Genomic DNA, 71,010 nt, shown 5'->3' with positions numbered 1-71,010 from the left:
ATAGTTGAACTACCGCACAACTCTATCTGAACTTCTGTCCAGGTTCATTTGAACCTCCGTATTGTGGCGGTACACTATTATGTACATTAACAGTATGTACTACGTACTATTCTCTGCGTTGTCATAATCAATTTGGTTTTGTTGTACTGAAGTGATAATTATACCTATGCCTGAAAATAACACAGGTAAATAAACTTTTGAACATCTCTTCTGTTTTGTTGCACTGGGAGACTTCTTTTTCTTCCTAAATTTCACTTAAACAAACTTGTAAACATCTCCGCTTGGCCATTCCGAAAACTTTCAATCAGCTATGGCCCCTCGTTGTCACGCCATGTTGGATAACTTATCTAGAAATACATGAGACACCTATTAGGTTGGCTAGGTATATCGAGATCTATGTTTTTAACAGAAGTGGCTAAGTTATTTGAACCAAGTTAGCCCAACTGGCATAAATAAGGATGTGGACAATTCATAGATGACTAAAAGTTTTTCGAAGAAGTAAACATGATTAAAAGTTGCGTAAGGACATTTATTTAGGTCAAAGAGCTCCGACTGAGCCCATGCATCCCACGAGCTGAATCGATTCAGTAAAAAAAAAACTAGCAGTTCAGTTGACTTTGGGAAGCACATCGCGAGATTCCTACTCCCACTCATCTCTTCCAGTAATTTTTTTTGATAGTGACAGTACTAGTTTATTATTGGTGCACCGCCCAGGAGATTTGGGCGTGTGTACCAATCTTTAGTTCTGCTCTTCCATTATTTTCGAACTAGAGTACAAGTACTATTGTACATAGTAAACTAGATAAAGAAACAAATACCATGAGTGTGTGTCCTCGTCATGGACTTGTATTTGGTGTGCATAGTGCAGCTGATACATTCTCAGTGTATGTACTATGTACTACTCTATGCATTGTCGTGATCTCTTTGGTTTTGTTGTACCAAAGTGATAATCTATACCTAATAATAAAGAAGCTAAGGTTTCTGCCAAAATTTCCATCCAACTTTTCGTTGGACCGTTTTTTCCTCCCACCAATTCACATAATACCGCACATGACATGGTACCGATTCATTTATCTTTATTTTTCTTCCTTCTCGCCGGCCGCCTCCCACCCGCACTAGGAAGCTAAATCCAAATCCAATCGTACCAGCGTGAGAAACCCAAGCCATCCCAGATCTAACATAAAAATTCCTAACCCTCTCCCCAAACCAAGCCAATCCCAACGGATCTGATCTCCTCCAAAATTCCGGCACAAAAACTCGGAGGCTCAAGGATGTGCTGCCATGGGGAAGATATCAATCATCATCAGCAGTGCGGAAGAGAGAAGATGTGGATTGGTGTAACATCCCAAGTTTTCAAATCAATAAAGACAAAGAAATCCATTACTCAAATTTTGGAGTTAACAAAAACTTTTCTTTACATATAGTGCTATGCATAAGTGTTCATGCATTTTTGTATGCCTTTTCCATTTTGAGTGTTAATGTGTTACTCTACTATGCTTAAACCCTAACACGTGCTCTTAGCACCTCAATTTGAGAGAAATAAAGATTAGGGAGAAAAACCAAATTTCACTCACATACACATTTAGCAAATTTTGCAAATCATCAAAGAAGGCCACCATTTCTTGTGCCTTTGCTTGTGAAACACTAATACACCAATAACCAACACTTTTGCATCAAATAAACACAAATCAAATCAAAGGAAAAATCAAATCTTTGTTACATATGATAATGGTCAAATTTGGTTTTCTTAACATCATGCCCACTTTGAGCCCCTGGTTTGGCAGATTCTTAAACAAAAACCCCTCACTTCTTTCCATCTCATCCAAGACAATATCAAGGTGAACATTTTTGGTGTTGACCATCAGGGTTGACTCTGCCTACATTGACCAGAATAGAGATGACAAGTGGCAACTTTGAATCAAGGAGAAGATCATCCCCTTTTTGAAATTTTGCAAACCAGCACCAAATTGCACACCACCACCACCATTCTACTCCAATATTTATTCAAATCAACTCCACCAAAAAGATTTGAAAAATTCAAATATTTTCTTCATGCGGCCATTGTGTCGAACACATGGCAGGCAACAATTTGCAAATGTCACACACCCTATTACACAGCAGGTTTTAGCCTAAATGACTTTGCTACTGAGGTGATAAGTGCTCCTCTGTGTCTCCTGCAACAAGCCATGTCCTTGCTCTTGCTGATAAAAGCCTGGAAAGCCTCCTTTCATCACCATGTCGTGCACCATGTCGGCCAGCATGCCACTCACCTCTCTGCTCCTCCCCTCTCACTCTCACTTTGCCCAGTACATTCCCCTGACCTTGTTGATCATCACAGTGCACAGCTGGAGCTCACGCGAGGGTGGCATTGGCCAGGCCAGAGCGTGCCCAGAACGTCCAGTGCACGCCAGTACGCGCGCTCACCGCGTACTGGACGCGCCAGAGCGCCGCTCGCCCCATCGCCTCAGTACTTCCATACCCCTCTCCTTCTGCATCAAGCGACACCAATACACCCTCTAGCTTGTAGACATCCTCAAATGCACGCGGAGGCACCGTCGCCGTCGTCCTCGTCGACTTTCCGCCGCCAGTACCGTGGCAGTCACTGCACGCTCCCGATCGATCCCTCCACCCTTTCTATGCGCCAGCTAGTCGTTGAGCATCGCCATGATGCCGCCTACACAACGCCGTCCTTACCTTGCCCCTTCGCGCCCTGGAACCGCCGCGCCATGCTCGACCTCTCTCGGCACCGGCCAGTCGCCTCCTCCTCTATAAATAGAGCAGCCCCGCACCCTAACTCTTCACACCATCAGCTTCTCCTCCCTTCCCTGCTTCTCCTCGACCAAGTCTCACACTCAATCGTCACCGGAGTAGCCCCAATTCGTTGCCGGAGCCCGCCAGTACCCGGAGATCATCGCCGTCGATTGGAGCCTCCCCACGCCTCGCCGCTTGTACCAGTAGCATCGCCGTCCTCGCCAACGTTGCCGCGCACCTCGCCGTCGACCGCGGGAACGCCGGTAGGCCCTTCGACCCCCTACACTCGCCGCCAGTGAGTTTGTTCTCGCCGGAGAAGACGACGATCGTGAGCCGTAGGATCTCCCTCTAATCCTACGTCCCACGCTTGCCCATACCCCTTCGCCTGTTATAACCCGCTGACAGGTGGAACCCACCAGTCAGGCGGCCTGCTCACGCTGGACGTGCAGTGGGCTGGCACGTTTAGTTTTTCCCCGCTGCGGCCCACTTTCCCTTCCCGCCAAGCCCAGTAGTTCAAATTCGAAATTCAGAATTGTTTGAATTGCTTGCAGATGCTTTGGTAAATCTTGAATAGTTTCAAATTGGCTGAACCAAATTTTGTGAATTTTATATATTCTGAAAGCTTATGAAATTATCTAAACAACCCCACAGGTCTCACCCTCAGTTTCATTGTAGATTTCAATTAGTAAAAATAACAAGGCAGGGACTTTTCAAACTTCAAACTTTATTTAAATTTCAACCAGAAGTAATTTTGAGTTGATTCCAACTCTCATAATCACATTTGATGTACTCTAATTGTTTATGCAAAAAGATAGCATAGTTGTTTGCATGATCATGGACTAGAGCAAAATAATGGCTATGGAGCCATTTCTAGTTCATTTAAATCCTTTAAATTAAATTGTTTAAATGGTATGAGAGCTACTCTCTCATTTAAATCTTGATACTAAGTAATTCAATATGAGGTAATGCCCTTAGTCTAATGAACCTCATATTTTATTACTTAGTGATATTAAATCATTACCATGCTATTCTTAAAATTCATGAGGTGTAGCACCTCATTTAAATCATACTCCCATATAATAGATATGAAATATTGACCTTGGTCAACATATATTCATACCATATTATTATTTGAGGAGATTAAATCTTAATAGGATTTAATGAGAGGAAATTATTTTCTCCAAAGAATTAAATAGCAAACCAAATCAATAATTGTAATGAGAGGAAATTATTTTTCTCTTAAATAAGAAAACCAAGTCAAGCACCATGCTATGAATGATGTGATGTTAGAATAAGCTTGTGTGAACCTTTGGTGTGTTTAGTCTAGCATGTAAGTTCTGTTTGGTGATTGTATACCTCGTATTCGTGTATAGACGCTAGTACCGAGGAGTATCAAGAGGAGGAGGGCTACTCCCAGGAGGAGGAAGAGAACTTTGACCACTACCCTGCTCAAGGCAAGCTAACACTCTTGCAAAGTCCCAAGTGCAAAGCTCTACAAGAGCAAGGCACCATCACTTCTACTTTATGTCTAATACACCTATCCCATGTTTTTACCTTACTTTTATTTTTGCTTATTGTATTTCAAAGTTTACTTTTGATTTATGATTCACTTAGTCTAGAATAGAAAAAGAGTATCACACTTAGCTTAGAGCAATCAAAGTTAGATAGCACCCCTCATGACTAGTGGCTAGTGCTAACTAAATAAAATTGACTACTCTAGATGGGAACATGTGAAATGACTTTGAAAGGTTTTGAAGGTGAAGGTGACATGAATGACTTGGTGAATTTTGGTTGAAAACTGATGATTGGGTTTGGATGCGATACCTTTCCAATTTAGAGTACCCCCACAATACCTGATTATGGGTAGGGTTTAACTAGAAGTTTGTGTATCTTAGTATGGGTTCCCTCTAAACAAGCATCATAGGGGTTATGCCGAGGTAGCCTCCGTTAAAAGTGAAATGATGTGAATATGAGGTGAATGTATGACCCAAGCCCTGTGCAGTTCCCGGGTTGACGGTTTGTTTTCACCGGGAGGCCAAACTCATGGGGAGAGGTGCCTATACTAGGGTATATAAGTGAAAGGTTAGGGTTGATGATCTGCGTACAGAGTTACGATGATTCGGGGTTATCCTCGACGGATGTAATCAAAAGTTGTGGCACAAGAGTACAACCTCTGCAGAGTGTTAAACCTATTCGAATAGCCGTGCCCATGGTTACAGACGATTGGAAAGGCCATACTGTTCCGTTGTCAGAATTTTGGTCTTGAAAAGAAATGTTGAACTGAAAGGTGACTTGACTTGAATATTACTTGATTCGTGGGAATGACACTAAGGTTCCCACTTGAGTTAGTTAGCAAAAATGAGAAGATTTTACTAAAGGTCTATGAACTAAACTTGGCTTTATGCAAATAAACCTAGAGCTTAGCACCCCTTACTAAAATTGCTAAGCACTTACATTAGTATTAGTTTGCGAGTACTTTAAAGTACTCACGGCTGTGTCCCTGGCTATTCAAATGGCAGACTATGAAGAGGAGCAACAGTATCAAGACGACGGACAACAGGACGTCTACGATAACTAGGAGCATCTTCTAACGTCAAGCGTTGCCTGTGGAATAGATAGTCCACTACTACTTCGCTTCCGCTACGTATTGTGTTGTTCGTCATTAGATCAACTATTTGTGTAATATTGGATCATGTGATCTATGGTTGTAAGACGATTATGTGTTGTAATGAATGATGACTCTATGATATTCAACGGTTATGTCTCGCAAAAACAATCTTCCTGGGATTGCGATGTATGGCATAATAGGCATCTGAACTTAAAAATCCGGGTGTTGACAATTGGAAGCCTCAGCGAGGGCAGACAACTGTTTGTTTGGACAACCAACCAACGAATCCCCTCCCCTTCTTACGGTGCTCGCTCGTGACGGCGGATGGCGGTCAGCGACGTTCCGTGACAGTCAGGAACGGAGACGCGCAACGGCGTGTAGCGCTAGCGGCAGAGGGAGGTCGAGGCAGGCGGCAGCCCTCTCCGCAAACAAAGCCAATCCCGACGGATCTGATCTCCCCAAAACTCCGGTACAAAAAATCGCTCGAGGATGTGCCGCCATGGCGAAGAGAGAAGATGAGGATTGGAAACCTGAGTGAGGTTGGATGGCGACAATCACTCCATCAGCAACATAGATGTGTTCGATGGACTTGTCGCCGCCATCCTCTGGATTTGCGCATCACCCGTCGAGGAAGATCAGTTTTAATCACCACTACACACGACTCCAGGGATGACCCTAGCAATGCCGAGGTGGAGCCAGCGGAAAAGGAGCCGCCCGGCCCCGGTGGCTCGTTGCCCAGGAGTGGGCGGGCGAAGCGCAGCCTATCAAAGATGAGGTGCCGCATACCATGGAGGAAAGGGGCGCGACTCTCTCTTGCTGCATTCGACTGCTGGTCCGCTGCTTGCTGTGCTCGTTTGTCTTCTGCAGTTCAGCTACTAGCTCTTTCTAGCTACTCGCTCTGGTGCTCTGTTTCAATGTTGTGTCGCTTGATGTAGGTTTGTTTAATGTTGTGTCGCTTGATGTAGGTTCATGCTTCCTGTATTCTGTAAGTTGCTGATTTCTGCAACGGCGATCGATGAGAGAAGCGCGGGGCAGCCAGGTAGCAATGAAACTAATAATAGGTGCAACGAAGGATAACTGATTTCTCATCGAGGATTTAGAAAGCTTCATTGACAGAAACGTGCGGTTCTGAAAAGGCTCACGGGACAAAACAAATCAGTCCAGGAGGCTCCATTGTGTTGCGAGGTTGCTAAAACAATCATTCGTCCATGTTTGCACTACACTTCCGGATCTGAAGCCCAACGAAATCATTGTGCATAGAATGGTAAGATTTGTCACAACTCTTGTACATGGCCTTTTATTTCAGTTTGAGCGTTGCAGCAACCGCTCAATAATAACTGGAGATTGTCACTCTCTACAGGTAGAATCATTGCAAAGCACAAATATGGTCAGAAGGAGTTTTTGCCAGTGTTGGGGTAAATTACCTTTCTATGTAGGTCGAGCTTTACCTGATGTGCACAACTTTCTTCAAGTGTTGCCATATTCCATGAAACTTCAATGCACATATTAGCAGAGTTATCTCAAGTTGCAAAGCCTGAAGTTTTAGCGGCAAATATAGCACTCTACCTATCTATCATTAGCTCGTTTCAGAGTTTAATTTAATAGCAATTCAAACCGTTGCCAGGATGACATACAATCTGAATGAGTAATAAAGTGAAACTGTGTTATAAAAATTCTAGGTGAATTTAAATGAGAACTACCCGCTAACAAAAATTGATTTTATGTACTAAAATTCTTTCAGGCTACAAATTATTCGATAAAAATATTTTTTCCATATAGTTTTTTCCCTGTCCCGGTGCAACGCACGGGCATTTTTCCTAGTTCTATCTATGCGTGGAAATATCAGTTTACTTTAAACATCTCTTTGGTTTGTTGTACCGAGTGATTCTTTTTTCCTTCCTAAATGGCCTTAAATAAAATTTTAAACATATTTTGATGGCCATTCAGAAAACTTTCGATCAGCTAGGGCATGTTTGGTAGCATGGGCTGATTTTGGAACTTCCGGGGCCAGGCTTTGTGGATGTTTGCCTATCAAAAATGAGATTCTGGCCACATTTGGTGTTTTGTTTGGTTGCTCGTGAAGGGTTTTGTGTACTAACTTGAGATTTCAGCTGAGGGTGTTTGGTTTCACAATTTGCAGTCTAGGGAGCATCTCAAAAGCAAGCAACATATGTTTGGCTTCCTGCCGAATACTGAGTATGGTAATATCTTCTCACGTGTGGTGAGGTTAACAAACACAAACGAATAGCACATAATGTACATTCAAATTAAAACATTCTAGTTAACTAGTAAGTAGAGTACCATAGTTAAGATCAACACATAATAAGTTTAGACACGAACCGACACGTCATAAGTTCAGACATGATCGACACTACCATAGTTGATGGAGACCATACTTGAGACAGAACAGTACGACACCATCACTCTACCTCTTCCACGAGCCTCCTCGTGGCATCTCCATGATCCGGGCACCTCGTTATCACCTCACATCAATAGTAGTCAAATATGACCACTAAGTAGATGCCAGGAGGTTCCTTGTGGAAGGTGAGGAAGTAGCCAAACCTAAGATTATGGGAAATGACAAATGATGTCCACCCTGATCGATGATGGCTTTCTCACTGTCGAACTTGATCGCCATGTCACATTTGTATCCAGTGTTGGTGAGAAGGGTGATCTTTGAAGGGATCTTTCCGAACCATGGCAAGAATTTCTGAGGGATTGGGAACATGCCCATGGTTGGATGGAAGATGACCCGAATGAAGTGCTCCAGACCGTCTTCCTTGTGGAAGTGGCCGACGTTGCCGGTCTTCCTCGAGGCCTCTTGCTAGACCCCTCACCGCGAACATGCACAGGTCGGCCTAGCTACATCATAGCCTAAACAAAAAAAATAGAGCCTCGGACATGGTGCACATACATTGGTAGAGTTGGTGTGAAAGGAACCAGAAGGATCTCACAAACAATGAGCTTGTGCATAGTTTCTGGTCCTATGACACCATCCCTACCATTTGGAAGTGTCATCTATTCATCATTGGCTAACAAGAACAACATGAATGAATGCTTCATACAAGCAATCACCTTATGCGGAGAATTATTCTACGCGTAGTATTTAGCATTGTACAATCATGATTGGATAGGACAATTTGCTACACAAACATGTCAGCAAGATGAAAATATATCCACAAAGTAGCATGTACAAGCAATGTTCTTCTACATAATACTAGGAGGATGCAAATTATCTCGTCAACATTGAGGTGTTAGTTTTTAATCATTGGAATCATGTAACCAATGACAAGCATGAAGCACATTATAAAGACGGGCCCATATAACTGATCACATTGTGTACCACAATTGATGCTATCCAACCAAGTACTATGCACAAGGAGCACAACGTGCAATGTACAAGATGGGATAGCATAATTGTGGCATCATTAGGGTGACATATTTTGGTCACTAGCCAAGAAGCATCCATTAAGAACATATGTAGAGTCATAGAAAGTAGCATCATGGAGCTAAGAGATGCCCTGAAACCAAGGAACATGCAATACCAATGTGTTTTAGCACGGCCCTGGGTATTGCAGAGCATCCTTAGCTCAAAATGTGCTACATAATATAACAACCGGCCATTGCAACATAACAGAATCGCAATGACCAAAATTACGGTCTCATAATCGGCCATTGCAACATAACACATTGAAAAAAATTACGGTCTCATACTTTCACTGGACACATATTTCAGAGATGAAGTTAGTGAACCTACTTCATTGCTAACCATGAGTATTAATACAATGTACATGGTTTGGTAACTCCATCCCAAGATTATGGGTCCTAGTTCAGTCATCAGCCGAAGAACAACCATTCCCAAGATTATGGTGTCCTAGTTCAGTCATCAGCCAAAGAACAATCATTTGCGGCACCAATATGGGTACATACAGTTCAATCATCAGCCATAGAAAGTAAACAACATTACAATGAGAAGCAAAATGGGCCTCATACTTGGACACAGAAATCATAGGGACGGTGTGAGCAAATCTAGTGCATTACTAACCATGCTTGTTAGTACAATGGATATGGTTCGCTCACTCCATCTTTGAATTTTGTTGTCCTGTTTTTAATCATCTGCCAATTGTAAACATTGTAGGACCCATATTATAAAATGTGCACTCAGCATTCTATGAGATAATGGAACATATAGAGAATTCAACACTTGGTAAATGTTGATCATCCCACTGCATATTTGAACGTGCAATGCTAAAACCACTGGCCTATTTAACATGCGTGAAGTAATAGCGACGATTGATCGAAAAATGGTAGTGCAAAAGCCTCTAACCCCTCCGCGCATCTACAGTAATTCCAATTTTGATCTAATCTCCAATCGAGCTACAGAATGTATTGTGCATTTGTGCATGCTAGCAAAAACTACCAGATCGAAGCAAGGCATAACAATAATCCTCAAAACCATTACCATAATGTCCTAAATCGTGATATACCGCAACCAATCCGAAAATCTAACCCTACCTTATCGGTTATCCTAACAGACCTAGTGTTCATGTCATTGCTATTCGCAGCAGTGCTCGTGCAGATCTACAAAATTGAGCGTCGGAGGAGATGGTACAGATGCTTATGACCATTGGAGACAATTGATGTATGTAAAATGCATACATAAACTTTGTACTTTATTAACATATATTATCATATATTTGCAACATATATGATGTTATTTCCATATTTTATATTGATTTATGGGGATTTACTAACAATCCCCTTTAGTTGAGTTATAATTCTGCAGAACAGGAAACCGTTGTTTTGTGTATTTTTCACTTTCACAGAACTTGTTGGCGTCAGAAACCCACCGGCGAGCAGCGACGGGCAACACAGTAGAGCCGGGAACAACCTAGGGCTGCGGCTGGCCCTGGTCCCTCCGAGCGATGGCCCGCAAGGCTTCTGGTACGCACGCGCCGATGCTGGTGCAAGGGCGTGCCACCTGACCGTATACCTGGTCAGGAAGGTGATGGATGATGCCTCGCTTAGTCTCCTGCATGGCATACACGTAAACATTAAATACGAGCCTCGATCGGCTCTCAGGTTGTCCTGTGAATCGGCTCAAAGAGCCGATCCACCCATGATTCGTACGAGGTGCACGAATATATGGTGGTCCTGCTTGATCGAAATAAAGCTAAAACGACCTACTACGATTTAGGGTTTTCACCGCATAATCGGAACATCCTACTCGTGATTGAGCCTCCCGGCCACGCACGGTGATCGTAAACCGACCCTAGACAAGGCCTAAAAACCAACACGAGGTTGATCCTCGGAACATCATGTCTAGGGCTAGCAAACTACACCCTACGCGCCACTGGATCCTTCAACCCGTTTGTAAGGCCTAACTATGCAGATATTAAACTAATCCTTGTAGAACAAGGAGCAACCATAACGGATCGGATCTACTGAATAACGATCAAGCGGGGTGCCGCCCCTACACCTAAGATAGGTGTAAGGGCGGCTAGACGTCTCAGGGTTGCACGACGATAGCATATGATATGAAGAACAATGCTAACCCTAACACGTCTAAGATAACTACGTTGCTCGCCATCAAAAAGGCTTCAGCACGAGCAACACATGGATAACGAATAAACTTGTACTGCCTAGATCGCAAGAAGCGATCTAGGCAGCATGATGCTTACCCGGAAGAAACCCTCGAGTCGGGGGAGTTGGCGATGCGCCGAGATTGGTTTGTGGTGAACGTTGGTTGTTGTTTATTTCGTAAACCCTAGATACATATTTATAGTCCGTAGACTTTCTAACGTGGGAATAATCCCAACCGGGCACGGGCCCAACTCTATCTAATCGACACGTATCCTACTATGTTACAGATACACGGGCAAACTAGCCCAAACTTGGTATACAAGGCCGATTCACGTATTTCTTCCATGTATATTCTTCAAGCCCATCTTGATCGCGGCCCACCTCTGACTCAGTCACATTCTGGTGATAACACATGCCCCCCTGGTTTTGGAATTGATAATTCCAAAATCACTCTGTTTTTTCTTCGTCGGGTCATGTCGTGGCAGAACCGTTGCAGTATCCTTCATCATGATGCCTTGCCCTCTCAACTTCTCCGCGTGACTTGGCAAGTTCTTTTTTTTCTTTGGGCACCACCTCCTCGGAAACTGCTGTAGCATTGAATCTCCACTATATCGCCCATATTTTAACCGCATCCTGCAGTTCACCTTTTCATCCTCCTCGCATTAGCTCTCCAAAAGCCCTCCTGTGCCATCATGTCTTCTTCCTCCTCTGCTTCATCAGGCCTCTCCACGCAGTCTTCCTCCTCCCGCGAGCCGACGCCGGAGTGGAACCCGGAGGAGGCCCACGCGGCCAAGATCCGCCACGCCATCGAAGCGGGGGAGGAGTCCAGCCACGACTTCTCCGTCCGGTCTGAGGATGACAAATCCTCGACCGACGGGGAAAGTGACCTCCGCTTCCTCGCCGATGGGGAAACGGAGGAGGAGAGCGATGACGATCGCTTCTCCTGGGATGACTTCACCTCCCCCGAGGAGGAGGAGGAAGAGGAGGAGGACGACACCTCCTCCGACGAACCGCCGGCCAAACGCGTCTGCCCCTGGCCGGGGAACCTCAGTGACTTCGACAACGACGACGACGACGCTGACGAGGAGGACGAGGACAATGAGGGCCCGGCCGGCGGCCGCTACAGTAGCGACGACGAGCCCGCCGGGAGTAGCACCGACAGCGGTGACGACGGCGACGACGAGGGCAGCGACGGCCCCTAGATAGGACCCTTAGCATAGGACCAGTAGTAGATGGGGCAATGTATTCCCTGGTACTTCCTTTTGAGAGCAATCAGCTCTTCATGTAAGAAATCCGGCTATTAATGAAGAATTTCCTTTAACTTGATTTTGCCGATTTCCTTATGCTAATTTAGCCGATTTCCCCTCATACTGACCTTGCCGACTGCTCGCTCAGCCAATGCCCAATGAGCCGATAGCAACGCACCGGCTCTTCACAATCTACCCTTCGATTCTCCAAATGACTTTGGGACCTGGTGGATAAACGTGGGAAACCCACGCCTTTAGAAGAGCTCTAGGACCGTTGCTTGAAACAACTTGGCGCTGAAACTGAAACTTCTGCAGAAACAGGAGCCACTTGCTCGCAAATCTTTTTGCGATAGATTCCAGTGATGATTTATAACCTGCTCTGTTTCTTCGTGGCAACGAGATGGTCCAAAGCCTATCAACAACGATGGATCTCCTTTCAAAATCCCTCCAGCGGCTCTGGTGATCTCCCTCTGTATGAACTCCAATTTTTTGAAGAGGGTTGCGACGAAGGACCAGCCGATGACACTTCAATCGGCTTCCAAAACAGAGTGTCTACCAGACCAGCTGCCCCCCGAGCCTCAGTCAAGGCGAGGATAGAGGTGAAGACGTTCAGATCATCCACCATGCCGAGCCAGCCCAAACTTGCACCCATCGATCGTCTCTTCTTCCATCAAAAGCCGATATTATAGATGAGTCACTGACGGCTTAATGAGCAAAGAACAACATGCACTGCTGAACTAGTGATCTTGCAAAAGGTGTTGGAAATCCTCGAAGAGAAGGTTCGGGCTCCAAGAACGGCTCATCGAAGAGAGGGAAGCAGAAGGCCTTGAAGCTGAACTGAAGACCAACTTGGTGAACCCGCGGCAGGTAGACCCTGTGTAATCTGTGCTAGAGTCAAGCTTTGTTCCTTAGTTCTAGAGTCGATGTCCGTGCATCGGCTGTACATATGACGATTTTTTTTACGGGCCGATTTTCTATCGGCCCCCAATATCTCACTGCGCATGTATCGCACATGTTCATCCAATTAGGTGCCCCCCGAGCCGAATCTGCTAGGTTACTGCGGATATCGGCTTTGTAGCTAGTCAAGGCACTGTCTTTGAACGTCGGCTCCATTAGGACTAAAGCTTACTCTCATCAGCCGACGTAAAACCGCTGCCCATTAGATCAACGTTGAACACAGGTAGATCGTAGGTTGAGGATAATTTTGGCCGATTGCTGGAATCGGCCTCCACGTTGACTGAACCGCTCAATGAAGGCTTGCAATGTTCCTCCATAGATCCTTGGGGCCGATCCCAAAGATCGGCCTCGCCACATTTATTCATAGGCTTGCTCTTGCTATACTGTCAGGCCGGTGGCTAAGACCAGCCTAACCCCGTCCTTTGTGACGTCGATGCGCTCGCAGTCGTCCAAATTGATACCTGAGAGTGGCTCTTGGCCTGCTGCCTCCCAAATGTTCATGTCAGCCGTTGAAATCTCGGCTGAGTCATCCGCATGGACGACCTCTACTTCATCTCCATCCCACTGTATCACGCATTGGTGCATTGTGGATGGAATGCAACAGTTAGCGTGGATCCAATCTCTTCCTAGCAGAACAGCATAGGTGCTCTTGCTGTCGACAATAAAGAATGTCGTAGGGATAGTTTTCCTTCCCACGGTCAGATCCACGTTTAGAACACCTTGTGCGTCAGACGCTTGGCCGTTGAAATCGCTCAATGTCACATTGGTCTTGATCAGATCCAGACTAGAGCGTCCCAGCCGACGTAGCATGGAGCATGGCATTATGTTGACTGCCGCTCCGGTGTCCACCAACATTTTGTTGACAGGCTGCCCATCGATATAACCTCGCAAGTATAGGGCCTTCAGATGCCTGTAGCTTCTTTCTCGTGGCTTCTCAAAGATAACCGGCCGTGGGCCGCAGTCAAGTTGTGCCACAGGTGCTTCGTCTAATCCTAGAGCGCTAAACTCCGTCGGAAGGATGAACACCATATTTGTGCCAGCCGATGTTTCATCATCGGCTTTCCTTTGTCTGGGGCGCCACTCTTTCTTTTGTGGCCGACCTTCTTCGTCCAGGGTTCGCTGAATTTTAGCGGCCAGATCAGGCCGCGCCTTCCTCAACGTGTGCAGGTATAACCTTTCGGCTTCCTCCAGACCACGTAGTCGCTGAACCCTACGCTTTTGGGAACGGCTGAGTCCATCAGGGCACCACCTTGGCCGGTGGTACTTATCTTCTTCTTCTTCATCGTCTTCTAGCTCCTCGAGATCTTCTACCCGAGAGGACTCAGCGTTCTTGTTCCGAGGCGGGAGAGGCCCTAAACGTTCGAACACAGACACGTTAGCTGCATCCTTCTTCTTCTGTCTACATTCTGGGCAGTTGCCGATTGTAGGCAATCGGCTCATTCCTGAATCCCAGCAGTGCCTGAAGAAGGGACAGTCCCAGTGCCTGTCCACGTCGTCTTGCTCTCTCGCCTTTTCCTTGGCGTGGCGCTCATATCTCTCCTCGTTGCGCTCCCGCCGACGATGTCTCCTGGTGTCACTAGTCAGGTGATCCCTGTCATCATCGTCGCTGTATCGTCGGCGTTGGTCGTATTGACTCACATATTTGTTGAGGAGGTGATCAGAGAGAGGTCGTTGGTATCGTATATTCTTCACTTCTCCCTCTGTGACGTAGCGCTTGCCATCGTGCCGGAGCCGATCGCGTGGAGCGGCTTCCTCTGTGTCCTTGCTACGAGAGCAGCTGCCCTCGTCTCCGTCCTTACCAGAGTGGTGTCCAAGTCCTACCATGTTGATATTGAACGAGAAACCTGGCTGGCACCCTCCTGGGTAAGTGCATTCCACCATGTTAACGGCGGGGAAGGGGTGTGTGTCGACTTTCATGGCGTATTGGTTGAAAATTAGACGCCCTTGTTCTATCGCCATTTGGATCTGCTGACGCCACACCCTGCAGTCGTTGGTGGGATGGGTGAACGTGTTATGCCATTTGCAGTATGGCTTCCCGTTCAGCTCCTGCGCCGTGGGGATCTTGTGGCCTTCGGGTACCTTTAGCTGCTTCTCCTTGAGTAAGAGGTCGAAAATCTGCTCAGCTTTGGTAACGTCGAAGTCAAACCCTCTGGGAGGACCTTGTGGCTTAACCCACTTGCAGGACACGGGGCTTGCCCCCCGAGTCCATTCAGCCACTGCTACCTCCTGATCTCCCGCAGAGCCTTCGTCTTCATCTGCCTCAACCAGGACCACTGCGCGCTTGAATTTGTCCTGGTATACATCTGGGTGGCGCTGTTCATATGCTGACAGCTTCTGCACCATGTGAGCCAGTGAAGGGTAGTCTGCTTGGGAGGCCACGTCCTTGATCGATGATGCGAGACCCACCACCGCCAATTCGACTGCTTCTTTTTCAGTCACACGAGCCGAATAGCATCGGTTCCTAGCGGTCCTGAAGCGCTGGACGTATTCTGACACTGTTTCTCCGCGCTTTTGACGTACTTGTGCTAGATCGGCTATGCCGGCCTCGGAAGCCTCTGAGTGATATTGTACGTGGAACTGCTCTTCCAACTGCTTCCAAGTCCGGATTGAGTCTGGTGGTAGCGATGTGTACCACCCGAAAGCCGATCCTGTGAGGGACTGTGCGAAGAACCTCACACGCAGCTCATCTGATGCTGAGATCATACCCAGCTGTGCCAAATATCGGCTCACATGCTCGATGGGGCTGGAACCATCTGATCCATTAAACTTGGAGAAGTCCGGGAGCCGATATTTGGGTGGTAGCGGGATCAGTTCGTACGCGTTGGGGTACGGCTTGGAATAGCCGATCGTCCTCCTTTTCGGCACCATGCCGAACTGGTCTCTCAAGATGGTACTGATCTGATCCGCGGTGCTGGCTGCCGGGGTCGAACCCTGAAGATTCGCCGGAGTGGCATACTTAGCCAGCCATGCTTGCTTTTCCAGCTCTGAGCCAACTGCAGGAGCTGTGCTCTGGAGGTTTGTCGGAGTGGCATACTTAGCTAGCCACGTCTGCTTCTCAAGATCTGTCCCCAAAGCTCCTCCTGTTGTTCCAGAAGTCCCTGCTGTTGCAGTCTGGTTTGTGAGTGCCCAGTTACTGCAGTCTGGCACGTATGTGCACGTGTATCCGTGAGGGATCTCCTTAGGTGCCTCATGCAAGAATTGGTAGTCACTAGGGTCACCACCGATCTTGTAGACGACGTATGCCGGTGAATCTGGCACTTCCGGCGCTGCCAGCGCAAATGGCAGCGGTGGACGGGACTGGAGTGGTCTCTCTCCTTGGTGAGTCCCGAGAGCTGGTCCTGACGGAGAGTACTGATGCCTCATGATTTCCTGGATCACCCGAAGAGCGACACGCTCCAAAGTGTTCACCAGGCTCTCAGAATGGCGGTGCAGCAAGTGAGCTACCATGAAGTTAATCTCCTGACGCAGGGACCTGGTGCGTTCTTCTGACGGGGCGGACAGGTCCACTCCATCGAGCGCGCCTTCAGGGTTGAACCCTTTCCACCTGATGCCGTGCGAGCGGGTTCTATGAAAAGAGCCGATGAGGTCGGCTTCGAGGAGTGCTTTGACCTCGTCGTACTTCTTCTTGAGCTCCTCGGTCAGGTCGTCGTACGTGACCGGCATGCCTTCCGCCATCTCAGATGTAGATGGCGATCGGGTTGATGTCGAAGATGGTCCCACCGGGCGTGCCAGAATGTGTTGGCGTCAGAAACCCACCGGCGAGCAGCGACGGGCAACACAGTAGAGCCGGGAACAACCTAGGGCTGCGGCTGGCCCTGGTCCCTCCGAGCGACGGCCCGCAAGGCTTCTGGTACGCACGCGCCGATGCTGGTGCAAGGGCGTGCCACCTGACCGTATACCTGGTCAGGAAGGTGATGGATGATGCCTCGCTTAGTCTCCTGCATGGCATACACGTAAACATTAAATACGAGCCTCGATCGGCTCTCAGGTTGTCCTGTGAATCGGCTCAAAGAGCCGATCCACCCATGATTCGTACGAGGTGCACGAATATATGGTGGTCCTGCTTGATCGAAATAAAGCTAAAACGACCTACTACGATTTAGGGTTTTCACCGTATAATCGGAACATCCTACTCGTGATTGAGCCTCGCGGCCACGCACGGTGATCGTAAACCGACCCTAGACAAGGCCTAAAAACCAACACGAGGTTGATCCTCGGAACATCCTGTCTAGGGCTAGCAAACTACACCCTACGCGCCACTGAATCCTTCAACCCGTTTGTAAGGCCTAACTATGCAGATATTAAACTAATCCTTGTAGAACAAGGAGCAACCATAACGGATCGGATCTACTGAATAACGATCAAGCGGGGTGCCGCCCCTACACCTAAGATAGGTGTAAGGGCGGCTAGACGTCTCAGGGTTGCACGACGATAGCATATGATATGAAGAACAATGCTAACCCTAACACGTCTAAGATAACTACGTTGCTCGCCATCAAAAAGGCTTCAGCACGAGCAACGCATGGATAACGAATAAACTTGTACTGCCTAGATCGCAAGAAGCGATCTAGGCAGCATGATGCTTACCCGGAAGAAACCCTCGAGTCGGGGGAGTTGGCGATGCGCCGAGATTGGTTTGTGGTGGACGTTGGTTGTTGTTTATTTCGTAAACCCTAGATACATATTTATAGTCCGTAGACTTTCTAACGTGGGAATAATCCCAACCGGGCACGGGCCCAACTCTATCTAATCGACACGTATCCTACTATGTTACAGATACACGGGCAAACTAGCCAAAACTTGGTATACAAGGCCGATTCACGTATTTCTTCCATGTATATTCTTCAAGCCCATCTTGATCGCGGCCCACCTCTGACTCAGTCACATTCTGGTGATAACAGAACTATACTGAATCAAATTAAGCTAGGATTTTTGTGACGTCATTTTTTTCATCAAGAAAGTAGCATGGACTCTTGGAGCAGACCTGGAGGGGCTTGAGGCCCAAAAGAGGTCAGGTGGGACACCCAACAGGGGGCGCCACCTACCCTCTTTTTTGCCTTCGGTCGTCCGATTCGCTTGATTCTTTTGTGAACCAACTTTTTTTTACCTAAAACCCCCTACAGAGGGTTCTCTTGAGAAAGTGCCGCAGAAATAAAAAAAAACATGAAAGCGGAGGCTGCAACTAATAAGATTGGAGGGGGGAACTCCGTCGGAGCCGCCACCGGAGGGTTCCCCACCTTCTCCAACGTCTTCCTCATCAACACCGTGATCAAGAGGCAGTAGTCCACCTCAGAACTACGGGTTTGTGGCAGTAGCTTGATCTATTTCTCTCATGTTCTTCATAGATCTTAGTACCATATGAGCTTCCCAACATGATTATGGGTATACATGTAATTCCTATGTGGTGGATCTTTATTCTATGATATTGTGCAATGAGATTTGACTCTACTTTGTGTAAGATGTATTGATAGATGCATATTATGTACCCCGATCTTAAGTATTGGTTCTAATCCAACTTGTATGCAAGAACATGTGTGGGAAGATGTGTGTGTTAGATGGAATAGCATGGTTTTAGTGACTAAATAGTGATAACAAATTCATGATCTATTATGACTTTTCCTTTTCTACCTCACCAGGGATAAAGTTAATGGATGTGCTATGTTCGTCACGTGACAAAAGTGATGATCTTGTTTATTCAAGGTAGCATATTTGATATTCAAACATTATGTCAAAGTACTTATGGCTATGCTTTGTTAATTCTTAATACAAAATTGCATGGAGTTTTCCCTTTCTTCTGAATTATAAGAGAGATGTGTTGCATCATATCTATGTTAGGACGTGATGCCCATATGAATGCGTATCTTACACATATGAAGTTCTATTCTTATTGTCTCATTGATGAATTGTTGTTATCCACTACAACCTTAAAGAGAGAGCAGACAAGTGAACCCATGAACAACGGTCCAATTTTAATCATAAGAAACACATTTCCATTGCATTTATCTTACCTTCTATTTGCAGCACTATTTTAATCCGAAAATACAAAAATGTTTATTTATCTTATTTGCATACAAAGCCCGAAAACAATCAATCATTTACTGTTTTTTACTTACTTTACTTTACTTTGCTTTACTTATCTAGTTTATCTTACTTGTGTCACTACTTTATTTACTATTATACTAATACGAAACCTTGTGCTTGACAACCACACGGTGGAGTTGGGGACACAAGGCTTTATTTTATTTTGCAGTATTGCTAGAAGAAGAGAGGGAGATATAACTCTTTACACAATTCCCCGAGAGTTTGATATAACCCTCGAGTCACCCTTGTGGGGAAAATACTCTGCTGATACAACACTCTGCACTTGGAGTCCCAACGTCATCAACAACCACCTCTAGGTTGAGGTCGAGGCCTTCATGAAGGTCGTGGTCGCGGTGCATCCCTCAGTCGCACTCGCGATCAGTGTCGCCTTCCTCTCTGCCCCGGTCCCACTCTTCTCACGGCGATACGGTTGATTTGTCGGCAGTAGTGTAACCGCCAATGTTCGATGTGACCAATGGTGGGTGATAGTGGAGAGAGGGAGAGTGAGAGGAAGGAGTAGAGGTTGTGAGGGATTTATGGCGCGTGTTCACGAAGGGACGTGGAGTCGCCCTTTCGTTCCCATGCGTCCAACCCAATGGCGAGAACAGGTCATGCTCTAGGGAAATAGCCGATTCGGGAGTAGTTCCCTGGCCAGGACTTTTGTGAAATATATGACATGTATGTTTGGTTGGCTAGGTATTTTAAGATCTATGCCGAAAGTAACATGATCTATCTATTTTTTACATGCAGGGTCCGAGATGAGTTCAAGACTTTTAGAAGCCAAGATAAAGGATGTGCGATACCTTTTCGAGCGGCTATGTCATTTGAATCTAATTAGCCCAACTGACATTAATAAGATAGCCCACTAACGTGAACAAATGAAGCATATATGGTTGAAAGTTTTATAAGGACCAAAAATAATTGAAAGTTTGATTAAAGCTATTTACTTAGGTGAAAGAGCTTGGACCGAGCCCACGATTCCCTGACGAATCAATTCAGCTGACTTCACGAAAAACGTTGCGAGATTTCTACCACAACTAGTAGTTTTCCTACGGTGATAGTCCTAGTTTATTGCTAGTGTACGGTCCAAGAGATTTGGACATGTGTATTAATCTTTACTTTTACTTTTCTATTGTTTTCTAACTAGAGTACAACTAGTATTGTACGTGCGTAACTAGTTAAAGAAACAGATATCAGGAGCGTTTGTACTCGCATGGACTTGTATTTGGTGTACATGATGCAGCTTATATGTTGTTGGTGTATGTACTACGAACTATTCTCTGCATTGTTATGATCTCTTTAGTTTTGTTTTCTGGAGTGATAATTTTACCTATGCCTGAAAATAACAATTAAACAAACTTTTAAGCATCTCTTTGGTTTTCTTGCACCGAGACTTCTTTCGTCATCCTAAATGGTAATTAAATAAACTTTTGAACATCTCTTGCTGACCATTTGGAAAACTTTCAATTAGCTATAGTCCCTCGTTCTCACGCTATCTTGGATGACTTATTTGAAATACATGACAGGTTGGCTAGGTATTTCAAGATCTATGCTAAACGTTGACCAACGGGGGAATGATCCCTCCCTTGGCTATACGTTGTTAGGTAGGATGAGACTCTCCCCACGGATGGACGCTAGGATGATAACCCGGTTTATTCGCCTCTCCCTGCGAAATTACCGCGAGATGGGGATTCGAACCCGGGTGGGCTGGCTGCGCACTCGCTTGCCTTGCCACTGAGCTGGAACTCAGTTCTCATGCTGAAAATAACTATGTCATTTGAGTCTGTCCAAGACCTGGATTATCTGTATTTACCTAGACTCCTTGAGTGTCCGAGATCAGTCCAAGATCTTTAGAAACTAGCTAAATGGCGTGTGCTAGCTGTGTTTAATTGTTATTTGAATCTAGTTAGTCCAACTAGCGAACCCACTAACGTGAACAAATTAGGCCATAGATGGTAAAAAAAAAATCTAGGGACCAAAAATGATTGAAAGTTTGCTTAAAACCATTTATTTAGGTCAAAGAGCTCTGACCGAGCCCACACTTTCCTCGAGCCGAATCGATTCAGTTAAACTCATCAAAGTTCAGTTGACCCCCACTCGGGTCAAAAAGAGTTTGTTCACCTATTACTCTCACTATGAGTATCTTACAGTACTATTTTAATTTTTTTGAGATTCATGCCCCAGTCAGGTAAAAAAGAAATAGATTAGTGCCCTCACTCGTCTCTCACAGTACTAGTCTTTTTACAGTACTAATTTATTAATGATGCACCAGCTTTTTTTTAAGTACTAGTTAGGAGTAATGTACATGCTCAACCAGCTGACGAAACAGATATTGGAGTGTGTCCTCAGCATGGACATGTATTTGGTGTGCACGCTGCAGCTAATACTCTCTCCGGTTTTTTTTAATTGACTCGAATTTAGTATAATTTTATACTAAATTTAAATCAATTGAAAGAGACTAGAGGGAGTACATCATTACTATATGTACTAGGTACTATTACCTCCATCCCAAAGTTTAAGGTCTATATTTTTTTTTAGAAAATCAAACTATGTTAATTGACTAAGTTTTTATCAAAAATCATTAACATGAAAAGTACAAAATCAATATTATTAGATAGATAATAAAATATATTTTCATATAGTACCTACAAAATATCATATTTGTTCATAAATTCTTCTAAAAGTTTGATCAAACTTTACTTGACTTTCTGAGAAAAATATAGACCTTAAGCCTTGGGATGGAGGTAGTATTACTATTCTCTACATTGTCACGATCTCTTTGGTTTTGTTGTACCAGAGTGATAATTATACCAGTGGCTCAAAAAAACTGTTTCTTGTATACATGAACTGTTCAAGTCTGAATATTCCTTGTCACTCAGATGAATCACAGCTCAACCAAGAAACTCGGTCTGCGAAACTAATCCAATTTATCCTTTATCTCCACAACATCCACTTAACTGACATGCATTCACTACAAACATATAGTATATCCAATTAGAAAATATATGTAAAACTTCCATCACACGTTGGCCACAATTCAATCCGACTTGTGTAGTACAACAGTGGTAAGGCTGTAGGCTACAAACTTGTGCTAGCAAAGAAAAAGATTAATCTCACACGGCAACAGGCCGTTTCGGCGGGTGCCTATGAGGTGCGAGCCTCGATGCTATTCTTCTCCTGAAAAGTATATAAAGAGCCAGCAGAAAGAACAGGACCAGGAGATAAAGCCAGATGTAAGCTTCCCGGATGAGGAACGGCTTGCTACCATCATCGCAGCGGCAGTCGCAGTCGGTGCGAACCGGCTTTGTTTGCCCGACAGCTCCGTCTGGATCCAATATGAAATCAAGGTTCACGGCTTCGCGTTCCAGCATGATACGTGTTCTTTTTGGTGTGAAGCCTGCCATTGATGCCACGACTGACAGCAACGAGAAAGAATGGATTACTCTTTTCTATCAAAGATTTCAGAGTGAAAACTGAAGGAAACGAAGACAACTAGGCCAAGTGAGGGCGCATGCTGCTCTTAAGAGTTCCCCATCTATGTTTGATACATGTAGGCGATCTAACTGTAAATGGTGATGTTTTGGATGGAAGGAACATAAAAAGGCTACCTTCGTAGCTCTCGCCAGGTGCAAGCATTCGATGGTAATCGCCAAAAGTTCTACTAGCATTTATCTACGAAAAAGAAAGAGGCAAGTATGATGATCACTGACATGATAAACCAAGGAATTTCTATGAACTTACCAGTTCATCCATGATCGGTTTGCAGTCAAGACCCAAATATCACTAACCTTTGAGTCGATTCCCTTCACCATCAGTGAGCCAGGTATAGGATGGCCAGAATCTGCAGCAAATATCCTTCCATGAACTCCTGTCTGAAGCAAGAGTCAGTCTGGTGGACAAACTGATAAGCACAGCCATGTTCTAAAACAAAAGAACAACCAAAGGGAGCAAAACCCAAAGAGGCAAAACACAAGGTATCTCTAGTTAATGCAGGGCACAACACTGAAAGGTGCTATTTCAGAAACTACTAAGAGTGAGATGGTGACAGAATGCCTTGAGCCCTTAACCCCGACCCTAGTCCAAACATGGAGATCGAAGACCATGTGCCTCAACCCATACACTAACTGGCACTATTTCACTTCAAATAAACTGTAGTTTTATGTTTTCTTTTGCATAATCATAGCACGTCGAACACTGTGGAAACATACCTTCACCATGCTTGCGACAAGATTGAGCATGCTCATCTTATTTTGTTTCCATATGAGAAGAAGCTGTAGCGGAAGATCATAAGGAATATCAGAACAAAAAATGTAGAGTGGTCTAAAACAGCTGGGTAGGAGCATATACATAACAAGATGCAAAAGTACCTCAGATGCCTTTGGCCATTTTACGTCACTAATTTCAAGGGTTAACTCAAAGCAGCCTCCATGTATATAGTTCCAGTCTTGCATGCCGCCGTAAATGGGATACCTGCATCATCAACCATAATTTGCTATGTTGGGTCTTGGAAAATAGTGACACAAGTTACTGGAATGTTTATACACAGAAAGTTCGATATGGAGTAACAAAGCAATACTATTATTTGTTTCTTTACCAGAGTGCTCCATTTGTAATACCTCCTCTGAATTCTTTGCTCAAAGACATGTTGTAGTGTGACTCACTATACACTGATGCCATGTACCGGAATGCCTTGTCATCAGGACATCCATAATACTCTTTTCTGTAAGCAAGACAATCAACATGTCAAAAAAAAGCAAGCCAATCTATTAAAGAATGCGGAAGTGTGATATCTAGCAAGTAAAACTTGTGGTCCTAGCCAAAGAACTAAAGTAACCACTTCACGGACAATTAAAACTCAGGCAAACTGCACACCAGTTGATACTAACATAATATACAACAAGGACTCGGAAGTAAAATCAACAAGGACTCGCGGAGGCTAAAATATACACCTGCACATCATTTGAATCATCTACTGAAACATGTCTGGACAATCCTTAGATAAAATCTTATTGCCGCGTCTTTTAGAGAAATAGAATGCACAAAAGTGGTAGCAGGGAATCCTTGAAACTGAATGTAAATAGGAAACTGGGAAGCACCTTTTATCTCTAGATCCATCCCATGGATAATTTGCAACAAGAGCACCCTGCAGAATTCAGATCAGGTGGCGATGGATGACAATCAGGAGCTGATTTGTAATGAACAAATGACTATATCAGAGTAAGCGGATCAACTAAAAATGCATAAAAGTTGGTGAATTTTTGTATCGGACCTTAAACAATTAAATCCTGAAAAATGGTTGATGGTAAGAGTGGTAGACAAATGGCCTTGTCTTCTACATACTCCTATTTGCAAACATCACTTTAATTACATGTTGTACTTGAAATCTTCCTATTTGCAAACATCATTTCCTAGTATATACAAAAAATACACTCCCATCTGTTATCATTATTATGATCAAATAGTAATGTACCCAAACAAACGACTAGGTCAACAAAATAGTTCCTGAATTATAGTCAGACCTGATCCAGAGCATCCGGTTTTTAAAATTAACAGTATATATCAGACCAAATGAAAAAACTTCGCAATATAGCAGGTTCAGAAGAAAAAGGGACTATAGCATCTGAACTGTTAATTGCAATGCAATAATAATTTACCTAAGCTTTTTTTTGCGAGACCTGATACACTTAGCATATAGTAGTAATTAAAGCAAAAAAGACAACAAGCCCTCCATAGAACACATACTACAAAATATTTTCCTTGCTGCATAAAACTTTTTTGGGGGTACACGCAAAACACAATTTTGGGGCATTCCCGTAAAAGAGCATGACAGTAAACCAGAAATACATGTGGCTCACTATTTGAGATAGTAGCCTTGACCACAGAAACATAAGTAGGCAGATAACAACATACAAATAAAAAATAATTCAGAAACTAATGGTAAGGAAAGAATAATTACCCCATGCAAACTAGCAGAGGCTGTGAAGTGTTCTTGCTTTATCCAGTTCATAATAGCTCTAGTTTCAGGTTGCCTGTAGTTAATCTCATCGTTGATGGGAAAAAACTGCCAGCATTGACAATATAAATTAATGGCTCCATGAAGAAGGAATATTGAAAATTGGATTGTAGAATCTTACATAAGAAAATCAATGCATCAGGGGAGTACTCACTTGGTCAGGAAAGTCTCTGTTGAGGTCAATATTGTTTGCATTGCCACGTCTTCTAAGAGCAAATCCATCTGGGTTCATTGTCGGAAGTATATGAAGGTGTGTGTTCTCCACAATAAGAGTTGCCTGCAGAAATTAGTTAACTGCTAAGTTCTGAGCATAGCATATCGGTACCAATTTTCATAAAACTGATGGAAATATATGAAGTAGGTTTTATAAAAACTATGTTTAGAAAAAAGTGAGACTAATATCTGCAATAATGCACAATATGCTGGACGTTACATGATCCATAACAATGCATCCAAAATAACAACACTTGTAGCACGTGTTAGAGTCTGAACTTCTCATAAATTAAATATTTTTTGTTGTCGTTAGTTACTATGTTTCCTTTTAATTTCACGTAAGAAACAACTCAAAATGCTACAGGTGGGTTCACATAGGAAAACTGTAAGTGGTTGGCCAGTCGAAAGCTCCACAGCTAGTCAAGAGCATGTAGCAACTAGGGAAACTTGCATACCAATGGATCCTTCAGGTAGTTATCACACAGCCAATACGCAAGTTGCATAAGGACCTCTCTTCCAACAGGCTCATCACCATGGACATTCCCGATGAACTGCAAATTTTAAACAAAAACTACATCACAAATACGAAAAATGGCGAATAGTTAGTTGTTAGTATAATAGGAACAGAGTAAAAAGTTCAAGCACGGTAGCAGGATTATTTCCGACATGGCCTTGTAACATTTTTACTCTGCATCTACACTTCATTTCTACAGGAAAACCATGTTTGAATTATAATGTGATTCTATTAGAGCTTAGTTAACTGTCATCGGCGTGACAGAAAGGGAGTAGTCCCATCTAATTCACAAAGAAGCAAGACGGAACATAACAATAATAGTGTCGGTCATTTAAACAAAACTGTAGGTCTAAATATGAAATAGAAGACACCCATTTTTGTTCAAAAAATAACACATGTGAATACTATTCTGTCATAGTTGTTCTTTTCAAGCACAGGAGATAAAAGCAAATAAGTGATAAAGTAAGATGAACATCAGGCTGAAATTGGATAACACTTCCTCTTTAGTTTTTTTTTAGAAAATTTTGACAACTGAGAAAAGAATAGCCCACTACTTAAGGAGAAAGAACCACAAACCTTGAATGCTGGTTCAGCTTCTTTTTGTCCAGGCTTATCTGATAGTTCAATGACCCACTACAAGAACAATCAGAATACTTATCCAATATACAAAATTTACACCAAGAACTCATTAGAGCAATCATCACTTTTAATAAGTTACATACCAATGGGGAACCATTTACACTCTTCCCGATGCTGATAACAGGTGTGTGTAATCCCTCAAAGAGAGAAGAAATAATAGGTAAGTGAAGTTTGAATAGATGACTAGATGAGCATAATGAAGATGCACCCTAACTGCAGTACTACACACTCAATTGAAAATAGAGTAAATATGACGGAAGCACCAAAAACCTTGAGATGAGTTGGAAATATTTAAAGCAAACAAAATTTTCTGTGTTCCATTAACCCAACCAGAAGAGAGTTGACCATGCAATCCAAACTTTTACAAAAAAAGATATGCATTTATGTTAGCATGAAAGAAAGAACTATTTTTTTTCCTTTTACTTTTACTTTCACCTACCAGTGTGACTATGAATTATTCAATCCCACCTGATCAGCAATGCATTTTAATTGTAGTGTACATGGGTTTCAAGGCATCGCCTTAGGACGCTTAGGCAGTAAGGCGCCCTGGCAGCGCCTTGGAAATTTGGCCACTTTAGGCGCTTAGGCACCTGCTTAGGTGCCAGAGGGGGGGTAGAACGCCTTAGGACGCCTTAGCACCTTAAAACCACGGTAGTCTATACATAGCCAACCACACGTGGACATCAACTAAACGCTATAATATTGATATGACATGGCTAAACAAACTGATGGTCCCAATAATGGTCGAGAAACTCCTAACATACACATCGACGGAAAGCAAAGTATTATACATGATGTACCTGTACACCCTGGAGACATTAGCACAGCGGCTCCCAAAGTCTTGCACAGCAATCTCAAGTTCAGAATTGGTCATATATCCATGAATCATTTCTTCCCTGAAGTTGTTGGAAAGGCCATTTCTCACATGTGCAATAATGCCACGAACAAAAAGATAAATCTGGTGAAGAACTTACGTGATCTCGGGCTTATCCTCAAGAAGATTACGTAAGAACGACCCATGTTTTTCATCATCAATACCTGGTTAACAATTTTAAGTTACTACTTATAATAAAAGCAGCTACCAATATTCTGAAAATCGCAAGCACAGTTTGTGAATAACCAATAGAAAACCAAATGGGTCCTGAACAAATCCATGTACGGAAAGTGGAAAACACATATTCAATTTCATTGGTAACCTTTTAAGGATCTAAGTTGGCATGCCAATTCATGACAGAGACTCTATAAGATAGTTGACTGTGTAGGGTTCTCCGTAGTATACGACATAGTAAATTTTCTTACGATGACAGTCATCATGCATCCAAAGAGTTCACACTCTTCGTCACCGTGAGTGCACTAACATCATTCAAAATCAGTACAGGTTGTACTCAAATGAACGGAATCCATCCGTTTCAAAAAAAAGAAAAAAATGAACGGAATCCAGGCAAAGCCACGCTAGGTAGGTTCATCAATGCTAGCAGCAACCCCTACCAATTCCACCAATATCAAGTAAGCTGCTGGATCTGCATCCAGTTGATCTAGCTATACGAGATCGATCCTGCCGATCGGGTGAAGTGAGTTTTGGCACGAGGCCAATGCACAGGCCCTGGATAATTGAATCCAGACACAGTGGGAAAGAGCAGAACCTTGCATGGGAAGGCAGGTAAAGATATCCACTACTAACTGATACAAAAATCTTGAAAGACGGATACTAGGAGATATTCATTGGTACTAACTCTTTATGAATCTACTAACTCTTAAGGTATGCCAACTTATGAGGGGAATTTATAAACTAGTAGTAAATGGTATAGGCTCCCTCATAACTAGGCACTCCAAATATAACTCCACTGTCGGTGCACTAACACCATTCCCAGTACCAGTAGGTGCAGGTTCTACCAAAATGAAGTGAAATCGAGGCACAGCAGCAACCCCCCAACCAATCCCACCATTATCAAGCGAACTACCGGATCCGCGTGCCGTTGATCTAGCTACCCGAGATCGATGTTCAGACGGGCGAATTGAGTTTTGGCACGACGCTATTGCGCCGCTCCATGAAAAGGTAATCCAGAGACACAGAGAGAGAAAGAGAGAAGAGCGGAACCTGACGACGGGCCGGCGCCGCCTCGCGCGGCGGCTTGGGTGGGAAGCGAGGCGAAGGCGCGGAGGAGGAGGAGGAGGAGCAGGAGGAAGGAGAGGCGCCGGATCGCCATGGGAGCCGTGAGGCCACTCCTGGTGGGCAGTGGCAGCGTGAGCTTTCCGGTTTGACTCGCACCGGCCTCGTATCGGACGCGGTTCGGAAAAGGCCATATATGTCTTGTGAGTAAATATTTATCTTACATACAAAAGCACCAGTGGTCTAGTGGTAGAATAGTACCCTGCCACGGTACAGACCCGGGTTCGATTCCCGGCTGGTGCATAGTTTCTTTTAACTTTTTTTTTTTTTGACCTCACGTCAACATCCAGCTTGCATACAAACGAAGCAAGAGCTAATTCTCTGACACTTTACAATGAGCCGTTTGCAGATTCAGCTGCACTGGTTACCCGACAATATCTCTTTCAACAACGCGCGACTGCCTTCTTAAGAAACTCGGCATTGTTTGGCACAACAAGCACAGAATTGGACACGCAAATCCGAGGTAGCTCGAAGGGCAATATGTCACTTATTACATACAGTATTATTATTGATTCTACAAAAAACATACGAAGGGGAACTTATAGATAAAAACTTTCCCGAAATAAAGTATGGTCCATAAGCCATTTATCCTTCACAGAAAAAATCAATAAAAAACTGTTAGTAATACTTAGTATTCTTCCATATTTTGTTTCCAAAACTGTGCAGTAAAGCACGGCATTCGGCGTATGGTTGTCGGTCTTTCCAGTCAGAATCATTGTAACAGGGTATCGCCATGTGGGTGTGCGGTAGTGAAGGTTCTTCTGCACCTGCTGGGTCTAGGGTGTCTCTGTTGTAGACGCCATAAACACAACCTATATAAGGTGTGCACTGCAGCACCAGTGCCACCGAATCACGATGAAATAAGCACTGTGGACCCTACACTCTTCAGCTCAAAACAGCAGTATGTACCCGGTGAACTACCCGACGCGGACCTGCAGTAACCAACAAAATGGTGTGAGACTAGGCTATACTCTGGAAGATGGCGACATGATGTGCAGAACCACACACGAAAACCTACCTTGCAGAAGATGACTACACTGAGGCTACAACACTAAAATACAGCTCAACTATTTTGAACTGGAGACCTTCAGTAGCTCATGGAATGCTTCTTGAGGAATATCGACGGACCCGACACGTTTCATGCGCTTCTTCCCTTCCTTCTGCTTCTCTAGCAACTTCTTCTTGCGAGTAATGTCACCACCATAGCACTTGGCAAGAACATTCTTTCTCATCGCTGACAGACTGGAAATGACAAGACAAAAAATATTCAAGCATCTACGTATCCAATGCACAGGTTTTTACTTATAGAGTACTCCAGTTAAGCGAACCAGTACTGAACATAATTTTTGTGATTAATGCCATCGACAGTTGGAAATAAATTAGGACTGAGTGAGACTAACTACAAACTAATAACAACCTGAGAGCACAATAGGCAAGCTACCTGGACTTCTTCTTTTTTCACATGTCTCGCACCCATAAATAAAACTCCCTCCGATCCATAGTAAGTGTCCTGACTTTCTACTAAATCCCGGACACTTCTTATGGATTGGAGGGAGTACAAAACAATAATAACCAGAGAGCCCTAGGCAAACTACCTGAACCTTTTTCACCTGTTTCCCAACCAAAAAAAAATGATGGCATGGGACCCTGATTCATAATATACATGCAGTAGGACAATACAAAGGTTAAGATGGAACCAGTATCAAGTTATACAAATAACTCAATAATTAGCTCCAAGAAACAAATAGAAAAATCAACCAACTTCCAGTGACACTAAGTGTTATGGGGCAATTGATATTCTAATGAACATTCTCAATCAGGCAAACTACAAGCCTGAAAACGAAATGATAAAAAAATATGATTTTACTCTGAACAAAAAGCATTTTCATCTTGATAACTTCTATACTCATTCACAGAAAAGGACAATTACTGAATAGCTATAGAGACACTTGCAAATGCAGTAACGTGCATACAAATGATAACTTTGAAGCACTTCAAATGCAAACAGATCTTAATTAATGTAACGAAAACTTTGAAGCACTTCAAGAAAACTAAAGCAGAACTGATATCTTACGTTTCCCTTGCGATAACCTTCGAACCAATTGCTGCTTGTATAGTGATCTCAAACATTTGTCTGCACAATCAGAGACCAAAGCGTAAAAAATGAACGTAAGTGGAAGGAGTGGTGGAAGGAAATAAAATTGTTCCCACTCAGTACAAGGATTAAACAAGAATGTTGCAGCAGCATTTCCCCCAATAGCAAATCTTTATTTCTTCTTCATAAATCTCAGAATCTTTTTCACTGTAACTAAACTCCCTTCCAATTTAATTTATAAGTCATAAAAATGCTCAGAAACAATCTAATCAAATAGCACTGGTGAGCTTTCTGCATGATTAGGCCTTGACAAAAGTAACAATTACTCACAGCTCAATAGTTTTTTTACTCAATAAACCATAAAAAAAGTAATGCACCAAGTATAGTGTTGGGCATTCAATGATTCAAATACCCGCTGCCGAAGAAAATATAATTATCTGGATTGCTTTGGCTAATTATTGAAATTAAACACAAGCATTACTCTGGATACAGATTTAACTTCACAATTCAAATTTTAGCCCCACAATTAGATAGGTGTATGATCTAGATCTGCCGAGTTCGTGCTTTCTATATAAATTTCTATAGATATAGATTTACTAAAGAAACGGTTTTACACATCAGATTTCCAAAATAAGGAGCATAATGAATACCTTTCTATAAATTTCTTGAGCTTGTCCACTAATTCTCTTCCAACCTTCTGAGCTTTCTGGTTATGGATTATAGTTGCCATGGCATCAACAGGCTGGCCATTAAGTAGAATATCCATCTTAACAAGATCAGATTTTTGATACCTGTTGAAGTGGATTAAAGTAAGGAAATCTAACAAGAACCAGAAATAATGATAAGTTCTGGCATTTTTCCCTCTCTCGTAAAAGGAATTCATACATGCTATTTAATTGCCATCTCACACCCAATGCAAATAATTCTTATGTACCGCTTGCCAAGTTAGTTCTTGCGGGTACTTAGTATGCTGGATTAGAGAGAAGAGTTGCACTAGAGGACGATATTCATGAGCAAGGCCTGCCATTACTTCCAAGAAATAAAGGGGATATGAAATGTTCAACGGAAAAGAACAACCAGAACACAGGAATTCAATGGAATAACAATCTTGCAACCATATTTATTTTCATCTCGGAATCTCTAAATCGTAAAACAGTAGTGTAGCCAGACGATCTCTGATATTTCAACTGAAAAAAAAAACATACTCAGAATCTTCATAGTCAAAAGTAGCATAGCCAGATGTTATGCTTTTCAACTCATTGTAGAAGTCCACAATGATCTCCCTCAAAGGTAATCGGTACTTCAATAAAGCTCTATGGCTGCATCAAACATAGCCACAATAAGAAAAAAAAATAGAAAGCATTTACTTAAAAGACGTGGCTCGGTGCAAACAATTACGCATCGATGAACGTATATTCTTGCTGCTCGCCCCTCCTTTCTGAACAAAGCATAATTACAGGCCCAACATACCTAAAAGAAGTGGTTGATCATCATCAAAATCTTTCTAGTTGTGCATATGTATCAGGAAACAGAAAAACAAATGAGGAAGGAAGCAGATCTTACTCACTAGGAATAATGATAGTAGCAATGACTGTTGGCTCCCAGCAGGCCGTTACACGTTTTCCAGTATTTAAAGATAAGGCTGCAGGGTTCTCAATTTGCACTTTGCTGGACAAAACAATCTAAGATCAGATATCTTAACACTGAACAAGTATAATACCATTATAAATGCTCACCTTTCATCGCCATACTCAAAGATATATGGTACAGTTGGTATGGTGGATATGACCTGAGCTCCATACTCCTAAGCAAAACAAAGTCACAACTTAAAATCTTATGATGCCAACGTAGAAATTATTTCATCAGATGATGCAAGAACACTGTCACCGCCCATTATTCCATAAACTTCTCGGTGAGACGAGAAATGCAGGTGCACGTGGTTCTGTTGAGAAAAAAGAGCTCCACGACTAACTTTTGATGTAGGTGCATACATAATTATATATCGTAAACTTAAAAGTGGGTGTAATTATGCAAAGTAATTTCACGTGAATCTTAAATCTAGAAGACTAATTTGCTAAAAGTTTCCACTTGCAAGACTAAAGGGACCGCAAAACCTTTGGGCTATTGATTTCTAAATTGAGGTATCATGCAATCTAAACACTAAAATTACTGAAAGATGTTTAGTTGTTTACTACTTTGTAACGAAAGACATGGCTGCTGATGCACTAACAACATACCTTAAACAGCTAGTACCGTACCAATGTACTGAAAACAGGTCTACTAGGCCTTTTACTAGTAGGTAACAGGTTAGTAGGCATAACAGGCCAAATAACATATAATCAGCCATAATAGGCAAGATGCATTCCCTTTATTGAGTAGCATGGATGCTCAACTGGCGTCTTCCAGTCATAAAGATGCAAATTTTCTTACAAAAGTATATTGACCCCTTTTTGGTGTTTGTGGTGGTATTAATTAAGTGCAAAGCTTCTTTACAGCTGTGCATAGTGAAACTCATAATCACATGGCACCAGTAACCTGATAAATATTTGCAAAAGCAATAGCAAAACTATACTTGTTCAAGCCGTTGATGAAACACATCCATGTGCAGCAATCCTAGGAAACCACATCTGTAGAAGATACACAAGAGACAAACTCATGTGTGGATCAACAATGAACTGAGGCATGTTTCAACACTTGATAGCATGTAATACATTGAAGTGAAGTATACTGAGCATGCAGAAAACCTTATACCTGAAGCCCATACCAAGTGCAGTACTTGTCTCTTTTGTAACAGACACACTGGCATCATTACATGTTAGCTTTTCAATTGCATGGCTAAGAGCTTCAAAGTCAGAACCATCAGCTGGGTATACACCAGAGAAGACCATGTGCCTCACAGGCTTGAAACCTGAATGGCTATTATATATTATGTCACATCATACCACAAAATAAAAACTAAAAGCAAGAACGAAAAGCTTATGGAACCGCCAATATATCAACAGTGATTTTCTCAGGATTACCAAATTAATCAACTGATAAAAAATGATTTCAGGAGGGTGTGGAATCCCATACCAGGAAGTGGTTCAACAATACTCTTTGCCTGATGAAGAGTATCGCCAATGCGTGCTTCTTTAGTTGAACGCATTCCAGTTATAACATATCCAACTTGTCCAGTGTAAAGCACTCCAGTTGGGGTAAGCTCGGGATGCATAATGCCAACATCAAAGACTTCATATGTGCGACCAGTCGCAGCTGATGAAATCTTATCTCCCTTACGCATCGCACCATCAACAATAGCAACATGACAGATCACCCCTTTGTATTCATCGTAGTACGAATCTAAGAGCAGCATTCGTACAGGTGAATCACAACTTCCAGGTGGACAAGGTATGCGCTCGATAACAGCAGGTAACACCTGGCTAAGGCCTTGACCAGTTTTGGCAGAAGTGAGCAGAGCTTCACTTGGATCGATATCAAATAACCTCTTCAACTGGGCCTTTACATTATCAGGATCGGCAGTAGGCTGGTCAATCTTGTTAATGACAGGAATAATGCTAAGGTTTGACTCAAATGCAAGGTAAAAATTTGCAATTGTTTGTGCCTGTACACCTTGAGCTGCATCAACTACTAGAAGAGCACCCTGGCAAGCTGCCAAGGATCTTGAGACCTCATAGCTGAAATCTACGTGGCCAGGAGTATCAATCAGGTTAAGCAAATAGCTTGGAGTATTTGTCCCAAGGGACTCGGAAGTTTCTACAGAATTCTTGTAGAACATAGTTGCAGTTTGGGCTTTCACAGTGATGCCTCTTTCTCTCTCTACCTGTTGATACCAGATAAAAACGTTACAACAAAGGGCAGAAAGTATTGAATTATACAGCAGGGATTTATCCACCTCAGGAACATCACCTCTTAAGAGGAACTTCCTGACAATGGCAATATATAAGAAATAGGGAAAGTCAAATTGAAGGTCATTTATACTGATATTACCACCAAAAATAAGTAACGACACAAATGATGAAAGCTAAAGATAAATCCAAATGTGCTCAGCTATTCGCAATTTATAATAAAGAATTCCCATGTGTTTATCAAATGCCATATGAAGCCAGCGTATCTGGCTCATTTTCCTTTAATATCTGCTAACCCCTGTATATCCGAACGTACTGATCAGTAAGATAAATGTTAATAATACTTTTCATGATTGTTCCCCTTTCTCTTTAACTCCAAGTCAGTTTTTGTGACCCAGGATTTCTACATCGACTGATGTGCGACATGACTGGATTAATCAGATGGACGTAATTTGATATTGCAAGACACTTGCGACTTTTCTCTTGTGCATTTATTAGCACTCTAAAAATGAATCGTCCTTTTACGAAAGACATTAGTTTGCAAATATAGTACAGTTATACTATTGACGACCTTTTTCGAACCATAGATGCATCATTATAATATGTTTATCCAGTAAAATTAAGCAACCTGAGAGACAACATTTCGCTCGCATTGCCCGTGTTTCAGTAGAATTAGTTTTAGTAGTTCCTACAAACGAGCAGGCATTCAGCTAGTAATACTTCATTGTATGTTGAAGGATTTCATTAAAAGTTTACAACAGCATCAGGGAATACATAGCATGTTGCTCTTGAAAGGAGAATTTTTCACTCATGCATTTGTCAACATTGGGCAATCAGCCTTTATCAAAGTCATAAGGCTGTTAATATACAGTTTCACTGTGAACGACATTTCTTTCAGCATTTGACTCGAATTGCCCATGTTTCTAGAAAAAAAGGGGAGCTTTCTCGTCGCACCTGCAGCTTGTCGAGGTACTGAGGCTGGCCATGGCCCTTCTGGATGGTGCCAGTGAGCTCCAGCAGCCGGTCGGCGAGCGTTGACTTGCCGTGGTCGACGTGCGCGATGATGGAGAAGTTCCGGATCCGCTCCGGCGGGTACTGCCCCAGCTCCGACCCCGAGACGCCGGGGCGGGGGCGGTGCTCCGGCGACGCCTGGGAGGATAGGAGGCGCTCGGGCAGTGAGATCGTCCGTGGGGGAGCGGAAGAGTTTGCTAGCGTACGGACGGCGCGGCGGGCAGCCCGCCGGAGTGCGGCGGCGCCGGCCATGCGGAACCACGGAGCGGCGGGAGCTAGGGTTCTAAGAGGGATTTTGGCGAAGAAAGGTGGATGAGTGGCGTAGGTGGAAGTTGTCCATAGACTACAAAGATGTTTGTGTGACTGTAATGTGGGACCGTTTGCCTTATAGCATCTCCACCGACCGCCCCGTAGCGGCCCTGATAGTGTTTTAGGCGTTGGCGTGATTTTTAGGGTCGCACTCGCACCGGTGCGTCCTAAAAGGCACCGCTAGTTTTCGAGCCTAATAAAATCGCTGGTAACCCCGTGTCGGCCCTTTCGTATAGGGGAGGATTGAGCGCGTCGGCGCCTCACGGTATGTCGGGAAACGAGTGTGGGCTCCGCCTAGCAGCTAGACGCATCGTTTCCCCACCTCCTATCTTGACGCGAGCCGACTCCCACCACTCTAGCTCGCCACCGTGGTCGTCGTGTCCCTGCTTGCAATAGACACCGCCGCTTGTCCAGGAACCGCCGTCATCGACACGGCCGCCACCCCTAGGCGTGTGCCTCATTGTGGCCACCGGCGTGCTAGCCCCCGCTGCGGCCCTCTCCCTGGTGCGCTCTCGCCACCGCCAATCTGTGAGCACGGGTGCCGACGGCTGCCCTCAGCTCCGGCTCCACCTTCTCCTAGGCGCGTCCGTCCCGCCGTGGCTACTGGTGTGCTGCCCCCATCATGACTCTCCCCCAGATACGGTCACCGTCGTCGACCCACAAGGACGGGCGACGACGGCCGACACGAGCGCCGCCACCCTCCTCCTCCCCAACCAGATGAGACGCGACCGACGCCGCAGTAGGAGTTCACCGGGACCCTCCCCAACCTCGGTTCCCTCTTATCTGGCGGCACCCCCTTCGTTTTCGTGTAGTAGGTGGTCGACCCGAGCGCCATCACAACTCCCTACCCCTGGCGAACTTCCCCCTTCCGCCATGCCCGGCAACACAGGCTCGCGACCATCGGCTCCTCTTTGACCTGCGCACCCTGCTCTCTCTGCTACGCAAGACAGCGCCACCCTCCTAGTTTTGAGGGAATCCCCATCCCTGCTCCACCGGCGCGGCCGCCGACCTGTGGTCATGCTCCATGTACGCAGCCATGCTTCGCCGTTGCGGCCGCCGTGCCCTTCCCCTCCCCCATCCCGGCCTCCCCTAACCAGCGAAGCGACGATGGCAGTAGTAGGCCGGTGCTCGCCTTCGGCCTCCCCATCCCGGTTGTTTCGGTGTACAGGCACTGTCTTTTTTTTAGAAAAGGGAGGAGGAGATAGGATATTAAGTGGGTGCCTCTAAAACTTACAAAAAAAATATGGATCGTAAAATTAGAATTTATAATGTACGAAGGTCTTTTCCGCAAAATTTGCATAGCACGTCAGCTTGACAGCAGGACCCACATGTCAGTTTTTCGATTAAACTAGCATCAGAGTGGAGTCAGTGCTATTTGTAACGTGTTACTTATAGAGTGGTGGTTTTTCGTGGTTTTTTGAAACTTCTGCCTGAAATGTGATGGTTTTTTGTAATTTTCTTGAATGCCCCCCAAGGCTTTAATTAGGCTAGGATCAGAAAGATCATTGTGCTAATTCACGGGATCAAGAGTTTGAGGTTCGATTTGTTGAAATTGATGTTTTCCACTTGTCTATCGGTATTTTTTTTACGTTTTCAACTGGGTAGCTACTTTGTGCGAATCGCACATACACGACCAAAGCCGTGTGTTGGTATGTGCTTTCTTTTTGGCACACTTGTCTATCGGTATTGGATAGCGTCGCCTCGCTGTTTTGCGTCGGCTAAGCTGGTGTGGGGTAGGTGGACCTAGGGCCCACGTGGAAGTTGGAGGTGTGGTTCACCTTTTGGTCTGGAGATGTATATGGTGCTGGTGCACGGCCTAGGAGGCAGAGGTGACGTCATGTTGTTGTATCGGTTTTCTGCAAAAAAAAAAATTAATTGATCGATTCTTTTTTGTCGACACCACATATATTTATTTATAGTAATAAATAGTGCATGGTAATGAGACACGAGCTGATTTCAACTATTACAAAATAAAGTTCGAAAGAAACGAATAAATCTTCAAGATCTTCAAACTCTTTCTTCTTCCATGACACAATCTTGTACTTTTCTAGAAGCAGGAAAGATAGATATCAGACCACATACCTCAAAATAACAACGAAGATTCTCCCATAATTTTAATATAAACCGCAATTCCAAGACCACATGCATGACGTGCATCCATTGAAGTAGTCAATCACCATCGCCAAGAGTACGAACATCAGTATGCCAGAGAAAAGCAACCGAACAACCTGGTCGAGGTCGCTAGGAACTCGAGAGTATGAATCACCATTGTCGAGGATGTAGCAGCCGGGAAAAATATTGCGAGGATAAACATCCTCGCGACAACCATGAGAAAATATCATAGATCGATCGAGCGAAGCAAGATCCGAAGAACCATATTAATCTTCCAACACCATTATTTGACGCCAGGAGGAAGATCTTGTCGTCAAAAGGTGGGCTAAAGATGATTTTTTTTCACACGAAACCCACCTCAGTGGGATCGGCTTCCATTACTGAGCATAACAGAAGGAGTAACTAGAGATTTTAAACACCTGCCCTGGAGAGCCTCCTAATCTACAACATTATTTAAACCTGCCTAATATTTCATGAAGATAACAACATATCAGATTAGATCGACAAGGCATTTAATGAGTTTTCCTTCAAAGCAAGATCTGTTGCGCATCTTCCAAATTGTCCAGCAAATCGCAGCTATACCGGTAATGTGAACATTGCGTCTAGCAGGAATATGATGTGGGAACCACAAGAAGAACTGATAAAAAGAAGCAGGTATGTATGTTGCACCAATCCAGCTAGCAACACAACTCCAAACATATCTTGTTGCATCACAAGTGAAGAAGAGATGATGGATGGTTTCATTTTCATCACAAAACTCGCACTTTGTATTCCCTATCCAATTTCTTTTGACCATATTTTACTCTATAGCTATGTCATTATGCCAGATCAAGCAGAGCCAGATCTTGATCTTTAGGGGAATTTTGGCTTTTCACAAGTATTTAAAATATTTGTCAATCCCATTGCTGCAAAGTTGTTTATAAAGAGATCTCACACCAAACGGTCATCCTTAGTCCATTTCCACACATGACTGTGATGTGGAGTTGAGATTGATGGAGCACAGAATCATGTGCAAATCATCCATGTGAATCTGAAGATTAGTGGACAATCTTCTTCTAAAGGTGAATCTCCAGTTGATAACTGCAGCAACAGCAACAATTATATCAAACAGTTCAGAGAATTTATCTTTCAGGGGTGTAAAACCACACCAGGAATCTCCCCAAAAGTGTGTGCCATTTTCCCGCCACTTAGATAAATATCCTTGATATAGAGGAGAGTCTTTTTGTTTGTGGCTAGCAGAGAAGACACATGAATTAAGTATATATTTTTTCCACATAAAATCTTGCCACAACCCTTTATCATTTTCAAGTTTCCACCATCACTTGCATATCAAACTAATATTGAATTTGGACAAGTTTTTATTTATTTTCATGCCACCTTTGCACTTTGTTTACAAATGTGTTTCCATTTGACAAGATGATATCTTCTTTTTCCTCCATTGCATGTCCACATAAAATCTCTGATTGGTTTCTCAAGCCCTTCAATATTTGTTTTGTGTAGCAGTCTCAAGGACATTTGATAGACAACATTATTAGAAAGACATGCATTAGTTTTTGTAACTCTGCCACCAGTAGACATGGCACTACCCATCCAGCCTTTGATTTCTTTTTTCATTTTATTCTCGACAAAGTTAATTTTTGAACCAGACATTGATTCAAATAAGTACAAAAGTAGCTTAGATTAATGGCACTATTCAAATCATCTTGTATGAAGATTATTTATTATAGACATTATCATCTCCAATAATTTAGAAACCAAAATAACACAATTATCTAAAACCCTAACTAATCCTATAAAAAATCACTACTTTTATGAAAACCTCCACTCATGGATCGTGTTTCCCACCGGTCGAAGGAGGGAGACCGGTCTATGGTGGAGCAGGATGTGGAGGCGGTGCCTTTATTCTTTGCGGTGGCTTGCGTTCTTATTCAGAGATGTAAAAAAGGTAATCTTCCATTATTTTCTTCTTGGTAATCAACGAAGTGTTAAAAAGAAAATATATTGGAGCGAGGAGTACCGTCCGATAACTGCTGAAACTGTAATTGAACTTCAACACCTCTGTCTGAATGTTTCGATCCTTTGTCAGTACATGCAGACAGTGGTCTGACAGCGCACCTCCGAGCCACCTCCCGCCGGATGGGGATTCAGTGACTGGCCTACAGCCAGTCACGGCGTGACTGGACTAGCATCAGCCGGACATTCTCCATCCAACGGTCTCCAATCAATTGATCCGAAAATTTTGTAAATTTGTCTTTTTTGCTGCGTTCAAAATACAAAGTATTTTTGAGTGAAATTTTTTCATACTTACAACATGATTCGTTGAAAAATGTACATATTGCCAACGAATCATGTTGTAAGTATGAAAAAATTTCACTCAAAAATACTTTGTATTTTTAACGCAGCAAAAAAGACAAATTTATAAAATTTTCGGATCAATTGATTGGAGACCGTTGGATGGAAAATGTCCGGCTGATGCTAGTCTAGTCACGCCGTGACTGGCTGTAGGCCAGTCACTGAATCCCCATCCCCTCCCGCCGCCGTAGCATCAGCTCCGACCCCGGCCATCCGCCGCTGCCCACTCCCGCGCCTCGATTCTCCGCCGCCACGCGTGCTCTCCCCTTCTCCGCACACACACATCCTTCCTTCGGAGGCAGGCCATGCCGCGGCGGCGGCGGCGGACGACGGTGGCAACTAAGGGAGAGCGGCGTTGACTCTCGAGCAATGCCTTGGTCGCCGCCCCAGTCGCTTGAGCCGAGCCGAGAGCCTGGGGTGTGGCTTTTCTCTTTCCTGCTGGTGATCACCATCCTGTTTTTACTGAGTTTTAGTCCACTCGTGGAGTGCATAACCTCAGAACAGATCGATTGTTTTCAGATCTCATTTTTATTTTCCATGGTCAGAAATCAGAACGGATATGCTCATTCGTTTAACTTCTGATTACACACTTGCTATTCATGCTTATTTTTGTGGTGTTTCAGCGTCAGCTGATGTTCATAGTGTGAAGAAAATCAGAATTTTTGTCCATTCGTAGAGTGCATGATCCCAGAAAGTCAGAATCTCAGAACAAATTGATTATTTTGAAATCTTATTTCCTTTCCATGGTCAGGACGGGTAGGCTCAATCGTTGAACACCGTGTGTTAGCTTCTGATTACATGTTTGCTACTCCTGCCCATAGTAGCCATGTTTCCGGTACGAGGGGAACGAGGGACGGGAACGAGGGACGGGATTCGGTGGCTGCCAAAACTAGGGTACGACGAGGGTATACATCTCTCGAAAGATTTTTCGATGGAGGAAACGTGAATCCACCATATTCGGTACTATGAATCCGGTACGAGACGGTGGATCGAGGAACGCGAACCTTGGTATGAGACAGTGGATCCTCGACCTGTCGAGCGTACGAGCCTTGGATCCTTGCCTTAGCCTCATGCGAAAAGAAAGGCAGGCACAGATATGCGCAGGAGGAAGCGTAGAACCGCATGACACTAATATCAATTGATTGATTGATCATTGAAGGCAGGCCAGAAAAGGAATTCTATTGATTGATTCCATGGATCATATCAATAATTTCCTAATACGATTGGGCTTCCATTCCCATGACAGCCCGATTAATTAGGCCGTCCCATGCCTGATCGCTAGTTTCGAAGCGTGAAACTACCATACAGGGATCCTGAATCGGGGTTTTGTACTGATTTTTAGGAAACGCATACCGGCAACTGAATCGTACCGTATCCTATCCCGTCCCCGAACCCCGATTTGGTACGTTGATTCCGATTCAGGGAACGGTATACCGTTCCCCGTTTCCGGCTACTATGCTCCTGCCTATTGTTCTGGTGTGTTAGTATCAGCTGATGTTCTTAGTGTGAACAGCCTTGGACAATTTTGTTTCTTCTCTCCTGCCAGCTGCTGTCAGCTCATTGTAATATTTTTGGTGAAGGATCATCGTCCTTGATAGTATTTTTGTAACTTCATGTACACAATGGTATGGAGACAAACTCTTCTCTTGTTGCAAGTTTCGGATGTAATTTCTGGAGATCTCCGGTTGGGAAATCTTTGGTGGGTGCGTATATTTTGTTAAAACGAAATGTTCTCCTTGGTCTTATCATAAAAAAATAACAATTGTAGCTTGTAGCTTATAGTTGTCAGCAGCAAATGTACGTCCATTCATGTGGCCACTTGTTGCTGTCATAACATAGGCTAGCTATGCTGAAATAATCTTCAATATCGATGCTGTACAAAAACAAGAAAAATAATCGATTTATTTTGTGTCATCCAACAGTGCTCGAATGGGAAGGGACTAGTCCCTTGAAAGTGCCAAGGATTATGCAACAGTATGATTATCGCTTTATTTCCTGTGTTGTATAACATGTAGCAGCCTCCACCTGTCTAGAAGGTAGCCCTGATGCCAAATAGCTTGAGTTCATACACGACTTGACGGACTGCTAGCACACGAGAAGGAAGACAATGGGTGCGGTGGCGGAAGCCGCCATGGGCTCCGTGATTAGGAAGCTTGGCGATTTGCTCATCGGCGAGCACAAGCTGTTCAATGAAGCCAAGTACAGTATCAGGTTTCTTAAAGCTGAGCTTGAGAGCATACACGGTTTCCTGAAAAAGATGTCAGATATGGGGGAGGAGCCTGACGAACAAACCAAGTGCTGGGTGGATGAGGTGCGTGAGCTTTCCTACGATATTGAAGACAACATCTATGACTTTTTGCTTCATTCTGAACATGAGTCCAACAACATCCCCCAGCATGGCTTTAGGGGATTCATTGATAAGTGCATAAATTTGTTGAGAAAAGTCAGTTCAATATTTTTGCTTGGTCATCATCATGAGACCATAAAAGAGCTTCAAGGACTCAAGAGACGTGTTGTAGAGGCGAGCGAGCGACGCACGAGGTACAAGCTTGATGAAGCTATCTGGAAGTCAAACACAGCCATAGATCTTCGTCTACTGGCGCTCTATGCGGAGACAGCAGGCCTTGTTGGTATCGAGGGGCCGAGGGAGGAACTAATTCAGTTGATTATGGATGAAAAAAGTGTTTCTGCAGGGCAGCTGAAAGTGCTCTCAATTGTGGGATTTGGAGGCCTTGGTAAGACTACACTTGTAATTCAGGTTTATCGCCAACTACAGACCCAGTTCGAGTTTCAAGCTTTTATTTCTGTGTCCCAGAAACCAAACATAAGGAAGATTTTGAGACGTATACTTTCTCAAGTTGGTTATGTAGCCCGGGTGGATACCCACATGGAAATATGGGATGAGGATGAATTGATCAGAACACTCCAAGAATACCTTATGAACAAGAGGTACGCCTGTTTGGAGACAATTTCACTCCAAAGTAATTTATCCTCTCTGGTTTGTATTCTATTAAATATTTTTACTGAAAGTTTTAGCTAGCTAGTATTCTATTTGCAAAATTACTGCAGGCCAGTGCCTTTTCTTTTGATCTTGTGGTTAACAGGCTTGCATCATCCCTTTTTGTAATGTTTTAGATCCTTTGGGATGGCCGTTTTATTAATGAAACTAGCCTTCTCTATAATCATGCAATCAATTCATTCTTGAAAACTTTGTTGTCATTTCAAAAGCCAGATGAACTAATTAAATAAGCAACCACTTTGAAAGTCAGTAATCTGATAATAGTTTTCCGTCTATTCTGGACGTATAGTTCCTCAATCAACGCACCAGTTTCTTAGAAGCACAAACAAACAAAATCAGTGCTAACAACTTACATGGGTTCTTCAAGGCAGCGTGGCAGGTGGTCCATCCTTTGTTTAATTTTGGGCAGGCTACACATCGGCTCTTCTTGCATTAATAAGGCTGAACAAACACACATAGTCTTATGCGGAACATTCAAACTTGATTGATAAAGGTTTCTTCTTGTTTTTGGCATTTTCGCCTTTTGAAACTAATTTCAATAATGTGCAGATGCTTTGATGTATATTTCGACTTTACATGGCACTTATTGTACTTCATATAAAATAATTTGGCAGATACTTTATTGTTATTGATGACATATGGGATGAAATCACATGGAACATTATCAGATGCGCTCTTCCAGAAACAATGAAAGGTAGCAGAGTAATTACAACTACACGAATTAGTTCTGTGGCTATACTGTGCTGCTCCAATCACAGTGAGCATGTTTATAGGATGAAATCACTAAGCAACCAAGAATCAAGATGGTTATTTTTCAAGAGAATATTTGGTTCAGAAGATGTTTGTCCTCCTTTTCTGGAAGATGTTTCGGTTAAAATTTTGAAAAGATGTGGAGGCCTGCCACTTGCAATTATAACTATAGCTAGCCTTTTGGCTAGCCAACAAAACAAACTGAAGGAGCAGTGGGAGCATGTACTGAATTCTCTGAGCTCCAACTTGGAAGTACATCTTTGGAACTCCTAAAGTAGTCATCATGTTCGGAGTGGGATTTCCTGTTCTCAAGAGTTTTAGCATCACGTGTATCAAGGCATCGTTCCTGGCCTTTGAGGCAGGGGCGATGTCCAAGCTCCAACGGCTGGAAATAAATGTAAATGCACATGGATGGGAGCAGCATGGTGCTCCACCTGCCGGCATCGGGAAACTGCCATGTCTCGAGGAAGTCGCTGTACGTATTGGGTGCTGCTACGCAAATGTATCTGATACAAGAGCTGCACGGTCGGCTTTGCAAAATGCCATTGACATGCACGCAGGTGGCCCTATAGCTAACATCAAGTGTGAAAACATGTGTTTTGGTTTTGAAGACTTCGGATGGAAGAATATCAAGGTTACCAAGGATTATAAGTTCAGCACTTGAAGACCAAATGCTGGTATGTGGTATAAATGATACAAAAATACTTGTTGTTCGTGTATCCCCGTTAATTTTCCAATCCCTTGTATTTCTCCCTATCTATTTCCTGAATTTTGTGTGTCCTGGGCTCCTGGCCATGCTTAAATGTGACACCTTTTCTCCAGACTCCACAAGAACCGAACTGTCCCACACAAAATGCATGTGAGATTCCTGTGTTCCAAACATATGCCACTGACAACAATTTGTTGGTTGATGTTGACAGGATCGATTTCTGCATCAAGCTGGACAGACCAAGGGCCTAATATCCAAGGGCCATGGACTGCTCGTCGTGAAATGTGCGCAGCTTCTTCACCAAATTATCAGCTTAATTGCTATAGCATGATGTACCTCCATAAGAAAAACTCAAATTTTCCCTAGTTTTTGAATATAAGAAATTTTCATTTTAATTGCTGGGTAGACATCCACGGAGTGGTAAAAAATGCACGAAGCACATGTAGTGAGAGAGGGACACAATGAGCATAATACAAATTACAGAATGGGTTGGCCATGCACGATTCCAGTCAGTTAGCTAGGCAGCTGCCGGTCCCTAATCTCAGGGTGTCCTGTTCTTTGCATGCTCCGAGCTTCCAAGATTTGCACGCTACGGCTAGCTGATGGCAACAACACCCCTATTAACAGGGACATTTCTCGCTTTGATGAGTTGATCCTGCCTTCACTAGCAGCCAAGCCCAAGCGAGAATCTTGCATCTTTGTAGGCGCACGATTGCTCCAAATGATGGGGCAGCGGCATCAATGATCCGAGATCATTTCTTCAAATCCGCGAGCAAAAGCTGGTGAGTTGGGTTTTCAAGATTTCTGTTATTGTGGCGTGTCTGTAACGCCCACCGGGACCATGGATTGTTCATGAATAAGCTTACGGATGGGATGAACTTGAGCAGGAGGCAGCAGATGTTCCGAATCTCGAGATATTTGATGCCTATGCGCCCTCCTCTAGTTTATATGTACAAGCAATCGTCGTCCATGGAACCATACGATCGACACTATATTAGCGCTTTTGTCTCCTTCCCAGGAGAAGGAATGGCACATCTCTGTTTGAAAACCCATATCGGGAGCTTCTGCTACATTGCAAGAAAACCTATAAACAGAGGAGGTGGCTCTGTTCGATCAACAGCATGTAACATTGTGTTGCCCTGAAAACAAAACAAAGAGAAAATGCACTAGTAGCATGCATTTTTGGGTGTGGGGTTTTCTAGGCCAAGCTACATTTAGCTTTTTATTTTTAAACACTCAAAATTTGTATTTTAAAGTTTCAGAAAATTCGAAGAAAATTTTTGGAGGCAGCCAATGATATATGGTACAATGGTGCAAAATCTCAATGCGAAGTAATTTGTATTCTAGGCTACACAAAATCTGACAAATTTATAGTCTTGAATCTTGTTAGCATTTGTCATTTTTGTGTAGCCTAGAAAACAAAGTATTTTGTATTGAGATTTAACACTATTGTAGTATACATTATTTGCTATCTCCAGAATTTTGTTTCGATTTTTTTAAAATTTTAAAATATGAATTCTCAATCATTATTAAGCTTTTCACATTTTTTCCTTTAAAAAAACGGTGCTTGCCTACGGTTCACCGCGGTCGTCGGGCGCTCCATTGCCAATAACAAGGCTCACGTGTGGTCAAAGCCTCTGTATATATACATTCCTCACCACCGCCACCGCCACCGCCAGCCCGTGTCGCTCCAGGTGCCGTACGTCGTCACCGCGCGGGAGAGGTCTCAGAGAAACACCATTCCCTGAGGCCCCCCTCCGGCGGTGAGGCGGGCACCGGCGAGCCTCACAATGGCGAGGAGCTCCCTCCACGTTCTCCTGTACGTCCTCGCCACGGTGGCTGTGGCCGCGGCAGCGGAAACGGCGGTGCACAAGCCGCCGCCGACCACCAACGTCACCTCCGACGAGGAGTACTGGGCGAAGCGCGCTGAGGAGGCCCGCGCGTACAGCCGCGCCGCGTACGTCGCCGATCCCGTCGCCGAGCTCAACCGCTTCAACCAGGACGTGCTGCGCGCCACCACGCGCCGTTCCCTCGCCCGTTACCGCGGCCCCTGCCTGGCCACCAACCCCATCGACCGGTGCTGGCGCTGCCGCTCCAACTGGGCCAGCGACCGCCAGCGCCTCGCCACCTGCGCCCGGGGCTTCGGCCACAGCGCCCTGGGCGGCGCCGGCGGCAGGACGTACGTGGTGACCGACCCGAGCGACGACGAGCTCATCATCCCCAAGAAGGGTACGCTCCGGTACGGCGTGATCCAGGACCGCGCCCTGTGGATCGTCTTCGCGCGGTCCATGGTGATCAAGCTCTCCCAGGAGCTCATCGTGAACAGCAACAAGACCATCGACGGGCGCGGCGCGCAGGTGCACATCACGGGGGCGCAGATCACGCTGCAGGGGGTGAAGCACGTGATCATCCACGGCGTGCGCATCCACCACTCCGTCCCGCACTCCGGCGGCATGATCCGCGACTCCAAGCACCACTACGGGCACCGCACGCGCAGCGACGGCGACGGGATCTCCATCCTCTCCTCCAGCAACATCTGGATCGACCACGTCTCCATGTGGAGCTGCGCCGACGGGCTGATCGACGTGGTCAGCGGCTCCACCGCCATCACCGTGTCCAACAGCCACTTCACCAAGCACGACCACGTGATGCTGTTCGGCGCCAGCAACTCGGAGACGCAGGACGCCATGATGCAGATCACGGTGGCGTTCAACCACTTCGGCAAGGGGCTGGTGCAGCGGATGCCCAGGTGCAGGTTCGGCTTCTTCCACGTCGTGAACAACGACTACACGCACTGGCAGATGTACGCCATCGGCGGCAACCGGGACCCGACGATCATCAGCCAGGGGAACCGCTTCATCGCGCCCGACGACGGCAACGCCAAGGAGGTCACCAAGCGGGAGTACGCGCCCTACAGCGAGTACAAGGACTGGGTGTGGAAGTCGCAGGGGGACGTCATGATGAACGGGGCCTTCTTCAACGAGTCCGGCGGACAGAACGAGCGCAGGTACGGCCAGATGGACTTCATTCCGGCCAAGAACGGCAAGTATGTCGGAAAGCTCACGCAGTTCGCCGGCACGCTAGGATGCCGCGTCGGCAAGCCGTGCTGATTCTATTGCATGCCATTGGCCGCAGGTCATCCCTGTGGCTCGGTAATTAACTCGTGTATGTCAACCGGTCTCAGAAGAAGAAGAAATGTGTGTATCCAGTCCAGATGAAGCAATGATAAATTAAGTCAAGTGTATCCGGATTGCTTTTCTCAAAAAAAAAGTGTATCCGCATTGCATGTTGACTGTATTTTTTTGGGGGGACAAGGGTGGGTCGACAGTTGAGTCACCAAGCCCAGCTCAATAGAGGGACTCCAACAGCCCATTTTTAGCCTGGATGCATAGCATACGCCATACGGATTGATCAGCCTAAAAATTGGCCGCTCTACGTTGCTCCGAATCCGACTCTTGTAATCTACTCCGAGACCAACACGTACATCTAGGCTGATATAAATATTGCCGGAGCAAGCGCTCTCATTGTCGTACACTTCTACTCCTCAAACGTGCAGTTCCTTGCCTGCAATCCAATTTCGGCAGCACGTACGTACCCTGCCGGGAATCGATCAGGCTCACCTCTTTGTCGACCGCAGTTACAAGCCTGATGGCGTCCATTGTCGAGGACATCAGCCACGACGGTGACTACATGCATCTGCCGTCCTTCGAGAAAGAGGACGCCGACGACTACACAGACCTGCCATCTCAAGAAGAGGAAGAAGTGGAAGAGGAAGAGGAAGAAGAGGAACAAGAAGAAGAGGAGGAGCAAGAAGAAGAAGAGGAAGAGGAAGAAGAGGAGGAGCAAGAGGAAGACGGGCTCGAGAACATTCGTCCGGAGCAATTCCTGGCCTTTGTGCTGTCTATGGACTTTGGCAGCTACATACTCGCGGATATAATAGAGGCGCAGGACGCTGCGGCGAGCACGTCCGACGCCACCCCAAGCATCGGCGTCGCGGGTGCCTCAGATGATTCGGAGTTGGGCGAGGCGCTGGAGACGGTGGAGGCGCCGTCTGACGGTCGCGACTGTCCGATCTGCTTGCAAGACGACGACACAGCGGCGTGGAAGGAGACCCCGTGCGGGCACCGGTTCCACGGACGGTGTGTCGAGAGGTGGCTGCAGGCGAAAGGGAGCTGCCCGATGTGCCGGAGTCAGCTGGTGGCCACGATTCCCACCGCCGCCGCCACAAGTACTGCTCCAGAGATGGAGCAGTCAGTTTTCGTGGACTTCTATGATCGGGTTATTGCCAGCTCCGCTCTCACGGAGGAGGAGTAGCTGCTTAATTAGCTAGAGAAAGTGACGATGCTGCTTACGATGGTTTACTTGTAATAGAAAGGACCTGATATAATGATATCGACATAGCCTTCCTTGTGTAAACATCAGTAGTAAAAAATGTGTATAGCAGATGCATCTTTGCCGGTAACACAAGATCGATCTGGCAGTGAGTGCAGGGCTGGCACTACATGTCACCGCTACTTCTGTGTGGCTGTTTTGCCAAGGGTACTATTAAGTTCTACTCGGGGCATTCAATCAATTACGAGGCTTAAAATCTTTAAGGTGCAATGCTGCATAAGCTGGTTGGTACAAATCAACGTGCTTTTTAAAAGGGTCGATCCTTACATGATAATTTTATAAGTTGATCAAGGAATCAACAAAATTTCTTCGTTTTAAAAATTAAGAAGCCTTCTCCTCAAACTTGATATTGCAAGGCATTTGGTACGATAACATGGCAATTCCTAATGGAAGTGCTTGTTCCAAAAGGCTTTGGTAACAAATGGAGAGAATGGATCCCGGGCCCATCCACTACAGGAATGGCACGAGGTGCCGACGGTCTGGCTGTACGCCGATGGCCAAATATCGGGGCCGTCGGTGTACAAGCCGGCCAACCTAGCCCTTCGGTTTACCCCTCGGAGTACACTTGCCCTCGAGTACTCGTTGCTACGCACCGTTGGCGTACACCTGGCCGTCGGCATAGCCACGAGTAGCTGGCCCTGGTTGAACGTGCCCTAACGGCCCTGTGACGCCGTCACGTCTACGCCGAGGGTCACCCTCGGCGTAGCTATTTTCCATTTTACCATATTAATTTTCAAAAAAATCATAACTAAATCATTATAATTCAGAAAAATACAAATAGTATATCAAAATTTTCAGTAAAATAAGATATATCTTGAAAAATATCAAACTTGGAATATTGCAAATATCTCAAAAATGAGCTATCATGTCCGATGTTTCATGGATTTTACGCCAAACAATCAATGTTATGGCTAGAATCACGGTATAGTTTGTGATAATGTGCCCATATTATGCATATATGTGCATCTTGGGATGTCCTATGATGTTGCAGGAAGAAGTTTTCATTTTCATCGCACGACCATTTTCCATTTTTGAGGTGCTGAAAACGGGGTGTTTTGTGAAGCAACCACCAAATTAAAGTTTCACATTGGCACCAACACATTTTTCAAAAATACTAGACCACCTGAGATGGACAATTTCTCAACCGATATATCTAGAATCTTTCCATTCACCCCTCATGAAAAAAAAATTCATGTTGAATCAGTAGGAGGCCGACCAGATTTGAACTACAAGTACATGGTATAATGCTCAAGATTTTTTGTCAAAATCATTTTTAACCAACATACTATTTCATTAGAGATCCAGTGCATACCGAGGCTCAGTGTCGTTGCCTATTCGATGGTACCTCGGAGGAGGGATCCTCACGAGGGGGAGAAGAAGTAGGGGCCATCGGGCGGATAGTCCTCGGGACGGTGGTACACGATTTACCCAGTTTCAGAACACCTGCACGATAATAGGGCCAACTGCTGCTTGTCTAGAATTATCTGGGAGCTTTTGCGTTGTTACAATGAGTTGTGGTTGTTCCTCTGGGCTCCCGGGATCCGACTTATAAAGGCGCCAAGATCTAGGATTTACACGGAGAGTCCTAGCCGGAATACAAGTCACCTAACTACGGAATATTACATTGCCATGCACGTCAAGGATCCGCCCATCCTTATACGTCGTACCGTATCCAGCTACCCCTGATAGGCCAGGCCGGATCCGACTTCTAATGTCATTAGGTGGATCCGGCTCCTTGTTCCTGGGCTGGACTTCATCCATCTTGATCTACAGCAACTGGGCCGACCGATGGGTCATACGCCACTATCACCGTCTATGGGCCACCTGAGTTTGCCGGATCTAAGCATTGTCGATGGTACACCCATGAAGTATACCCACAACAGTAGCCCCCATAGTTCTCCGAGATTCACCTCTTGTTTCCGCCTTGCTCGAATCATCTTTGCTTCCGACAATCCTCTCGGTAACATGAGGAAACTTGAAGGACTTCATGATTCTTCCCTTTCCAGATTGCATGCCGGAAAGATCCTTCATCCCGCGGGACTTCATCCATCGACCTCATTTTTACAACGGGTCTCCGAGTTACCCCCTGCTGAGATAACGGCTCATCACTTTGAGTTCTTACCCGGAACCTTAAAATGTTCAAACGGTTCCGCCAATATTGGCGCCATTTTCGGTAATTTGAATGGTAAATTATCCTTAGCCATTTTTACCGCTAGGGTTTTCGACACGTGTCCATCATCCAATGGTGCGACGCTTGCGTTGCGACCACAGGATGCGGAGCACTAATCTCACCCGCGCCTATAAGTATCCCCACCGCACACACCTAATGACCCCATTCTCCCCCATTTCACCTCTCACGCGAGCGCCGCCACCGAGCTCAAGCTTCCGCCGTGCCGGAATCTGCCGGAACTTCGCCGGAGCCAGGGCCGCCGCGATGTGTTCATCCTGTTCTTAACCTCAACGAACCACCGCAGTGAATTCCTCGTCGCCGGCGACTCCGACCACCGCGGAAACCATTTCCGGTAAGCCTTCAGCTCGAGCTTTTTCATTGGCGTTGGTAGGGACGACCAGTATGTTACAGTAGTTCCGACTAAGTTAGTTCACTCACGATTTGTAGATGTCTTCTTCTACTCCACCTCCATCATAGACGGAACCCATCGCAGCAACACCTATCTCCTCCGCCCCTCCGCCATTCAGCCCCGTCCAGCTGGATCCTACTAAGGGATCCAGCAAAAACATCGAGGGGACGTCTGCCAATCCGGAAGACCTAGCCGGATCGAAGAAGATGGAAAAGAAGGTGGACGAGGATGTCGCCAAGAAGTCGAAGACCCGATCTCTCGAAGGCGAGGTCAAGGGGCAATGGTGGTCCTGCACCACCATAGAGAACGAGCTCTGCAGCCTCGAGGCGGAGGGCTTCCTACGACCCGGATCCTAGCGAACGGTTCCGGGTGCCCCGATCCCGGCGCCCGAAGCCGGAGAATGGGTGGTGACCAAGGCGCTGGTCGAGCGTGGGTTCTCGTTTCTGCCGAGCGACTTCTTCACGGAAATCCTCAAGACGTACAATCTGCAACCTCACAACATATCGCCCAACAACATCCTCGCCATCACCAACCACGTCACCCTGTGCGAGGGTCATCTCCGGGTAACACCTGAGCTGCCCTTGTTTCAATATTTCTTTTCCGTCAAAAAGGAGACGGTCCCGCAGACTTTATCGCTTGCCACCTGCGGGAGCACCACCTTCAAAATCCGCCCCGACCGCATCTACCCCCACACGGATCGCCATGAATTCGTCAGGTACTGGTCAGGGGGATTCTTCTATGTGAAGGATGTCTCAGATCCGGCCAGCCCGAAGATGCTGCCAGATTTCAAGGACGGACCCGTGATGTCTACGCCCCCTCCTTTTCCTGTAGACAGTGTTGGGCCTCCAAGAGCAGAGGTTTGTAGAACAGCAGCAAGTTTTCCCTTAAGTGGATCACCCAAGGTTTATCGAACTCAGGGAGGAAGAGGTCAAAGATATCCCTCTCATGCAACCCTGCAACCACAAAGCAAGAAGTCTCTTGTGTCCCCAACACACCTAATAGGTGCACTAGTTCGGCGAAGAGATAGTGAAATACAGGTGGTGTAAATAAGCAGTAGCAACGGCACCAGAAAAGTGCTTTGCCCAGGACAGTAAACAAGCAGTAGTAACGCAGTAAAACAGTAAACAAGCAGCGATAACAGTATTTAGGAACAAGGCCTAGGGATTAGACTTTCACTAGTGGACACTCTCAACATTGATCACATAACAGAATAGATAAATGCATACTCTACACTCTTGTTGGATGATGAACACATTGCGTAGGATTACACGAATCCTCAATGCCGGAGTTAACAAGCTCCACAATTCAATGTTCATATTTAAATAACCTTAGAGTGTACGATAGATCAACAACTAAACCAAGTACTAACATAGCATGCACACTACTACCATCACACTATGAAAGGAGGAATAGATCACATCAATACCATCATAGTAATAGTTAACTTCATAATCTACAAGAGATCACAATCATAAACTACGCCAAGTACTACATGATGCACACACTGTCCACATTACATCATGCAGGAGGAATAGAGTACTTTAATAACATCACTAGAGTAGCACATAGATGAATTGTGATACAAAACTCATATGAATCTCAATCATGTAAGGCAGCTCATGAGATCATTGTATTGAGGTACATAGGAGAGAGATTAACCACATAGCTACCGGTACAGCCCTTAGCCTCGATGGAGAACTACTCCCTCCTCATGGGAGACAACAGCGTTGATGAAGATGGCGGTGATGTCGATGGAGGAGCCTTCCGGGGGCACTTCCCTGCTCCGGCAGCGTGCCGGAACAGAGACTCCTGTCCCCCAGATCTTGGCTTCGCGATGGCGGCGGCTCTGGAAGGTTTCTGCGGGTTTCGTCGAACGTATCAGGGTTTTCGCGACGGAGGCTTTAAATAGGCGGAAGGGCAAGGTCGGTGGACTTCTGGGGGGCCCACACTATAGGGGGGCGCGGCCCCCCCCCTCTGGCCGCGCCGTGCACCTGTCTGGTGGCCCTGTGGCCCCCCTCTGACGACTCTCGGGTGTTCTGGATGCTTCCGGGCAAAATAGGAACCTGGGCGTTGATTTCGTCCAATTCCGAGAATATTTCTTTACTAGGATTTCTGAAACCAAAAACAGCAGAAAACAGGAACTGGCTCTTCGGCATCTCGTTAATAGGTTAGTGACGGAAAATGCATAATAATGACATATAATGTGTATAAAACATGTGAGTATCATCATAAAAGTAGCATGGAACATAAGAAATTATAGATACGTTTGAGACGTATCAAGCATCCCCAAGCTTAGTTCCCACTCGTCCCGAGTAGGTAAACGATAACAAAGATAATTTCTTAAGTGACAATGCTACCAAAATAATCTTGATCATACTATTGTAAGCACATGTAATGAATGCAGCGATCAAAACAATGGTAAATGACATGAGTAAACAACTGAATCATAAAGCAAAGACTTTTCATGAATAGTACTTAAAGACAAGCATCAATAAGTCTTGCATAAGAGTTAACTCATAAAGCAATAATTCAAAGTAGAAAGTATTGAAGCAACACAAAGGAAGATTAAGTTTCAGCGGTTGCTTTCAACTTGTAACATGTATATCTCATGGATATTGTCAACATAGAGTAATATAACAAGTGCAATATGCAAGTATGTAGGAATCAATGCACAGTTCACACAAGTGTTTGCTTCTTGAGGTGGAGAGAAATAGGTGAACTGACTCAACAATAAAAGTAGAAGAATGGCCCTTCGCAGAGGGAAGCAGGGATTAAATCATGTGCTAGAGCTTTTCAAGTTTTGAAATCATATAGGGAGCATAAAAATAAAATTTTGAGAGGTGTTTGTTGTTGTCAACGAATGGTAATGGGTACTCTAACTACCTTATCAACCAGACTTTCAAGAGCGGCTCCCATGAAGGACGTTATCTCTACCAGCAAGGTAGATCATCCCTCTTCTCTTTTGTTTAGACATGTACTTTAGTTTTTATCATGGGTGACACTCCTCCCAACCTTTGCTTACACAAGCCATGGCTAACCGAATCCTCGGGTGCCTACCATCAATCTCATACCATGGAGGAGTGTCTATTTGCAAAATTAAGTTGCTTACTGATGAATCAGAGCAAAACATGTGAAGAGAATTATTAATGAAGTTTGATTAATCGGGGCTGGGAACCCCATTGCCAGCTCTTTTTGCAAAATTATTGGATAAGCGGATGTGCCACTAGTCCATTATGAAAGTCTGTCAAGAGTAAATGACAAGGTTGAAAGATAAACACCACATACTTCCTCATGAGCTATAAAACATTAACACAAATTGAGAAGCATTTTGAAGGTTTAAAGGTAGCACATGAAGTATTTACTTGGAATGGCAGAAAATACCATGTAGTAGGTAGGTATGGTGGACATAAATGGCATAGTGGTTGGCTCAAGGATTTTGGATGCATGAGAAGTATTCCCTCTCGATACAAGGTTTAGGCTAGCAAGGTTATTTGAAACAAACACAAGGATGAAGCGGTGCAGCAAAACTCACATAAAAGACATATTGTAAACATTATAAGACTTTACACCGTCTTCCTTGTTGTTCAAACTCAATACTAGAAATTATCTAGACCTTAGAGAGACCAATTATGCAAACCAAATTTTAGCAAGCTCTATGTATTTCTTCATTAATAGGTGCAAAGTATATGATGCAAGAGCTTAAACATGATCACAACAATTGCCAAGTATCAAATTATTCAAGACATTCTACCAATTACTACATGTAGCATTTTCTATTTCCAACCATATAATGATGAACGAAGCAATCAACCTTCGCCATGAACACTAAAAGTAAAGCTAAGAACACATGTGTACATATGAAACAGCGGAGCGTGTCTCTCTCCCACACAAGCATGATGTAATCCAATTTATTCAAACAAAAACAAAAACAAAAACATACAGACGCTCCAAGTAAAGCACATAAGATGTGACCGAATAAAAATATAGTTTGAAGAGAAGGAACCTGATAATTTGTCGATGAAGAAGGGGATGCCTTGGGCATCCCCAAGCTTAGATGCTTGAGTCTTCTTGAAATATGCAGGGATGAACCACCGGGGCATCCCCAAGCTTAGACTTTTCACTCTTCTTGATCATAGTATATCATCCTCCTCTCTTGACCCTTGAAAACTTCCTTCACACCAAACTTAAAGCAAACTCATTAGAGGGTTAGTGCATAATCAAAAACTCACATGTTCAGAGGTGACACAATCATTCTTAACACTTCTGGACATTGCACAAAACTACTGGATGGTAATGGAACAAATAAATCCATCCAACACAGCAAAACAGGCAATGCGAAATAAAAGGCAGAATCTGTCAAAACAGAACAGTGCGTAAAGACGAATTTCTAACAGGCACCAGACTTGCTCAAATGAAAAAACTTAAAACTAATTAAAGTTGCGTACATATCTGAGGATCACTCACGTAAATTGGCATAATTTTCTGATTTTCCTACAGAGAATTAGCCCCAGATTCGTGACAGCAAAGAAAACTGTTTCTGCGCAGTAATCCAAATCTAGTATCATACTTTTATTAGAGACTTTACTTGGCACAACAATGTAATAAAACTAAGATAAGGAGAGGTTGCTACAGTAGTAAACAACTTCCAAGACACAAATATAAAACAAAGTACTGTAGCAAAATAACACATGGGTTATCTCCCAAGAAGTTCTTTCTTTATAGCCATTAAGATGGGCTCTGCAGTTTTAATGATGCACTCGGAAGAAATAGTAGTTGAAGCAAAAGAGAGCATCCAGAGGCAAATTCAAAGCACATTTAAGTCTAACATGCTTCCTATGAAAAGGAATCTTGTAAATAAACAAGTTCAAGAAGCATAATGCAACAAGCATAGAAAGATAAAACAAGTGTAACTTCAAAAATTTCAGCATATAGAGAGGTGTTTTAGTAACATGAAAATTTCTACAACCATATTTTCCTCTCTCATAATAACTTTCAGTAGTATCATGAGCAAACTCAACAATATAACTATCACTTACAGCATTCTTATCGTGAGTCTCATGCATAAAATAATTACTACTCCCATAAGCATAATCAATTTTATTAGTAATAGTGGGAGCAAATTCAACAAAGTAGCTATCATTATTATTCTCATCATCAAATATAGGAGGCATATTGTAATCATAATTAAATTTATCCTCCATAACAGGTGGTACCAAAAGACCAATATCATTATAATCATCATAAATAGGAGGCAAAGTATCATCAAAGAAAATTTCCTCCTTAATGCTTGCGGGACTAAAAAGATCATGCTCATCAAAACCAGCTTCCCCAAGCTTAGAATTTTCCATATCATTAGCAACAATGGTATTCAAAGTATTCATGCTAACATGTTCCATGGGTTTTTTAATTTTCGGATCAAACCATCCATGTATTAAATCAGGAAATAGAGTAAGAAGCTCATTGTTGTCCATTATGCCAAACTAGTGTAAACAAGAAACAAAAAGATGCAATTGCAGGATCTAAAGGAAATAGCTTCGAGCACAAACACAATGGCGCCAGAAAAGTACTGTTACCTGGAACCGGAGTATGAGTGCCTTTTACCTTTCCTCCCCGGCAACGGCGCCAGAAAATAGCTTGATGTCTACGCCCCCTCCTTTTCCTGTAGACAGTGTTGGGCCTCCAAGAGCAGAGGTTTGTAGAACAGCAGCAAGTTTTCCCTTAAGTGGATCACCCAAGGTTTATCGAACTCAGGGAGGAAGAGGTCAAAGATATCCCTCTCATGCAACCCTGCAACCACAAAGCAAGAAGTCTCTTGTGTCCCCAACACACCTAATAGGTGCACTAGTTCGGCGAAGAGATAGTGAAATACAGGTGGTGTAAATAAGCAGTAGCAACGGCACCAGAAAAGTGCTTTGCCCGGGACGATAAACAAGCGGTAGTAATGCGACGGTAGTAACGCAGTAAAACAGTAAACAAGCAGCGATAGCAGTATTTAGGAACAAGGCCTAGGGATTAGACTTTCACTAGTGGACACTCTCAACATTGATCACATAACAGAATAGATAAATGCATACTCTACACTCTTGTTGGATGATGAACACATTGCGTAGGATTACACGAATCCTCAATGCCGGAGTTAACAAGCTCCACAATTCAATGTTCATATTTAAATAACCTTAGAGTGTACGATAGATCAACAACTAAACCAAGTACTAACATAGCATGCACACTACTACCATCACACTATGAAAGGAGGAATAGATCACATCAATACCATCATAGTAATAGTTAACTTCATAATCTACAAGAGATCACAATCATAAACTACGCCAAGTACTACATGATGCACACACTGTCCATATTACATCATGCAGGAGGAATAGAGTACTTTAATAACATCACTAGAGTAGCACATAGATGAATTGTGATACAAAACTCATATGAATCTCAATCATGTAAGGCAGCTCATGAGATCATTGTATTGAGGTACATAGGAGAGAGATTAACCACATAGCTACCGGTACAGCCCTTAGCCTCGATGGAGAACTACTCCCTCCTCATGGGAGACAGCAGCGTTGATGAAGATGGTGGTGATGTCGATGGAGGAGCCTTCCGGGGGCACTTCCCTGCTCCGGCAGCGTGCCGGAACAGAGACTCCTGTCCCCCAGATCTTGGCTTCGCGATGGCGGCGGCTCTGGAAGGTTTCTGCGGGTTTCGTCGAACGTATCAGGGTTTCCGCGACGGAGGCTTTAAATAGGCGGAAGGGCAAGGTCGGTGGACTTCTAGGGGGCCCACACTATAAGGGGGCACGGCCCCCCCTCTGGCCGCGCCGGGCACCTGTCTGGTGGCCCTGTGGCCCCCTCTGACGACTCTCGGGTGTTCTGGATGCTTCCGGGCAAAATAGGAACCTGGGCGTTGATTTCGTCCAATTCCGAGAATATTTCTTTACTAGGATTTCTGAAACCAAAAACAGCAGAAAACAGGAACTGGCTCTTCGGCATCTCGTTAATAGGTTAGTGCCGGAAAATGCATAATAATGACATATAATGTGTATAAAACATGTTAGTATCATCATAAAAGTAGCATGGAACATAAGAAATTATAGATACGTTTGAGACGTATCAACCCGCCAGCGAGACCCCCGCCTAGACAAACTTCCCTTACCTCTCCGAGTCACCTCAACTGACTAGGGCGGTAAGGCGGATATGCAAGCTGACGGAATCAGGTTTGTCGGGGAAAGACCTGACGCTGTCATGGTTCACCAAGCGGATCCAGCCTCTTCAACATCGGGAACGCCTGATGTATGAATACATTGGCTGCGACGACACCATGTGCGCTTCCAAAGACAACCTCTCCTCCGACGCCCTGGACAAGCGGATCCAGGTAATGATAAAGATTCCACGTGACGTTCGCTCTCACGTGTGCAATCTTGACATACACACAGGTGGCACCGACATCACGGTAAGTCTTCCGACTATTCAACTCTTCCTTTTTGTTCCTGTGAATTTGTCTAAGGACTTTATCTTTGTATGTTCATCTCAAAGCCCTCGAGGAGAAGGATCTCGGAACCCTGACCTGGGTTCCGCACTCCGGCAACACAAACCTGGAGGCCGCGTCTGACGCGGAAGCTCCTACTCCCGCCAAGCGGAAGAGAGGCGCAGCCTTCGGCCCGGCCGTGAAACGCACGCGTGAGGCTCCCAGCGCGCAGCCACCAAGAAGGCCGAGAAAGAGAAGCAGCGCCTCAAAGAAATTGATACCAGCAGAAACTCGCAAGCCAACATCAAGCAGTTCTTCCTTAAATCCAGGTAAGCGCTTAGCTTCCGACTAACCTTATTTTTGCAACTTAACTCAAAATATGCTAAGTGTTATGCTCTTTCTTGTCGTGCAGCAAAAATATCGGAAGCAAGCCCCCCAAGAAGAAGTCCAAGCCCTCACCTGCCTCAATGCTTATTACCTCGGAAGTGGAGGTTCCGCCTAAGGCCTCCTCCTCTATAGCTCCGAATCCGAAGGATGTCATCCATATCGATGATATTCCGGAAGAACCAGCTGCAGATTCCGGCAAAGGTGCCTCCCCATCCAAGCCTCCACCTGAAGAGCCCAAAACCACCTCGGCTGAAGCTACGGCTAATGATGCCAAAAGGAAATTGTTGCTAAGCAGTGCAACCGGTACGCCTCAAACGCACCCTCACTTGTTTCCGGTTCTTGAAAAGATTCCCCTAGCACAGCGTCATGCGAACATGACCAACATAATGAATGAAGTGTGGGGGAACCCGGAGATGGAGCAACAAGATTTGACAAAGCTCGAAGACAATCTCCGAGTCTTCTTTGCCAAGCACAAAGCCGTGCACCAGGTAATACCAGCCCCCAAGCATTGGTTTAGAATTTTCCGAGTAATATTTGTGAACCGATGCTTCAACTGTATCATCTCAATTGGTTCTTTAGTGGAAACTTGAAATTTCCCAGCACAAGAAGAATTTTAACTTCGCTTCGAGCCCCCCGGATTTTAAATTTCTGGCTAACCATTCCAACTTGCATCACACAACACCCGTAAACTGCATGAAGATCTGCGTACGATGGTGCTGGAGAGCGAAGCGAGAGATCGAGGCATTTGCACAAGAAGGAGGCAGAAGACCAGCAGGCAATCGCCATCCTTGAAACTCGTTTGAAGAACAACGAGGGTATGGGCTCCGCCTTGCTTAAAGTTCATCAACGCACTCTTCGTTATTTGAATATGTCTCTTTTTTTATTTTTATCTTGCTTTGTGCCTTACAGAACAACTTGCCAAGCGCCCCTCCATCGACGCCATCTCCGCCGAGCTCGAAGTGCTAAAGACCGAGCATGCCTCCCTCGAGAAGTTCCTCAAGGAGTCATCCGAAAAGGAGACTAAAGCCAAGAAAGAGCTGGAGGAGAAACATGCGTAGGCTATGTCGGAGCTGGCCGAGAATCTTAAGACGAGCAACCAGAGAATCAAAATTCTGGTGTCTAAGGCAAAGAAGTACGAGGCGGAGGCGTTGGATATCGACGAGTTGATCTTCTGTAAGGACTTCATATTTCCAGCAAATCCATAGCATCCATTTGTCCCATCTCGGAAAATGACCGTGAGATTATTTGTGTGTATCAACATGTCTCGGATTTGAATGTACAGAGGACTCCGGCCTTTCCAGGAATGAAGAAGCCCGGAACTCCATTGATGATCTCTTCGAAGCTTGCCGTGGCATCGCCGAGACAATGTCTCTGAAGAGAGCCTGCACTATGATCATCGACAAGATGGCGAGGCTGATGAAAATGGTGCCGGATCTGATCAGAGATTGGCAGGAGTCTTCCTCTAGTGGACCCGCCTCCATTTCCTTGGCGATGTGCAAAGCATACTTCCCTGCCATGAATTTTGTGACAATCGCACACGGAGTCCCCAAGGGCACCAACGTCAAGATGACTCTCGCGGAAACCGGAGGCTTTGACACGCTCTTTGCCCAACGAGTTAATCACTCGACGTGGTACAAGGAGCATGCTCCTCCGCCCGGTTTCTCCGACGACGAGGAAGATGACGAGGAGGGCTCCGGGTCCAGCACGCACCGATCAGACGACGACTCCGGCGATGATTCCGGCAAGGATGATACCTACCAAGCCTCGGAAGATAACCCAAAATCTTTCGAGTAATTCCTAAAAACAATGAGATGCATCATTTTGGCCCCTTTGTGGGTTTGTAATAAAACTAAGTATTTGAAGTAGCTAGGAAGAAACATATGCATGTGGGCGGAAGAAACTTATCATGCGATCCGTTTTAACTTATGTATGCATGTTTCATTCGTTTGGAAAGAAAGTGCTAGTTTCTAAGTTTTCCAGCTTGCTTATTTGACCTTCCACGAGCCGGAAGACCTTTAGCCGGAAAATGCTTGCCGACGGCGACGAAGCCCAATGGCGATCCGTCAATAACCGCGGAAACAAGCCCCCAACCGAGGTGTCGGAAATCGCTGCCAGGAATCCATAAGTTCGCAACAGAAAACTCATCCACCAGAAAACTTAAACTCACGTCCTGAAGGACGATTTTGAAAATCACAACTTTTATACACGCCTAGGTGGAAAGATCCAACTCTGCGGTTTTAGTCGAAAAACATACACGATCCAAAAATGAATAATTAAAGGAGGTAAAAGACTCTGAGAGTGAACCATATGCTTTATTTCATTGATCATGTATCATAACTATTACAAAGTAGGGATTTCTATTTTCATGCCCTTAGGTCCTTAGTTGTACTCAGTTTTCCCCAACCCCTTAGTTTTTCCTCAGTTTTCCCCTCCTGTAGTTTGAAACACTCACAAGTGCTGGAACGGCCGGTAGCCGCCAGGTCAGAGGCGGCCTTGATCGTTAGTCTGACCGGGTGGGGCTGCACAGGGGCAGCTCCTCCCTGACCGTCTCGTGCTGACGGGTAGGGTCAGGAGACACGTCGGAGCAGCCATCCATCTATCGCTGACGTGTGGGCCATTTTATTTCATGATTTTATAGGCGGTGCTGCCAATGGCAAATGGGGCCGCTCTATAGGGTTGCCGCAGCCAATGACCAGTGGGGTCGTCTATTTTTCAGGAAAAGACATATATTGTCGCTCTGTGGGGCTGCCTCAGCCAATGACCAGTGGGGTCATCTATTTATTTTTAGAAACTCATATATTGCCGCTCCGTGGGGCCTCCGCAGCCCATGACCAATGGGGTCGTCTATTTTTCAGGAAAAGACATATATTGCCACTTCTGTGGGGCTGCCGCAGCCAATGACCAGTGGGGTCGTCTATTTATTTATAGAAAATCATATATTGCCGCTCTATGGGGCCTCCGCACGCATTGTATCCACCGTAGGAAAGTCCGCCACAAGCAGATCCACCGCCCACGACGACCGGGATTTAATCCACCGCTTGGTAAGACCTCCGCTTCTGCCTCCACCACCCCCTAATCGATTCGGTTCCTGTAATTTATTGGAGTTTGCAGGTGCAAAATAGTCCTCAAGGTCTGTTCGTAGCGGGTACACCGGCGAGGGTGGGGATTCGATCATGTCGTGGCCACGTTCTACTTCTCCTACCTCGTCGGAAGTGCAGGTATCTAGCTTCTGCTCTCTGTACTACCATTTAATTTGAAGAGCCGCCATGGCCTGTTGGAGTGATTTCAGTTGTTCTATTTTCCATTATTGTTACAGTTAGCCAGACAAGCCGATGATCCATGGTACATTGCATACCAAGATGAATCAACCAGTGGTGTAGCCAGAGGATGGATTTGGAGGAGAAGGTGGCTAATTTAGGTGATGAATTGGCCCGTAAAAACCTGATGATATTTGAGCTGAAGCGTACTATGGAGGAAGAAAAGAAGAATTCAGAGCTTATTCGCAAGGAGAAGTTGAGAGTTGAGACAGATCTTGCCGTATTTGATCAAGTGGTAGAAATTCTAGAACATGAACTTCAAGTGATGGGAGAGGAGAAAAGTAGATTCATCTGGGCAGTTTTATTAGTTGTCATCCCTGTCCTAGCAGTTATGTGGTTGTGGTAGACGATTTAGATAGTATAGAATTGTTATTCAGTAGATGGCTCTAACCACTGTATTTTGTTGTGGCTCTAACCACTGTATTTTGGCGTACAATTTCCTAGTTGTGCTAAGTAATGCGCGCGATGATTTTAGCATGTACTAGCCTCTCGGATCAAATACATATCAAGTTGGGATAGAATTCAAATCATACATACGGATGTACATGCACATATCAAGAACGTGGAGAAGCTTTTTTTTGAGACAGAGGTAGTAGTTCGAACAATTTTACCCCAATTGAAATTGAAAAATACAAATTTATCATAATTTATCCCAATTTGCGTCGTCGAACGCGGCCGCACAGCGATTGGCAAGAAGGGCCGGGACGACGGGCGGCTGAGGGGTGGTCATCTGCGCCATCCACCGTCGAAGCGATGTTGTAGGCGATGGCTTCAATGTTCGTCTTGGTGTACTTCATCAGCGACGGATCTGCGGAGGGCTGGATCGGCGGCTTCGCAACGCGGTTGTACACGATGGCTTCAATCGTCTTGGAATCGATTCACACTCTCGGCACCGGAAGAGAGACATCAACAGGCTCCAACATTGAAGGCTGGATCTGCACCGTCGAAGCGATGTTGTAGGTGATGGCTTCAATGTTCGTGGCATCGTTGACCACTGTCGGCACGGCCGCCGTCTTGGTGTCCTTCATCAGCAACGGATCTGAGGAGGGCAACGGAAGTGAGACATCAACAGGCTCCGACATTGAAGGCTGGATCTGCGCCGTCGAAGCGATGTTGTAGGTGATGGCTTCAATGTTCGTGGCATCGATGACCACTGTCGGCACGGCCGCCGTCTTGGTGCCCTTCATCAGCAACGGATCTGAGGAGGGCAACGGAAGTGAGACATCAACAGGCTCCGACATTGAAGGCTGGATCTGCACCGTCGAAGCGATGTTGTAGGCGATGGCTTCAATGATCTTGCCATCGATGACCACTGTCGGCACGACCGCCGTCTTGGTGTTCTTCATCATCAACAGATCTGAGAAGAGAAATGAAAGTGAGACACAGAGAGACATTTCAACTATTTATGAGGGTTAGATCCTCACCGGCACTCTTAGATCCACGCCGCCGCACGGTTAGATCCGCGCCGCCGCACGCCGCCGCACGCACGGTTAGATCCGCGCCACCGCGACCACCAGAGTAAGAGAGGAAATAGGAGAGAGGAAGATGCGACTGGAATATGCGACTGCCAGGGTTGGTAGGTATGTGCTCTGCTCTTCTCTCCGTATGCGTCCATCGTGGTAGAGAGAGATATACATGCCGTCCGATCATAAAAGATCGAACGGTGCAAGCGTTCGTTGAGCTTTCAACTAACCAAGATCCGTGTGACATACATCTCGACCAATTAGAGATCAGCCAGTGAGTACAAGTGAGGAAAACTGAGTAGAACTAAGAGGGGGAAAAGTGAGGAAATGTTTATCGGAAGGACAAAACTGAGTAGGACTGAGTAAAACAAGTGGGCCCAGAGGGGGAAAACTGAGTAACATTAAGTAAAACAGGGACACCTAAATAATAAATGGACTAAGGGAAATTGAAGCTTTTGGCATAAAAATTGTAAAATTGTGTTATTTGAAAAATATAGTACATTTTGGCTGATGTGATATTGTTTGCAATTCAAAGATACACAAGTGTGACGAATTTGGACTCATTTGGACAAAGTTTGTAAGCATAGTGGGTATTCGGGAGGTGTGTTGAGTAGAAAGCCCTGCATCTTCATAGCTAGTAGCTCATGGACTAGGAAGTGGTTTTGAAGTTTTTGGCATAAAAACTTCATACCTCTATATTTCCTTTTCCATTATTATTTCTCTAGGTTGTAGGTAACATAACAAGACTCCATGGGAAGGTTACACCATGTTCAAGGGATCCCTACACCCTAAAATCCTAAAACCCTAAACCCTAAAACCCTAAACCCTAGAGAAAATGATAAATGTGGCTTAAATGTGGCTTAACACATACATTCAAGGGATCCCTACATTCAAATTGTTCAATACAAAGGGAACCCCAATACAAATTGTTCATACAAATTCAAATTGTTCAATACAAAGGGATCCCCAATACAAAGGGATCATACAAATTCAAATTGTTCATACAAATAAAAATTAGTTGTTCAGAATAAAATCTTTCTCTTGCTCCTGGTGTGACTCGCTGGGGCCACCACCTTACTCCGGGTAACCCTACCAGGGATATTACCGGTGTCTACCTTCCTTTTGCCCTCTTTCTTGTTCTTCTTCTTCTTCTTCTTCTTCTTCTTCTTCTTCTTCTTCTTCTTCTTCTTCTGCGAAGCTTGTGCTTTTTCTTCTGCAATCTGCTCTTCGAAGTTAGCACTCAGTTGGGCCCTATTAAATTCAAGGCAATCTCTCTCATACTGTTCCCTCTCCTCTAGACTCATCAGTTCAAGCAGCTCTCGATCCATCGGTTCAATTTCCTCATGTTGAATTGCTGCTTCAATCTCCTCATGCTGAATTGCTGCTTCAATCTCCTCATGCTGAATTGCTGCTTCAATCTCCTCATGCTGAATTGCTGCTTCAATCTTCTCATGCTGAATTGCTGCTTCAATCTCCTCATGTTGAATCGCTGCTTCATTCTCCTCTGCATTTGCTGCTCCCGCCTGATCTTCCATTCCATGAGCTGGGTCAACACCATTTTTACAAAGCCTAGCAATGTGTCCAGGGATTCCACAACGTTTGCACTTACGTCTTCGAATCGGTGCACCACCCTCTGCACTAGCTCTAATCCTATTCTTTCTCGGCCTACCTGCCGGTCTAGTTAAAACTGGAGAGTATAGTTTGAAGCATGGATCGACTGTCATCCATTGGTCTTTTCCCAACAGCTAGAACATTCATAGCATATGCAGCCCTAAATTTGGCAACAGAGAAATAATCTGACACATACTGATCAACTTCACCTTCTTCACCCCCTATAACACTCATGAAAAACAATGCGTGTATGCAGGGTATCCCACGGATCTGCCATCCCCTACAATGGCATTTCCTATCAACCAAACTCACTGGATACCTCCACTGCATGTTTTTACTGTCAGTGTAGGTTACCTCAACCTCCATTCCTTTTCTGACGCATTGCATTTTCAATTGTTTTGCCCTGTCATGCAAAGACTTAATCAAATATGGGAGCATGAGATGGCCAGCATATTATGCGGATGCAATTCTTTGACGCAGATTGATCTTTATCATTATCATCTGCCTAATCTTATCAAATATTTGCCACAGCATAAGCCCTTTCAATGACTTGACCTTTGAATTGAAACTCTCCGCAAGGTTACTTGTTACATAGTCTACCTTGCAAATTTCATTGAATTGGCTTCTTGGGCACACCCTACCATGGTGTTCATCCAAGTACTCCTTCACCCCAGGTTTTTGTTTATACAACACATTCAATTGAAACAGATGCTTCCTAGAGCTGCATGTGTAAGAAGCTGGCCATAGGTTGTCAGTAAAAACTTTACCCTTGAATTTCTTTGTAAAATTCTGTACCAAGTGTCGCATACATTCCCTATGCTCCACTCCAGGGAATAATGCTTCTACCGCACTCTCCAAACCTTTGCAAGCGTTTGTGTGGATAACAAGTCCTGTTGGATGACCTATAAGGTCGCGCAAATTCTGCAGAAATCAAGTCCAACTTTCCTCTAACTCAACCTCCAAAACTCCATAAGCAACATGGAACATCCAACTGTGTCCATCAACTGCAGTAGCAGCAACTAGCTGTCCTTTAAACCTGCCATGAAGAGCTGTTGCATCCACGGCCAAATAAGGCCTGCAACCATCCAGAAAGCCTTTCCAGCAAGCTTTGAAACAAACAAAAGCCCTTCTAAAACATTCCTTGTGCATTACCTTCCCGCTTTTCAATTTGCAGGGAACTGTATACTTGTCTATCGCTACAACACTGCCTGGACTAGCCATCTCCACTTCAGCTTTGAAAGTGTAAAGCAACTGAAAGCTTTCATTCCATGGACCATTGATCTTGTCAATAGCCATTTCCTTTGCATAGAACATCCTCATGTAAGGTACTTTTATTTGAAACTTCTCAACAATCTTTTTCTAGAGTGCTGTTGGACCAAGTGAAGGAGTTTCTCTCAGCCAATCTAGGATTCTATCTGCCAACCACCTAGTCTTCGCTAGCTTTGTTTTCACCTCTGGCTCTCCCCCTCGAGGTGGACACCTATGGACCTCCTCATTCTTCTTTATCTGAAACATAATGATAAGGGATGTCTGTAACATTTAACAAATTTTACACCATGATCTAAAATACACAACTGGTTGGCGTAGTACCTAAACCAAGCTGCTTCTGCGCATTGTGGATGCATGTAGCCTCCACCTACACCTCTTGCATGGGCATTTAGCTGTGAACCTACCTGGCTCACTTTTAATAACCTCATAATTATTCTTAGAGAGAAGGCAATATGTAGTAATTGCATTACGGCAGTCCATCATCGTTTGAAATACTGTGCCTGCTGCAAGCTGAGGATCCTCCCTGTTCCACTCAATTGTTGGCAAGTCATCACCTTCATAATCAGCTAAAACGAGGCTGTCATTGTTCTCATTCCTATCTTCATCATCAGTGTCATCAAATCTGGCACCAAAAGCAATATCTTCCATGTATTGATCCTCCATTGCCTACTTACTGCATCGATCTACCAATTCAGGAAACATCAACTCATCCTCATCATCTTCAGGAGACCGATCCCGAATCTCTGCATCGTCCTCCACATCGACCACAGGAGCGATCTGGCTACCACTAGCACTGGAGACAGATGGTGCTGCTGTGGACCTACAAGGAGCGCCACAGCGCACACTATTAGTAGATGCAACAACAGTAGAGAGACAAGATGCCCGACCACCAGATGATGCCCCAGCACCAGATGATGCCTGGCCCCTGTCCACATGGATACGAATTTTACCGAACCAACAAGAAGCATTCAAAGCAAAAAAGAATTCCCAGATCGTCTTCGGAAATTAGTGGAACAAATCTTCGCTCCGGGCTGTTGAAATATTCGAAATGAACTGCATCGAAAGAGCTCCAGGTGTACTTATCATAGATGTTAGCTTTGAAATCCCTCAACGAGATGGTGGTTGCAACCACCGCAGGGAAGTAAAACCCATTCTTATAGCGTTTAGAATCACGCGTAAAGCTAGAATCCAGCCTAACCACCAGCCGAAAAGCCAGCGCTGGATCCATCCTATTCAAAAAGCAATGCAGTTAGTTGAGCAACTACGATTGGCGCTCAAAAACTTCCTACTGTTAATTCACATAGGCAGACGATGCTTACCCAGATGGAATCCATGCGTTAGATCCCTCCGATTCCCAATATTCTCCGCGGCTAACGGGAATAGGCGGCACACCAGACGCGTTCATGTGGAAGAGGCGACATCCACGGTTGTTCGGGTTGTTGGGGGCGAACTTCTTGCCGGTTGAGACACGGCGTTGTTGTTGAGCCGGTGCTGCGGTGTTGCCTGCGAGCTTTGCGAGCCTCTGGGGGCACTCATTGGAGTAATGCCCCACTACACCACACTCATAACAAGTGATGGTGGACTTGTCCTTGGTGGCGACAGGTATGGCGTTGCTCCCAGTCCGTGGAGCGGTGTTGGTGGTGTTGCTGTTGTTGTTGTTGGGGGCTCTCGGAGGAGCGCGGTTGAAGTTGTTGCTGTTGTGGTTGTAGTTGTTGTTGTTGTGATGGCCTCCTGGCCTGGGGTTTCCTCCACTCCGGTTCTGATAACCCGGACGTGGCATCGGTGCATTGGGCTTGTTGGTCCTGGGGGCAAAGCCTCCACTTGAATTGGGGCGATACCTTGGGGCATTGTTAGGCCCACTCTGGTTCATCATGCGGCGCTTGCGGTTCTCATTGGCTTGGTGCAGCTTTCCCTCCATTTGGATGGCGGAGTCCACAAGGGCTTCGAGGTCGGCGAAGGGGATATTCACCAACACAGTCTGCATCTCATCATGCAGTCCGTTCAGAAACCTTTCCTTCCTCTTCTCAGTAGTATCAGTCTCGTCCGGGCCGTACCTTGACAAAGTTAGAAACTTGTCGCGGTATTCCACCACGGACATCCGGCCTTGCTTCAGTTCACGGAATTCATCTCTCATCTTCTTTATCAGACCCGGGGGCACATGGTATTTGCTGAACTTGAGCTTGAATTCTGCCCAAGTCATGATCTGTCCCGCGTTCATGGCACGGGTGCTTGTCCACCAGGCTCTTGCTGGTCCTGCTAAGTAGTGCGTGGCAAACAGCACTTTCTCATTCTCATTAACTCCTGCTACTTCCAGATTGTTCTCCATAGTTTGGAGCCAATCATCTGCATCCAGTGGTTCCTCAGTCTTGCTGAAAACTGGCGGGTTGGTGTTTTGAAAGTTCTTGAGCTTTGATCCCGGGTGATCCTGATGGCCTTGATTGTTGTTGGCAAGCTGTTGAAGTGCTGCGATGTTGGCTTGTCTTTCAGCTCTTTCTGCTTCTCTATCTTCCAGCATAACTTGCAACATCTGCATCATGGCGTCTTGATTCATGTTGCGAGTTGGAGGGGCCATCTGAATATTGAGATAGATCATGAGATAAGAGGGAAATCTCTATGGCTTGTTTGGGGTTTAAGTGCGAGGTTTTAAAACTTGAAGTCTTTTCATGATAACACAAACATACATTCATTCATAACAAACCACACACATTACAAGCTAGCACACTAAGGGTTTTAAGAACCCTTCTTCTCCAAGCTACGATACAAGGGGCGGGATACAACTCACACCTACGATAGTGCTCAAGTGAAACTACTCCTCATCTACATCTATGGGAACGTGGTCATCCTCTCCTGAGTCCAGGAAGGCGTAGTCCTCCTCCTCGGTGAACTCGTCCTCCTCGAAGTCGTCGTCGTCACTCAGGAAGGCTCCCCCTCCCTGAAGGTCTGCTCCATCTTCCTCCATCTTCTTCATCTGTTCCTCTTGGGCCTTGACAGTGGCCTCCAAGGCTGCTATCTTCTCGCGGAGGCGAGCGATGGTGGCATCCTTCTTGGTGCGCTGCTGACGAAGGGTCCTGCGGTCCTTGGCGAGCATCTTGATGGCGTCGCCCTGCTGTATGATGCGGGCGTGAGTCTGGTTGGCGTACACGCGGGCGTTGTCCAGATCCTGCTGGGTGTGGTACTGTCGTTGCCTAATCGACGGTACCTCGGAGGAGGGATCCTCACGAGGGGGAGAAGAAGTAGGGGCCATAGGGCGGAGTGCACACGGGACGGTGGTACGCGAGTTACCCAGCTTCGGAACACCTGCACGATGACAGGGCCTACTGCTGCTTGTCTGGTATTATCTGGGCGCTTTCGCGTTGTTACAATGAGTTGTGGTTGTCCCTCTAGGGCTCCCGGGATCCGGCTTATAAAGGCGCACGGATCTAGGGTTTACATGGAGAGTCCTAGCCGGATTACAGATAGCCTAGCTACGGTACAATATCTTGCCGTGCACGTCACGGATCCGCCTTCCATACACGTCGTACTGGATCCGGGTTCCTCA

General features: G+C 44.9%; 5 protein-coding genes and 1 non-coding gene across 7 annotated transcripts; 4 read left to right on the top strand and 2 right to left on the bottom strand.

Moving 5' to 3' along the window:
• Window positions 1–22,137: 22,137 nt before the first annotated feature.
• Window positions 22,138–28,885, bottom strand: LOC127311351 (carboxypeptidase SOL1). Of its 2 annotated transcripts, XM_051341770.2 has the most exons (15): window positions 28,705–28,883; window positions 27,581–27,644; window positions 27,407–27,502; window positions 26,690–26,720; window positions 26,544–26,600; window positions 25,909–26,004; window positions 25,395–25,517; window positions 25,184–25,288; window positions 24,324–24,370; window positions 23,822–23,947; window positions 23,595–23,697; window positions 23,436–23,498; window positions 23,016–23,099; window positions 22,836–22,899; window positions 22,138–22,642 (listed from the first exon to the last, which is right to left on the bottom strand). In XM_051341770.2, exons 1-15 carry the CDS (start codon window positions 28,811–28,813, stop codon window positions 22,341–22,343), a joined length of 1,470 nt encoding a protein of 489 aa, XP_051197730.1. In that variant the 5' UTR covers window positions 28,814–28,883; the 3' UTR covers window positions 22,138–22,340. The 2 variants fall into 2 exon arrangements, with proteins under 2 accessions (XP_051197730.1, XP_051197731.1); XM_051341771.2 differs by lacking the exon at window positions 22,836–22,899 and having other exon boundaries at window positions 22,317–22,642; window positions 22,969–23,099; window positions 28,705–28,885.
• Window positions 28,886–28,948: 63 nt separating this feature from the next.
• Window positions 28,949–29,019, top strand: TRNAG-GCC (transfer RNA glycine (anticodon GCC)). The gene has a single exon. It is a non-coding gene; the product is annotated as a tRNA-Gly (tRNA).
• A 201-nt stretch (window positions 29,020–29,220) lies between these two features.
• LOC127311352 (translation factor GUF1 homolog, mitochondrial) lies at window positions 29,221–36,066 on the bottom strand. Its single transcript, XM_051341774.2, has 12 exons — window positions 35,671–36,066; window positions 33,944–34,691; window positions 33,623–33,779; window positions 33,444–33,498; window positions 32,608–32,675; window positions 32,435–32,539; window positions 32,270–32,341; window positions 32,077–32,190; window positions 31,522–31,662; window positions 30,851–30,910; window positions 29,795–30,018; window positions 29,221–29,708 (listed from the first exon to the last, which is right to left on the bottom strand). The coding sequence occupies exons 1-11, from the start codon at window positions 35,977–35,979 to the stop codon at window positions 29,844–29,846; spliced, it is 2,004 nt and encodes a 667-aa protein (XP_051197734.1). The 5' UTR covers window positions 35,980–36,066; the 3' UTR covers window positions 29,221–29,708; window positions 29,795–29,843.
• A 4,566-nt stretch (window positions 36,067–40,632) lies between these two features.
• LOC127311353 (disease resistance protein RGA5) lies at window positions 40,633–45,467 on the top strand. The gene is made up of 3 exons (XM_051341775.2): window positions 40,633–43,449; window positions 44,134–44,946; window positions 45,190–45,467. The coding sequence occupies exons 1-2, from the start codon at window positions 42,608–42,610 to the stop codon at window positions 44,540–44,542; spliced, it is 1,251 nt and encodes a 416-aa protein (XP_051197735.1). The 5' UTR covers window positions 40,633–42,607; the 3' UTR covers window positions 44,543–44,946; window positions 45,190–45,467.
• Window positions 45,468–46,639: 1,172 nt separating this feature from the next.
• Window positions 46,640–48,222, top strand: LOC127311354 (pectate lyase). Its single transcript, XM_051341777.1, has one exon. The coding sequence runs from the start codon at window positions 46,769–46,771 to the stop codon at window positions 48,086–48,088; it is 1,320 nt and encodes a 439-aa protein (XP_051197737.1). The 5' UTR covers window positions 46,640–46,768; the 3' UTR covers window positions 48,089–48,222.
• Window positions 48,223–48,316: 94 nt separating this feature from the next.
• Window positions 48,317–49,330, top strand: LOC127311356 (uncharacterized). The gene has a single exon (XM_051341778.2). The coding sequence runs from the start codon at window positions 48,627–48,629 to the stop codon at window positions 49,290–49,292; it is 666 nt and encodes a 221-aa protein (XP_051197738.1). The 5' UTR covers window positions 48,317–48,626; the 3' UTR covers window positions 49,293–49,330.
• Window positions 49,331–71,010: the final 21,680 nt, after the last annotated feature.

Source organism: Lolium perenne, chromosome 7 (assembly GCF_019359855.2).
Source record: "Lolium perenne isolate Kyuss_39 chromosome 7, Kyuss_2.0, whole genome shotgun sequence".
Lineage (NCBI taxonomy): Eukaryota > Viridiplantae > Streptophyta > Magnoliopsida > Poales > Poaceae > Lolium > Lolium perenne.
The sequence above is the reverse complement of the archived record's forward strand: the minus strand, read 5'-3'. Positions and strand labels throughout refer to the sequence as shown.

What these genes read in the sequence shown, in the direction of transcription:
- LOC127311351 (XM_051341770.2), bottom strand. Translation starts at nt 28,813, where the DNA reads ATGGCGATCCGGCGCCTCTCCTTCCTCCTGCTCCTCCTCCTCCTCCTC. An exon ending in GTGTAAATGGTTCCCCATTG is followed by an intron (nt 26,601 to 26,689) that starts GTATGTAACTTA and finishes TTGTTCTTGTAG; the next exon opens with TGGGTCATTGAACTATCAGA. An exon ending in ATTACAAATGGAGCACTCTG is followed by an intron (nt 23,698 to 23,821) that starts GTAAAGAAACAA and finishes TTGATGATGCAG; the next exon opens with GTATCCCATTTACGGCGGCA.
- LOC127311353 (XM_051341775.2), top strand. Translation starts at nt 42,608, where the DNA reads ATGGGTGCGGTGGCGGAAGCCGCCATGGGCTCCGTGATTAGGAAGCTT. An exon ending in GAATACCTTATGAACAAGAG is followed by an intron (nt 43,450 to 44,133) that starts GTACGCCTGTTT and finishes ATAATTTGGCAG; the next exon opens with ATACTTTATTGTTATTGATG.
- LOC127311352 (XM_051341774.2), bottom strand. Translation starts at nt 35,979, where the DNA reads ATGGCCGGCGCCGCCGCACTCCGGCGGGCTGCCCGCCGCGCCGTCCGT. An exon ending in GCACTTGGTATGGGCTTCAG is followed by an intron (nt 33,499 to 33,622) that starts GTATAAGGTTTT and finishes TATCTTCTACAG; the next exon opens with ATGTGGTTTCCTAGGATTGC. An exon ending in AAGGTTATCGCAAGGGAAAC is followed by an intron (nt 30,019 to 30,850) that starts GTAAGATATCAG and finishes TGTCATTTCCAG; the next exon opens with TCTGTCAGCGATGAGAAAGA.
- LOC127311356 (XM_051341778.2), top strand. Translation starts at nt 48,627, where the DNA reads ATGGCGTCCATTGTCGAGGACATCAGCCACGACGGTGACTACATGCAT.
- LOC127311354 (XM_051341777.1), top strand. Translation starts at nt 46,769, where the DNA reads ATGGCGAGGAGCTCCCTCCACGTTCTCCTGTACGTCCTCGCCACGGTG.